Genomic DNA, 70790 nt, shown 5'->3' on the forward strand with positions numbered 1-70790 from the left:
TTTTAAAGCAGAGGTTTGCTTTGGGATAGCTAATGTGGTAGTGATATAGAAATTTTCCTCTTTTATAAAATGGAAAGAATAATACATATTTGATAGGGTTGTTGGGAGGATGCAATGAGATCATAGTGCCTGGCCCATGGAAGGTACTCAGTGAACAGTAGCTATTACTAGAGGAGGAAAAAGCTGGGGTACATCAATCAGTTCACTCATTTATCTGGCAAATATTTGATGAGAGCACCTAGTGAGTCAGTGAGAGTCACGCCCCCATTCCAGGATGCACACCGATAGAATATATGTCCAAGGATGTCTAATCAAATGGGAAACCAAAAGCCAACCTTCATGCAAAGCTCCAGTAAACATGACTAAAACCTAAGCCCAAGGGAGACGTGGTCGTCCTCTCTCTCCACTGAACTCAACAGGGCAGGACCCACAGGACAAGGGTCACTGGACCTGCCCATCCAGTCACAGTGGAGATGTCATCAGGAGGGTGGCCTGTAAGGGTGTGCTCACCGCACAAATCTGAACTTGGGAAGTGAAATAAGGGTGGAACCTGGGGCCCTGCCTTGAAGACCAGTTACCCCACCCACTGATGAGAGTGGTGAATCAGACTGTCCCTACCTCTTGCTCTATTAGGGAAACATCTGGATTGGAGACCGTATTAGTCAGGTTGCCATTACCATAGATCAGAGACGTCCTGGTGGTTTAAACAACAGGAATTTATTTTCTTGGAGATGGTTCTGGAGACTAGAAATCCAAATTTAAGGTGTCAACAGGTTTGGAGTCTCCCAGGCCGCTCTCCTTGGCTTGCAGATGACTGTCTTCTCTCTGTGCTGCCTACATGGCCTTTTTGTGTATCTCTAGTGTCTCTTCTACTTCTTCCATTTGTGTGTGTGTGTGTGTTGTTGTTGTTGATGCTCACATTTTTCCATTGATTTTTAGAGAAAATGGAAGGAAGGGGGAGAGACACAGAGAGAGAAACATCGATGTGAGAGAGACATATGGATTGGTTGCCTCCGAGGTACATGCCCTTGACCAGAATTGAACCTGGGACCCTTCAGTCTGCAGGCCGGCGCTCTATCCACTGAGCCAAAGTGGCTAGAGCTCTTCTACTTCTTACGGGGATAGGGCCCCAGCCTTATGACCTCATTTAACCTTAATTACCTCTTTAAGGCCCTATGCCCAAATACAGTCACATGGAGGTTAGGGCTTCCATGTCTGGATTTTGGGGCAACAATTCAGTCCATAACTGGCCATTCTGGACTTCTTGCTATCTTCCCTGCTGAACTGATCGAGAGAGGGCAGAGAACCAGAAAGGGAGAGAGACAGAGACACCGTTAAGCAAGCATGCGAATCCACCCCCTCCCCCCCAGTTTCTCCACCTCTCCTTGGGAGAAGCAGGAGGGGAAGAAAGGGAACAGTCATGTTGTTCTGACAGTGGTTCTCAAGCCTGGCTGCTCCTTAGAATAACCTGGTGAGCTTTTCAAAATCGTCAATGCCTGGACCCCAGCCACAGAGTCTTCTGGTTCATTGGCATGGGGGAGTCTGAGCTGGTGTGTGTGTGTGTGTGTGTTTATTGAGATATACCTCACATACCCAAAAATGCACCTTTTAGCCCTAGCTGGTTTGGCTCAGTGAGGAATTTGTCCGCCTGCGGGCTGAAGGGTCCCAGGTTAGATTCAAGTCAGGGGCATATGGACGGGTTAAAGGCCGGATCCCCAGTAGGGGGCGTGCAGGAGGCAGCCAATCAATGATTCTCTCTCATCATTGATGTTTCTCTCTCTCTCCTCTCCCTTCCTCTCAGAAATCAATAATAAAATAAAATAAATGCACCTTCTAAAGTATACAATTTAGTGGCTTTCATATATTCACAAAGTTGTGCAACTATCACAAGTATCTAATTCCAGAACATTTCCATCATCCCCCCCAAAAAACCTCAGGCCCGTTAGCGGTCACTCCCCGTTCCTCCTTAGCCCTAGTCCCTGGCAGCAGTTGCTTGTAAGACATGCTGCTCGGGCCCAGTGCAAAGGTTATTGTGTCCAATCCAACATTCCAAACATTCAAGGAGCACGATGTGCAAGCAGTTCCCCTGGAATGGCTGCTCTGGCTCTATTTTACTTCTTAAATTCATTTTTTGTATTTTTCAATGAGCTGACATACAATATTATATTAGTTTCAGGCGTACAACCCAGTGATTAGGCATTTATATAACTTACGAAGCAACCACCCTAATAAATCTAGTACCCATCTGACACCACATAGTTATTATGGCAATATTATTGCTCTGGCTCTATTTCAAAATGGCTCCACTTTTGTCAACTTTTCACATAGATTTGTCTATTGCTTTTTATTTATGTCAATTTTGTTACCTATCTTGAGCTCTATTATGTATTAGGTTCTAGATATCACATATGAAATGTAGATATAATTTAAGGCTCTGGATGATGATACAATTTATTTTTGCTTATGGCAAGCAGTTAGGGTCTGAACAGATACTCAGAATTCCAATTATTAGAAGGAAATTCTAATCAGAAATAACTACATAAATCTCCCCAATTTTAGAAAGTGTGGATGTAGCATTTATTCATGAAATGAAAGAGTGAATAAATTCCATGACTGCATTCCAGTCTTTACACCAACACCACATCCTGTATTTGCTGCCTTTAGTTGGTTTTCAAATAAGGCTCTCTGTTAGTCACTAACAGTTAGTGTATCACTTGCATAATATGAAAGAAGAAATAATTCATTCTGAAGCGGAGTTTGTCACTCTTGGGAATGACTTCCTGAGAAAGCAGGAAAGAATTTTTGAGGCTGGGGTAGAAATGGAAGGCACAGTCAGGAGTCGCCCCCTTTTGGTCAAGAAGGTGAAATCCCTCGCCTCAGATTGTAATGATTTGTGGGATTGAGTCCTTTACTAACAAAGCAGAATTTCAGGAAACCGAGGGAAGAGGTTTGCTGAGACACCCAGTGCGTTACTGATGGTGCTGGGCCGAAGAGCCAGGATCTCAGGGCTCCAGGCGAGAGGCCACCAAGGCCAGACCCTCCTAAATCAATCCCCCTGGAGATTTCAGACTTTCCAATAGCTTTGGTGAACCCTTAGCTCTAAAGAAATGTTTTGAATTTAGCTTTCCAATGTATCAGAAAACTATCACATTTATCCAAAATCGACCATTTCAGCCATACATTTTGTACTAATTAATAGTAAGTTATTCTTGGAACAGACTTCCTTCCTTCTTTCCTTCCTTCCTCCCTTCCTTCCTTCCTTCCTCCTTCCTTCCTTCCTCCTTCCATCCCTCCCTGCCTCCCTCCCTCCACTTGTTTTTTCTTTCTTTCTTTCTTTCTTTCTTTCTTTCTTTCTTTCTTTCTTTCTTTCTTTCTTTCTTCCTTTCCGTCAGTCTAAGAAACGTTATCCTTAAAACTGTTCATGAAATGAGATTATGAATTGTCATTTTATTTTTATATATAATTTAATTGATTTCAGAGAGAAAAAAACATCGATGAGAGAGAATCATTGATTGACTGCCTCCTGCACGCCCCCTACTGGGGATTGAGCCCGAAACCCAGGCAGAATCGAACCTGGGACCCTTCAGTCTGCAGGTTGACTCTCTATCCACTAAGCTAAACCGGCTAGGGCTATTTTTAAACTAGATATTCTCTGATATCTTGATCATTAGGGTGAAATATAATGAACAAAAGGAAAGAATTGCCATATTTTTCTATTTTTTTACTCCTGAAGGTTTTAAAATGTATTTAAGATAATGATCTTTTTGTCTGAAAAAAACCCTCTGGGACCCAATAAGTCATCAAAAAGACCTCAAAACTGTAACTGGTCACCTATTGAGAGAAATTTCTGCATTCTTTCAGCTGCTTCCATGTCAGAGGGTGGACCCGAGTCATCTCAGGATTTTCATTCCTCTTTGAGTGGATTCTTTGATTTTTTGAAAATGTAGGGCAAGTAGGTGCTCGCTGCCCTGAGTGGAAAGTGGCATAAAGCTGTTTTGAAGGGTGGATGAAAGCTGCCCCGCCCTTAATACCTCTTGATGAGCAAATGTGCTTCCCTGGGAGAAAGAGTATAAACTTGCCTCACAGTTAAGGAGCCTCTGGGGCAAAAATCTCCAGATCCCAGCCCCTTCTTTCTCTGAGATTCAAAGACAGGAAAGTCTGGCTCGCCAGGCGTGGCTCAGTGGTTGAGGGTCGACCTATGAACCAGGAGGTCATGGTTAGATTCCTGGTCAGGGCACATGGCCGGGTCGTGGGTTCAACCCCCAGTGGGGGGTTTGGGGAGCAGCATACAGGAGGCAGCCAATCAATGGTTCTCTCTCATCACTGATGTTTCTCTCTGTCTCTCCCTCTCTCTTCCTCTCTGAAATCAATAAAAACATAAAAAATAAAAGACAGAAAAGCCTGTTGCGATAGATGAAGGATCTTTTGACAGAAAAGAATACCAAAGTCCTTGAGGAAAAACTCTGTGAGGGAAATCTGAACTGGAGGCCAGGGTGTGGAGGTGTGGGGGTGTGGGAGGGGTAGCGGGTGTGGGGGTTTGGGGGTCGGGGGTGGAAAGGTGGTTGGGAGGTGGCAAGGAGCTTAGTGAGGGTTCACCACGGGAAGACATACCTGGAGGCTGCCCAAGGAGGAATGTCCATGCGTCAGCTGACTGTATTCAGCTGTGTTCTGTTAAAAGTGGCTACGATCAGGTGAAAGCGTTCAGAAGAGTGTTGTCATGGTGATAAACACCTCCTCCACGTCACACCTGGGAGGGGATGCCAATGGTCAGTATGCAGCTGAGTAGAGGGCGTCTTGGGGCCCCTCCTGGTTTTGCCACGAAACGAAGGCCATGGATTTGCAGGCCCCTCTGTTAGCAGAACGCATTTTGCACATCCTCTCATTGGCCCTCTCAGCAGCCATATTCTTAGTGCTAAGGAAACTGTTCATGTGTGTGTGAGTGTGCAATCCAGTGACCTGGGAAGGTCCATGTCCAGTGTCCCTGGGCCTCAGGCCTGGGCTGAGTGTTCATGGGGACCATGTGCTGGTGTTTGCAGAGGGTCTGGCTAAGGCGGAAGCTCTGGACTCAACTGCTGGACACACCAGCAGGATCCAAGAGAGCTGTGAACTGAGCGCTTGGGAGGCGGCCCCGGGTGGTGGCCTTAGGAATCCGGGCCAGGTCTCTGCAGACACAGCAAGTATCCACCCAACAAGGAAGGGCCACGGTCAACAGCAACGCCGAGGACACCTCGAAGCACTGGCTGGCGGACAAATCACACCTCCTGTTCTCTCTGCCGGCACCTGCAGGGAGATTGACTCCTACTGACCCAAGTGAGTGCACCCCTGGGACTCCTGGAGGAAGGGAGATGCTTTGTGATGGACACATGGCACTTCTTGTCTATATGGACATGTAGGTGCTCCGAGCAACTAATTGGAAAAAATTAGAGACCTGACTACTAGGTATATGTAGACCCCTAACTGTATGTGGTTGAAGCAGATCAAACTAGGCGCAGGGTCTCCTAATTTGTCTCATGTATAGTCTCCCCCAAAATCAATGCCATTTTTTTTCTTTGGCTGCCCTCTTTGTGCGTATGGCTCTGGGATGAAGCTGGTATCATCCTTAAGTTCTCTGCCTTCAGGGAATTATGTTCAGACTTCGGGGCCCTTCCGGAGGCACGGCCCATCCTCCAGAAGGCAAGAAGTCAGCTCCAACAGCCCTCTAACTTGAGAGTTCACGCCACTGTTTACTGCGCTGCAGTGGCCATTGGAATTAAGCAGTTCTGAGGATCTATAGCTCATAGAGAACCACATTATAGACATTCCTGTGAATTTCCGTGTGCCTGATTCCCGACCCAGGCCTGTTTGCTGAACAATCTTCCATTGCTACTCGGTCATACCTTTCCTGTCTCAATGGGAGAATGACATAGGGGCATGTGTGGTTCTGTGAGGCTGAGCACTGATGCCTTTAAGGCTGCAAGCAGATCATGAGTTGGCCATCTGTTCTGTCCAGCTCAACACCCAGCACTAGGATCGAATTGGCTTACCTTTCACTCAGAAGTGCACAAAGGGGCACCCTTTTCTGTGTCTTGGTTTTGGACTGGGACTGTCCCCCTTCGTCATTACCCTCCGCATACAGAGCGGGAGGGGATGGCAGGGAGAGGAGAACTGAGCGATGTGCCATTGCCCCTCCCCAGACTCTGCCCAGATGCCATCTTTCTTTTTTTAGTATATTTTTATTGACTTCAGAGAGGAAGGGAGAGGGAGAGAGATATAGAAATATCAATGATGAGAGTCATTGATTGGCTGCCTCTTACACGCCTCACACTGGGGATGGAGCCTGTAACCCGGGCATGTGCCCTGACCGGGAATCAAACTGCAACCTCCTGGTTCACAGGTTGGTGCTCAACACCGAGCCACAGCAGCTGGGCCCAGATGCCGTCTTGAGGTTGGAGAGCAGGACCACACTGCAGACCTGTTGCTTTGACCCTTTCTCCTTGTCATCAGCCGGCACGAAGGGAAGAGTGGTAGAAACAGTGCTCCCGGCTGCCCTCGGGATTGAATGTGTTCCTGGTGCAGAACTGAGAACTCTTATGGTCACTGTTAACACGGAGAATCTGAGATTCTAAAAGGTTGAGAGCCTGCCTGAGCTCCCAGTTATTGAGCGAGGAAGCTGGGGTTGGAGCTCAGCCTATCTGACAGCAGAGTCCACCCACCGCTGCCCTTAAAATGCCCGTGAGCCCTAGCCGGCTTGGCTCAGTGGATAGAGCATTGGCCTGTGGACTGAAGGGTTGCAGGTTCGGTTCCGGTCAGGGGCATATGCCTGGGTTGCGGGCTCGGTCCTCAGTGGGGGGCGTGTAGGAAGCAGCCGACCAGTGATTCTCATCATTGATGTTTCTATGTCTCTCTCCCTCTCCCTTCCTCTCTGAAATCAATAAACATATATTTAAAATTAAATAAATAAAATGCCCGCGAACAGCACAGGCCAGCAAGAGAAGTGGCCAGTGTTTACACGAGGACCTGGAGGCAGCCCAAGTCCTCAGAGCAGGGCCCCCTGAAGGTAGGACAGCTCTGAACTAGACAGGGTGCTGCTGGCAGACTTTGAGTGGAAGGATGAAAGGGTTTCCGCAGGATGGAGCGCAGGGGAGCAGGGCACCCAGTTCCCTCTCTCTGCGGCCATGTCTCCCGTTCACTTCTTCCACATCGAAGAATCCCAGGCCACAGTCCGTGTTCTCTCAACTCCTGGGGCCGGGGCCGAGGGAAGGACAGAAGGGACTGGAGACAGAATGAAGTATTCACAGCACAGTGGGGCTTGGAACTTGCTAACTGGCAGCCCCAGGGCCGGATATGGCCAGCAGATGGGTTTTGTGGGCCTGCTGGTATTTTTTTAAAAAACATTTACAAATATTTTAAAATGGAGAGGTTTCACAAAAACAGATTTGTGGCTTTTATTGAAAATTGGAAAGCATTTATAACACGGCAGCCATGACCCCACATGGCAACCGCTGGCGGGGATTGAGCAGCAGCTCGCTGCCCCCCACCCCACCCCCATTGTGACAGCTGGCTTTGCCACTCCTCCACCGGGCAGCCTCTGTGAGCACAGGAGATTGTACCCATGGAGGGCTGGTGCTGTGACAGAGCTGACGCAGTGCTGAAGGAATCCTGAGGGAACCTGGTCTTGAATTCCAGGTTTCTGGAGAATAGCAGGTGAATGTTCACGTTCCTGTGTGCCCTGTAGGCAACGGTGCACATACGATTGATGTTCAGCAGAAAGAGGTGTGGGAAACAGACCCAGGGGTGGCTGGGGCTGGTGGAAGCCAGTGACCCAGGGAGAATTTAAACAGTATGTGTCAGTCAGGGTTCTCCAGAGAAACACGTGTGTGTGTGTGTGTGTGTGTGTGTGTAAGGGATTTATTTTAAGGAACTGGCTCATGCAGTTGTGGGGACAGGCAAGTTGGAGTCTATAGGTCAGGCCAGCAGGCTGCACACTCAGGCAGCTGATGCTTCAGTCTTGAGGCAGGGTGTCTCCTTTGCTGAGAAACCGGTTTTGCTCTTCAGGCCTTCGACTGATTGTATGAGGCCCACCCACATTATCAAGGGTCATCTCCTTTATTTAAAGTCAACTGGTTGTAGATGTTAACCACGTCTACAAAATACCTCCGTAGCAACATAGACGAGGGTTTGATTAAAGAGCTGGGTACTATCACCTAGCCAGGTAGACACATAAACCTAAGTCACGCCGTGATTAGAGCCAAGGGTTGAGGAAGGCGGCCAGGAGACCTCCCGGTTTCCGAGTAGGTGGGGAGGAGGTGGGCGGGGCAGCTATGATGGGAGAAGTCCTGTCCAGGATTGCAGGCGGGAGCATGGTGCATGGGACGCCAGGAGGGTGACATCAGCTGGCTCTTTCAAGATATATTATAAAAGGCCAGTGGCCATAACGACCAAACGACGGGTCACCAGGAGGTGCATTGATGGGTCTTGCAGTGCAGTGGGTCTGGGTCTCGCACGATTTTGCGCGCTGGGCCTCTAGTTTGATAATAAAGGGGGTAAACTGAGGAGCAAACAAAAAAGGTTTCTTTTTGGTCTGCACTTTTGTTGGTGAAGGAGAAGGAAGGAGCCAGTTAAGAGAAAAAGACGACATGGAAAGGAGCAGGGGAGGGGCCCGTGGTGGGATTTCTATTTGGACAAGAGGAAACCTTCATCCTCAGCAATTGAGCTGCGGAGAAAGCACAGCCTCCAGGTGGGCAATCCAGGACATCGGGTGAGCTCTGGCTAGACAGACAAGGACAGGAAAGAGAGTGTTCTAGAAAAGGCCCCTTCCACCTGAAATACTTTTTCCAAGCCCCTCCTCACCTCCTTCAGGCTGGCTTCCAGTTGCACCTGGAACCCCGCCCCCATTGCTCTGGGCTTCAAGTCTGGGGAGGATCCGTGCAGATGGCCTGTGGCCGCCTCCCACTCCCTTCCACTGAGTGGATGGCCTCATGCTGGCTCCTCCTGCGCGCTCCTCTGGTCCTGGCCCCTCCTGGCCCTGCTCAGCACTGTCCCCAGGGACTGAAGCAGGTCTGCCTGGCTCCCGTTGGTGGGCAGTGCTGGCCAACAGGCAGCTTGAGTGTCAGGAAAGCAGGGGCCCGCCCATCACTGGGGTGATTTAATGTTTAATTTTTCAAGAGTGTACAACATGGCAAACTCGGGTCATCCTGACACTACTTGTGTGGCGTACTATTGTTTTTATTTTACGTGTGGGGGAGAAAGAACCTCAATTTTTTCCACACTTAGGGCCTCCAAGGGGTTAACCCAGCCCTGCCCTCGCCCTCCGCAGAGCTCAGAGGATGTGGTGGCCCAGCCCAGGGCAGGGAGAGCTGCTCAGGAAGGGCACACAGACACACAAAGGGCGTGTGCGCTGCTTGGGCTTTTGTGTGTGTGTGTGTGTGTGTGTGTGTGTGTTTGTGTGTGCCGCCTCAAAGTTCAAAACATGCTGAAACACGGAAAGAAAGGTATTTGCCTGAGTGACTCAGACATGTTCCAGCATTTTCCCACAGGCTCCTGCACATCCCAAAATAACTACAAGCCTGCAGCCCGTCCCTTGGCATATGATTACATTTGTATAATGTTACAGAACAGTGGGCAGAGTGGCCACACTCACATGGGAGTTGCAGGAATGCACAGCCCAGAATGGAGACCATGCTGCTCGGCTGGGCTGGGCACCGAGCAGAGACCACAGCGGGACGGAGTGGGGACTCACCAGGACCATCCACATCAGCATGAGGAGGGGGAGAAAAAGGCCAGAGATACGACACACACTTGCCCAACCTTATACATCTGGGGATTGCAAGAGAAAGTCGGTGGGAGAGCTGGCCCTAAGTCTTGTCCACTAATATTGACATTTGTTTCTGGTTAAATGTCAACTGAGCCTTGGAATCACTAAGACCTTAAGTCAAGGGAACTTTAAGGGCCTACCGATTGTGTTTAGTGATAAAAATAACCTAACTCAGTAAGCACTCAAGAAGCCTTCATGCTCAGGTCCAGTGAGAAGAGATGCCCAAGGCACAGAAAGAAATGGTCACATTCTTTGATTCAGTTTAGCAACAGTCCAGTAGGCTTCCCCCCCTCCTACTGACATGGTCGAGTTTCTGGAATCAGTGGCGTCTGTAGCAGTCCGCTTGTACTCCCCAGATGAGTTCACCCGGGAATGCTGTTGGCAGAGTCCCACAGGAATAACTTCAACCTTGCTCAGCCAGCTAAGAGTGGCAAGTATACCGGTGTATTTTGGTGCGGCGTGGTCAGTCAGGCACCAATATTAAACTCAATACAGTCATGAGGAATTCAGCTCGGGGCTAAGTCAGCGTGCTCCCTGGGAGTTGCAAGACCTCAGGCTCATCTTTCTCTCCCTTTTCATTTCCAGGTTTACTTGGGAAGCAGTTAAGAAGACATCGAGCACACCTCCACATGCCTGGGCTGTGGTCCTTCCCCGGCTCTTAGAAGACATTGGCATAGACAGAGGGATCTTTTTCCATCCAGTGGCTTCAAAGTTCATCTGATCCCCAACCCCAGTGGCTTCTAGGAACCCAATCTGGGAAGATAAACCTCATTCCGAGCTGGTTTGGTGACTCAGACAAGTGTCAGATAAAGATGACCCCAAGCCCGGCTAGTGTGGCTCAGTAGTTGAACATCAACCTATGAACCAGAAGGTCATGGTGATTCCTGGTCAGGGCACATACCTGGGTTGCAGGCTTGACCCCCAGTGGGGTGTGTGCAGGAGGCAGCTGATCGATGATTCTCATCAGTGGTATTTCTCTCCCTTCCTCTCTGAAATAAAAAAATACACGTGAGTGCGCGCACACACACGAACTAGAGGTCTGGTGCACAAATTCGTGCATGGGTGGGATTCCTTGGAATGGCCTGAGTAGATTGGGCCCCAGCTTGCGCCCCCAGCCCTGCAGCCCCGCCTGGCACCCTGCCTTTGCCTGGTGTGGCCCCCTCACCTGCTCCACCATCCTGCCTGGCCTGCGGGACAATCAATCTGGGCTTGCCTCCCGCCCCCCCCCCCCCCCCCCCCCCCGCCACCCTCTGCCCAGTTCCCTTAGCACCTGCAAGATGGGGGGCGGCCCCGCCCCCCGCCCCCCCCCTTGACCTGGCACCGCCCACTCACCTGCTCCACCATCCTGCCGTGGTCCTGCTCTCATTGGGGTCCATCGGGGCCGGGGCCGGCATTGCCTCCACTGCTGCCCACTGCCAGCACATCACCAACGCCCATGTTCCACACCGCCCCATGGTGGTCAGCGCACGTCATAGCGAGCGGTGGAACTCACAGACGAACAACTGCCCCAGGGGACACTTTGCATATTAGCTTTTATTATATAGGAGGGTATTTTTTAAAGATGACCCCAATTCTCTGAGAACATATTCCCAACCCGCTACGACCTGGACTCCAAGGAACACTTTGGCCAGCCTCCGCAATACTGGGAGCTGGTTCCCTGTGTAGCTTGGTGGGACCTGCAGATGGTCTAAGGCCAGGCAGTCTTAAGAGGTGTGGGACACACATCCCATTACCTGAGTTCACAGCCCCGAGTCTGCCCAGGATGCAGTGTAATCCGAGGCTGAAAACTGACCAAGACTCATTTTCTCATGAGCTGGGCCGGCAGAGATGGTACGAACCCCAGCGCAGGTTTGTAAATGCGCCTGTTTATTTTTACTGCAGCCAGCGAGAGACCATCTTGATGATGCCACTCTCTTTAAAGCTTTACAAACCGCCGAAACTGGTTTGGCTCAGTGGATAGAGCGTCGGCCTGCGGACTCAAGGGTCCCAGGTTCGATTCCGGTCAAGGGTATGTACCTGGGTTGCGGGCACATCCCCAGTAGGAGATGTGCAGGAGGCAGCTGATCGATGTTTCTAACTCTCTATCCCTCTCCCTTCCTCTCTGTAAAAAATCAATAAAATATATTTAAAAAGAAAGCTTTACAAACCACAAAAAAACACTGAGTCACATTATTACTTTATTTTCCTTTTTTAAAATGCAACATTAAAGTCATCCAACATACAGAAATTCCTATGGCTCTTTACACATTTTGTTCTCTCAAAAGTTAGGCATTTTAGCTTTGAGATGAAGAAAATCATCCCATTTAAAATGGCAACATTTCTGAAAAACAGGTTTCCTATTTGTGATGGGAAACTGACTTCCCATCGACTCCCCCCAAAACTCCTCCAGTCCAGAGCTACAGGAAGACAGTTTACAACCCTGCTAACATGTGGTGCCCATGCAGAGAGGGCCCCGAAGCGACAAGCCCTGTTAACCTTATAAACAAGCAACTTCTTTATTGTACAGCGTAAGAATACTGGAGAAAAGCATCATTTCCCTTTTAACCCTTTCACTGTTTTGCCTCCACCCAGGTTACTGAATACCAAGCGGCTATGAATAGTAAAAACCTATTGATTTAAAGTCCCTGAAATGCATGCAACTTAGAACTTCCTAACGCACACAGTCAGTTCCCAGGCTCCAAGCCTGCTTTTTATTGAGATGGTGGTGCTGGGTCTCCAGCTGTGTCTGTCGTGCTGCCGGGGTTTGGAGTGGCCGCTGCTTTGGCATCTGGCTGCTGGGCTTCGGCTTTGGGATCTTCCCCATTTCCGGCACTTTTCTTACCCTTGTCTGCTGCCATGGCCCCCATGATTTCCTGCAGTGGCGGGTCGCTTTCAAGGGAGCTGGGCTGGAATTCGTAAACCTGGACTTGACCTGGGACATCGATTGCTTTCTGTTCAAGTTTTTCCAGGATGGTCTGAACCTTCCTGACTCCATCTCTCCTGGCCTGACGGACATCAGCTCGTCCTTCAGGGTCTACCGAATCCAGAGCCAGTAGCTCTTTGGTCAAATACTCTTCGATCATCAGGTACTTTTTGTCCGTCTTCTTACCTTCGAAGCTGTCCACAGCCTGCTCCAGCCCTTGCACTTTCTCCAGGATGGCTTCCACTTTCAGCACACCTGGATGTTTGCGGGGTGCCTCAGCTGCTCCTGGCTTTTGGGGTGTGGCTTCTGCTGGGGCAGGGCTGGGGGCTGCCCTCTCTTCTGCAGCCACATTCTTGGGGGTTGGGGGGACAGCAGCAGGGGCAGGGCTGGGAGCGGGGCTGGGCACCGGAGCAGAAGGAACCTTTACTTCCACCTTCTCCGAAGGAGGTGGGGGCTTCTGAGCGGCAGGCTGGGAATCCACCTCCTTTCGGATCACTTGAATCGGGATGTGCCCAGCAGGGAGGTCTGAACCCGCTGGGCCAGGTCTGCTTTCTGGTTTGTTTTCAGGTTGTGGGACAAAGGAAGATTCTCGGTGGGTCATGGGCTGCTGAGAAGAGGCAAAGACACAAAGATATTTTTAATAACTGGCTGAGAGTCACAGGATGTTGTTCATAGCTAGCATAATACTGATTAGAAAGCAAGCTGGGGAATGGCTTTTTTAAAAAGTTTAACAGTACAGAGATTTTCAAAGTCAGTAACAGCTGTTACAAAATAAACATGCACTAATCACGTGTGTGAGCAAACCATGGGTCATGCTCCCATTCATCACCTTGGCCTATTTATTAGTCTGTAACCTCTCCCTGGATTTTTCTGTAGTTGGCATTCTTCGGGCAATAAAAAGAAAACCAATGTAATTTTCAAAAAGGAAAATACTAAAGGCTCATGCTGACCACTGAGCTAGTTGAGCTCAAAGCAGAGTCCTGGGCGACTCAGACTCAGGTGATGCAGCTGTGGAGGGTTAATTGCCACTTGTCCCCTTCCTTACGCTGTGGGGACAGTCCCTCCTCCGGGGTGATCTTCCCATCTCCTGTTTCAGAAAAGTTGTAATTTCTTTTAACCCATGACAGCCTAGTGGTTTCTGCCGAGAATGACATCTTTTTTGAGACCAGGCAAGATGCCCCAGATAGTTAACCCTGTAGGAACTTTGCTGGGTACGTCTGTGCCAGAACTGCCACTCAGCGGTGCACTTCTGCACTGACTTCGGTTGCACAGGCCTCGGAGAGCCTCTTTAACGTGACTGTAAGTTAGAGCCATCCTGTTTTTAATGAGCTGTGCTTAGAACCAAAACATTTGGCTCTTCCACTTTAGGTGAGTATCTAAAATCCCTTAAGAACCCCACACCCGATTCCACCCACTGGGAAATAAGAATTGGACTACATTATTTCTAAAGTATTTCCCATTTAAAATACTAAATTCCACTATAATGTTCAATTGGCTCAAATCCTTACAAGCCTTCAAAATGGGATCTTTGAACAAGCTATCTGGGTGGATGGGACGACTATTGGTCTGGGCCTGGGAGTCTTCGGTGGAGACAGGGCAGGGGTTCATCACAAACAAGGCTAATCAAGGGAAGTGAAACAGGATTAAATATTATTTACCATTTATGGGGAACATTTGGGAACTAGAGTTTTTCTAGCTCTGTAAATGGGCACCTCTTTCCTGGGATTAGAGCCCGAGGAAGGACCTGGGGGGGCACTTTGCTGTCTGAATGCCAGCAACTTCCTTTTCCACCAAATCTCTCCTGCCAACCCAGACACCCTCAACGTTGGGCCTTATCACTCATGAACCAGCCACATGTCTCCCTGGGTTTTAAAATAACGGCTGGGCCCAGCCAGCGTGGCTCAGTAGTTGAGCGTCAACCTATGAACCAGAAGGTCAGGGTTTGATTCCCGGTCAGGGCACATGCCCAGGTTGCAGGCTCGATCCCTAGTGGGGTGTGGGCGAGAGGCAGCTGATCAATGATTCTCTCTCATCCTTGATGTTTCTTTTTCTTTCTTTCTCTCTTTCTCTTTCTCTCTCTCTCTCTCTCTCTTCGTCTCCCTTCTTCTCTGAAGTCAATAAAAATGTATTTTAAAAAAAATAAAACAAGGGCTGGGTAAGAAGTGATTTTAGAAACATTTAAAGGGGATTGCTTTACGGCTATGCTCTTCAAAAGGTCAAGATCACAAAAGCAAAGAAAGATGGCCGAGGAACTGTTTTAGATTCCAGGAGACTAACGAGAAATGACTAAATGCAGTGCTCATGATCCTAGATGAGATCCCGGGACGGGGAATTGTGATAAAGGAGATTTGAAAATGGACTGTATGTTAGATAATAGTGTTGTAAGATTGTGACATTTCCTGAACCTGATCATTCTATTGTGGTTCTGAATGAGAAGGTCTTTCGCTTAGGAAAATATTTACTGAAGTAGTTAAGGGTAAAGGGGCATGATATCTAACAACTAAATTTCAAACAACCGCAATACATAGGGTAAGATATATATATAGAGAAGAAATGACAAAGCCAACAGCAAAACCTTAACAGTGAATAAGGGTGAAGGGTATACTGGACTTTCTGTATGATTCTTACAACTCCTCTGTAAGGCTGAAATTAATTTACAAACAAAAAAGGCTAAAAACAAACATAGTAAGAGGATGATGCCCTATTACAGGGCTCTGGACGTGTCACTATTTGTAGTAAGAAGATACTCTGCGTTTGTTTACAGAGGGACTTCCCTCTAAAAACTGTGGCAGAGAATTAATGCAGCTGCTCAAGTTGCAGCCAGAGGGGGCTTAGGGCTGCTGACTACTCTGCTGCTGAGCTACATGACCTCCTTCTCCGGAACCCATGCCCCCGTCTCCACTGAAGGAGCAGAAGGCCATGCCCAGGCCAGAGGTAGCCCATCCTCCCAGACGGTATGGTCCTCTACCAAAGAGCAGGAGAAAGGTGTAAGGGATGGTCTCTGCCATCTAGCTCGGAGCTAAGGGGAGGAGATAAAAGTGAACACTTGACATGCACAGAGCAATCCCGTGCTGCACTGTAAGGGACTCATGAGGCGCCGTGAGAAAGGTGAGTGGGCGTCACGGAGGCCAGACTGGCTTGTTCCTTGCAGGATAGGGAGAACATGGACTGTGAAGGCATTTCAAGGAGGGGCTCAGCACGGGCAAAGGCACGGATGTGGGAAGGAGAGAAGGAGCCGAGTGGAGAAGGGGGATCGGGGAGGAAGGAGCAAGCTGCCTGGAAGATGAGGCTGTGGCTGGGGTGTGGACGGGCCTGAAGGGCCCTGAAAGGCGGGCACTAAGACACCTGGGCGCTAGGTGTGTGAGTGATGATGCATTCCGCCCAGCTGTTTCCCATTGTGGTGGCTGGAGCCTGCCCCCAAGGCAGATGCACTGAAAAAAGAGCAAAAGCTGTGGAAAGCACTGAGGGTGTACAGCCAGCCTTGGTCCTGTATTACTTAGTGACCAGCCATTTTAGGATCTCACTTTCCCCTGTTACATGTGTGGGACCAGGGAGGCCTGATTGGGGGTTGGGGGGGGGTCAGAGAACTTGCACAGAGCTCCTCGCCCCTAAAGAGATGCTGCCGTAGCTAGTCTGGCAAGACCAACTCTCCTACCTGAGGCCTGTTGACCACGGTTTGCACACGCCTGGGCGACGGGGAGTGCACTGGTGTGCTGCCTCTGGCTGGAGAGCTCTCCCGGCTGGACGCACCCAGGACAGGCGACAGGAATGGGGATGGTGCCCGCCGGGGCTCCCCCTCATCCCCCTGGACCTTGTGGTACACGGGCTGGTGGGTCTGGTATTCGCCCTGCTGAGCTGGGTGATGAGTCTTCTGGGCCTGGTGGAAGGGCTGGGCTGCCGGCCGGGAGACGTTCTGCTCGTGGATCACAGGGATGGGGATGTAGCCCCGGGGGAGCTGGTGGCTGCCCAGGCTGCTCCTGCCGGAGGAGGGGGGCAGGCTGGCCGAGGAGGACGAGGACGAGCAGTCCGAGGTGGCTGGAGACTGGGATCGCTGCAAGACATAAAGGGTAGAGGTGTGGCCCCATTCAGGACCCTCTGCCTGGCACTCTGACCCGCCTCCATTATGTGCTCAGGGCAACAGGTCTCACAGGACCTCCCATGTGTAAGCCTTTGTTTTCAAACTGTAGTGTTTCGGCCGAGAGCCCTGCAGTCAAGAGGCCTGGGTTCTGATTCTTACCAGCTCGACCGCTTCTGTATGGGCCCACCACACAGAAAAGAGCACCCTCTCCCTCACTGGGCTGGCCTGAAGCTTAAGTAAAACAATCTGTGTATGTGCTGGGCACAAGTCCCACAAACAAGAAGCGCACAACACATTGTATTTGTTATTATATGTCGCTTCGCTTCCTTTTTCCTGTTAACCCTTTCCCTGCTAGTCCACAGAGAACTCAGCTGGGCACAGGGAGCTGCGTCCCCCGCGTGGCCCAAGACAGGCCAGGCCCTTTCCCTTCTATTCACATAGGAAACCAGGAGGGTGTTTCCCCGGCCGGCTTCTGAGGGTCCTGCTAGCACAAATTTGTTAAGATTTCTCTGATGTGTCACTTCTGGTTTTTACAGCAAAAACATTACACGTATAGGTGCTGCTTCTCCAAGAACGCCATGCGCCTCCCAGTATTCTGCATTAACCATGGCTTTTTACCCCCAAGCAGACAGTGGAGCCAGACCCCCGGAACAGAGCCGAGGGAGGCAACCCCAACGCTGGGTGCAGACACGGGGCGAGCATTTGTGCCTAAGACTGTGCCAATGTCTGCAGCCAGGAAAGCCAAGAGGACTTACCACTCAGGAACCCTCCTGGGTCCACTGGCCCTCAAATCTCGGCTAAGCACCGATTCAGAAGTAGCAGCTTTAGTCTTAAACCCTATCACAGAGCAGCCGCCTTCCTGACGCCCTATTCTGGATCTCCGTTCAAACCATGGGACACTGTGAGGGCAGCTATGCTGTCTCATTTTCATACCAATGTAGGTCCAAGGAGTTAATCCTTCTCTGTAAGCATTGAACGTAACTAACAAATAGCTCTGTGTTTCTGAACTAGAAAGGCCAGTGAAAGGAGCAGCAGATTAGGAACCAGACTGCCAGGCTCTCTTCCTAGCGATGACACATCTGGACCAAACTCCTTACCCTTCTGAGCCGCAGCCCCTTAACTACAAAAACGAGCCATGATCCCCGCCCACCTGAAACACACCTGTCCAATGCTGGCGGGCATGTGGGCTGTCGAGCTGGCTTTGCTGCGTGACCTCTGCTGCTACAGGCCAGGCCCAGATGCCCTGCATTTTATCAGGTGCCAGGCCCAGGGTGCTGGCAGAGGCTGATGCCAGCCTAAGGAACACAAGACTCCCAGGTCGCATTCACAGGCCCCAGAGCCAGGCCTCTCCTTACCTCGGGTCTGTGGGAGGCTGGGGGCTGGGCTGCCGCAGCTGCTCCCGCCTGTCCACACTGTTTGTCGGGCTGGGTGGCTTCCGGCGCTCCCTGCAGAGGTGACTGGGACCTCTGAGGAGCCGCAGTGGCGGCCTCGGTTCGGAATCGCTGGGCCCCGGGCTGGGGAACGGCAAAGAAATGGTGCGGCGGCCGGCTGTCGAGGCCTTCGTGGAGGACAGGAATGGCGATGTAGCCTGGTCGGAGCTGGGGGTACACAATCTGGCCTTCCCTAGCGGGCAGCAGCCGGGGGCCCTCCCGGGAAGGGCCATTTGCAGAGGACGGAGTGTCCTAAAATAAAAGGAGAAACACAGACGGGTTAGAAACTAGGATGGAAACACTTCTGAAGAGGAAAGAACATGGTGCTGAGCGCCCTCACCTTCCAGAGTGATCCCGGCTCCCCAGCACCAGCCAGCTCGGCCGGGCACAGGAGCACAGCTGCCCCCCACTTCTGCCAGAGCCCAACTCGCTAAATCAGAGCCAGCTTCTCTGCTTCTCAAAGGTCCTCCCGGCCCAAACCAGTTTGGCGCAGTGGATAGAGTGTCAGCCCTCAGACTGAAGGGTCCTGGGTTCGATTCTGGTCAAGGGCATGTACCTTGATTGCAGGCTTGATCCCCAGCCCTGGTTGGACGTGTGCAGGAGGCAAACAATCGATGTGTCTCTCTCACATGATGTTTCTTTCTGTTTCTCCCCCTCCCATCCACTCTCTAAAAAGGAAAAACATCCTCGGGGGAGGACTAACAACAACAACAAAAAGGCCCCCCGGTTTCCTAACAATGCAGAGTTGTACTGGCCTCAAACACAGGCCACAGCTTGGAGATCTTTGCAGAGAAGGGGCAGCAGGGGGAAGCTGCCTTTCTGGAATATTTTCAGAACAAGCTCCGAGAGAGAGAGAGAGAGAGAGAGAGAGAGAGAGAGAGAGAGAGAGAGAGAGAGGGAGAGAAGGAGAGAGGGAGAGGGAGAGAGAGAGAGAGAAGGCACGCACACAAGGAACGCAGAAGCCGCACAGGATGAGAACAAAACCCAGGGATTACATGTGCTGGATTTCTGATGCCAACAAAGCCTGCTTGGTGAGGAGCGGCTGGGATCCCCCCATGTCCTCTCAGGAAGTTCTCCCTTTAGTGGCCTGGCTATTTTGGGAGCCTGGAGAAGGCCAAGTTCCAGATGTACCACAGAGAGATCTTGTTTCAGATGACAAGGCTGGCCAGTCGCTCACCGGGCAATGTCACTTCTCACCAGGCAGAGGCTGGGCAACCGAAGCCGGGGAGCCCCCAGGCTCTGGGTCCTGCCTGTCTCCTGAGCTTTACATAGGTTGGGGCTGTGGATTCGTGCCACTTACTGGTGTGCACATCCGAGGGGATCAACTATTAAGGAGGAGATCGATCCCCACTTCAGAAGGCATCTCTGAACCGGGAACAAACGCCCAAGGCTGAGATTCTAGGAGCTTGCTGGGTGTGTAACTCGGCTGCCAGTGAGAGAAGCTAAGGGCCGATCTGCATTTGAGCGACGGACACTGTAATTCTGCCATGTTTCTATATTTGTGTGCACCAGTGGCTGACCCGGAATTTAGCCCTTTCAAGCCCATCGATGCTTCCCTCCTGCTGAGCCCCCGCCCAGGGCCTCCGGCACCCAGGAGAGGCAAGGGTGTCGCAGTGTCCTTGGGGACACCAACTGAAGGCACTCTCAGATTAGAATGCCCACGTGCTCAGGGCAGCCGCATTATTTTAGCCTGCTCAGTTCTGAGGTCACCCAAGAGCAGGGAGTGCGTCCAGGTTTCACATTCAAAATCGAATTCCTGCCGTGAGATGGGCACCAAAGGGAGGCAGCAAGAAACACCAGGAAGCCCGGTGCTACATGGTGTTGGCTCCTAGCATGCCGCCAGGCTCAAGCCGGGGTCTGGACAAGTCGTGGGAGGTCTGTGCTGGCTGCCCAGGGGCACTGCCTCCTCCAGGAAACCACAAAAGCCTCACGCATCCGCACACTCCACGGAGCTGAGCAGTCAGCAAGCCCTCATCCACTGACTATCTCCTGGTGAACGTCCTGCTACTGAGGTGCTCGGTACGATGAGTGGCCAGACCAGCAAGTGCGATCCCTGCCCGCTGGGGCTTACCCAGGACAGGTCAGCCCTGGCCGGTGTGGCTCCGTTGGCTGGATGTCGTCCCATGAGCCAGGAGGTTGCTGGTTGGATTCCTGGTGGGGGGCGTGCAGGAGGCAGCCAATTCATGTTGTGCTCTCACATCGATGTTTCTCTCCTTCTTTCTCCCTCTCCCTTCCTCTCTCTCTAGAAATCAACAAACTACTCTTAAAAATAAAAGGTTTAAGGCTGAATTAAACAAATGGGAAGCCCCACTACCTGGACAGCACGGGAGGCCCCGCAGATGGGGAGACGTGTGGGCAAACACGTGGGCTTTTCCAGTTCGGATGGGGCTCCTAGAGGGTGACGTTCATTCTGACCTCCATTAGTGACAGTTCTGGGACAATTCTCTTAACTCCGTGAGCCTTCCTCCCTTTATCCAGAAAATGGAGCTAGCAATGCCCACGTCACAGGACTGCTGTGAGGTTTTATGAGAGCTCCAGAGGGATGGGATGACCAGGAGCCAGAACCCATGTGAGTTTCCGCCCTAAGTAGGCATGCGATTATGCTACTCACACCCCAAAGTGTCAAAGGAATCGAACTGAAGGACAAAGTTACCAGACGGTGACTGGAGTCAGAATGGTGGCTGCCCCGGAGGAAACGGTAGGGGCTGGGGAGTCGTGAAAGGACCTTTGGGGGAACGGAGATGTACTCTGTCTTGTTCTGGGTAGTGACACATGGGTGCACGCCTATGTACAAATCTACCAAACCAATAACTTCTCTGGAACCACCCCCCCACCTCCCCCCCGCATTGCCCGTTCCCTGCCACAGTCCGCCTACACCATCTGGTTTTCACAGGTGGGGCTGCCAACCCTCCCCCATCCCCACGGCCAGCAGTCAGCTGTGCCTCCAACCCAGACCCTTCCAGGGCCTGGGGACCGTAGGCCTGGCTGAGGCGGGGCTCCTCCTGGGGAAGCCCCTGGATCCAGGAGGCCCTGGGGCCGCCTGCCAAGAGCTGTGCATTTTATGCATCTCACTGAATAATTCTGCACCTCAAGGATAGAGAAAAGGCAAGGAAGAGGAAGGGGGGTGGGGGGTAATGTTGCCTGCCCGAGGGCTGGACAGCAGGCTGATCCCCAGAGCCGATATTCTGCCCGGGTGCCACATCGGGGTCAGTGGAGGAAAGCCTGTGGTCACTGTAGGCAGGTGTGGGTGTCAGAGCAGCACTGAGAAGGGGGTGGCCCTGGAAGGTAAGTGCTGAGCTGAAAGGCTGGAGAGGCCCCATGTCCTCTGTGTGTGAGTTGCTGACAAGTGACCTCACCAAGACAGGAGGAATCGAAAGGAGAAACCAGGACATGTCAGGAAATAAGAGAAGTCAGGGCAGAGCTGGGGACAAGGGCATGACCCGGGAGGAAGAGGGAGGGAAGGGGCCAAGACGCGAGTTCTGAACCTGGATTGGTTGAACAACGGTGCTGCCGCTGGCACAGGTGGAAGGCAGGGATGGTTACGGGCGGCCGGGAGTATGCCGCTCCTGCAGTGCTGAGGCCTGCACTCCTGGCTCCGTGTGAATGAAATGTCCCCTCTTTCCATTTAATAAAAAACCACGATGACAGACGGAGCCTTGACTTGGGGTGGTGAGCACACGATACAATATACAGGTAATGTATCATAGAACTGTACCCCTGAAATCTATATAATTTTATTAACCAAATAGAGGCCTGATGCATGAAATTCGTGCAAGGGTAGGCCCTCACAGCTGCCCCAGCTGCTGCCTTGGCCCTCGCAGCCCCAGCTTCGTCCAGAAGGTTGTCTGGACGGTCATTCTGCTGTTTGGTCTAATTAACATATTAGCTCTTTATTATATAGGATGTCACCCCTATACATTCAGTAAAAAAAATAAACAAGCAAACCAAGCATCTCTTCATGAGCCTCAAGTCTAAAAGGCAGTGCCTTCCCTCCCACTATGGTGGGGTTTTGTTTAGCAAATCACTGCTTTAGGTAAATTAATAAATCACATCAGTTTTACAGAGCAGACAAGGACGGAGAATTAAACCAAGAATGAAACTCCCGCCTGTAACAAGGTCTGTCCAGGAATGCGGACCCACCTGCTAGTGTGTCTCTCACTAGGGCCTGATCAGCAGCAGTGGTTACCAACTAAAAACACTGTCCGAAAGGTCATTAAATTGCCCTTTCTAGCTTCTGTGGTGTTTTCATCACAACACAGTAAAAAATAGGTAATATTTTTTAAATTAAAAAAAGTTTTAAGATATGTAACATTTATGATCCTCCTAGAATATGATTCAAGTTCTAGCCAAGTCCAGAAAAAGCCTATTGCTTAAGCCAGAAGCTTTCACAGACGACTATCTGCCCCCCTCTGCCCTCAATGGGGACCCCAGCTCCTTGGGGGTCTTCTGTGTGATCATGTGATAGGGACTGAGCATGATCACATGATAGGGGCCAGGCATGACTACAGTGACCAAGCAGACGAGGGCCAATCCTTGCTTCATCATGACCTGCCTGTAGCTTAAGGAGTGATGATGGCACCATCGGAATTATTTTCTTTCTTTTTTTGTTAATCCTTACCTGAGGATATGTTTAGAGAGAGGAAGGGAGGGAGGGAGTGAGGAAGGGAGAGAAGGAGGGAGGGGGAGGTAGAGAGGGAAACATCGATGTGAGAGAGAAACATGGACAGGCTGCCTCCCGTACGTGCCCCCGACCGCCCCCGACGGGGATGGAACCTGCACCTTTCAGTGTACAGCATGACACTCCAACCAGCGAGCAGTCCGACCAGGGCAGCAATTGTTTTCCAGGGAAGCTCAGCTCATTATCCTTATCTTTGGCCAAAGACAAGGAATACATACAAACCCAATTAGGAGGAGGGGGTCAATGGGGGGGGAAAGGGGACTTACGTAATACTTTTAACAACAAAGAATTATTTAAAAAAAACAACAACAATTAGGAAATAGCCGGCACCCTGACTTCGCTGCTTCTCTCACTGCATTAATTTATAAATTCATAAAATTTAACTCTCCTTCCTCGTTTGCACACACAGTAAAACCCTCCGAGGTGTCTCAGAGAGCACCAAACAACTCCACGAGGCAGCCAGGACAAAGCAGGAAGAACTACCCCAGATGAGCCACAATTTGCCCTACTGAATACAAGGTAACATTATTAGAGAAGCCTGGGGTTGGGATCTGAGCTTGGGTGAGCCCTGGAATTTACGTAAGCCTTGTTTGCTCAACAGCACATCGAAACTTCATTACTTGTTTTTAATCCCAATGTGGGTGCTAGGGGACAGCTAGGGGACGTGGGAGGAGACTGCATTGGGTCCTAACCCAGGTTCTGTCCTAACAGGTGTGCGACGTAAGCAGCTCACATCCCCTCTCTGGTCCTCAGTTCCCTCAGCTATAGAAGGAAGGGGAGGCCCAAATGTTTTGTAAAACAGTGTTTCTCAGACTCGGGGGGGGGGGGGGGGGGGCCTTCAAAGCACCCAGGAAATGCAAACCAAACCAAACCGCTAAGCCCAGCCCCAACCAAGTCTGATTCAATAGGCGTGGGATGGCCACCAGAAGTGCACTGAGAAACACTGACCCAAATGAAGTTCCTCCAGCACTGCCAGGCTCCGTGGCCTCTGATTTCCCAGGTCCCTACTTGTGTAGTACGTACCTACATAAAGCTCGAAACAAGGAAACGGGAGATCTAAAAAGACCACTCCTCCTGCACCCAGTTAAGTCATAGCCGAAGGTGCCTCGTCAGTACAGCCCATCGGTCTCATAAATCGTATCAGAAACCGCCGGAACTCCTGGTGCCCCTCCAGTTTCACGTACCAGACGAAGGAGAAAGCTCCTGAGCCCGCAGGATGCCTGCCTTAGAAGCAGGGCAGGAACAGCCCCTGGGCACCTGCAAGGCACATGCTAATGACTACTGGGGGGTTAGACAGGCAGCGCCTTAGCTGCTTTGGGGACAACCGGGGAGCAGGGTGTGCCTCGACCCATCCACAACTGGTTCCCTGTAACAAAGGGTGACCTCTAAACCCTAAAAATCTGTCCCACTGCAAGCCCCCAACCTCAGCTCCACGGTACAGCACCCTGTGGGCTCAACACCTGCCCAGCACAGCTCCCATCGGTGTGGTCTGAATGGGGCGACAGCAACAGGGAACTCTGAGGACTGCCCGAGTCAGCCGACAGCGCTGGAGTCTGAAGGAGGACAGATGCTAATAACCGGGTTTTCAGGCGGGAGTGGCTCGGGTGTACCATGTGCACTGAAAGGCTGCCAGTTCGTTTCCCAGTCAGGCCACATACCTGGGTTGTAGATTAGGTTTCAGGCTGGGGCACGTATGGAAGGCAACTGATCAATGTTCCTCTCTCTCCCTCTGTCTTCCTCTCTCTCTAAAATCAATAAAAATATACATTAAAAAAAAGAAATGAATTTAGTATTGCTATCCTATATAATAAAAGGCTAATATGCAAATAGACCAAACGGCGGAATGACCGGTCACTATGATGCGCACTGTGCAGACGCTCAATGCAGGAGCTGCCCCCTGGTGGTCAGTGCGCTCTCACAGGGGGAGCTCTGCTCAGCCACAAGCAAGGCTCACGGCTGGCGGCAGCCTCTGCAGCACCACTAAGGACCCCTGGGGGGATATCCGACTGACAGCTTAGGCCCACTCCCTGACTGTGAGAGAGCGCAGGCCAGGTAGAGGGACTCCTTCCCAGTGCACGAATGTCATACACCGGGCCTCTAGTTTGATACAGAAACAGTTATTTGTATGCCCACAGCCAAACTCAAATTTCTTCAGTTCCCACTGGATTGTGATAAAGGGTCTCTCCCACACCTCCAGCCCTGTTTTGGGAATACAATAGGCAAAATCTGAATAAGTGGAGGCCACACCCACCAAAGTCTATTTATACCAAAGCCTAATTCCTCAGTGGTCTCATCAGGTTGGTAATGAGCCTGTTAGAGTTAGAAGCCCCTTATCTAAGTCTTAAGAATACTGATGAGCAAGGGGGCCATCTTCTCTGCTGAGAACTGTATCTAAAGTCCCATGACCTGGAAGCAAATACACCAGAAGTAACTATAGGGACTGGAGCCCTAAACACCACTCTCCCTCCAACAGGCCCCAGCCGGCTGCTCTGAAGGGGCCTACACTCTGGACAAACTCACCGCTGAGAACCCACAGCCAACTTGCAGTGACCGTGGCTCCTCACACACATGCTGAGACCAAGCCAAGCCAGGCTGGGGCAGGGGGACTTGCTTGGGAGCAGAAGATCCGTTGGTGTCCCCCCAAAATCCTGTGCTTCCCCCACCAGTGGAGTGATTTCCAGGCCAGGCACCAGCACCTCCAGCTGCGTTTTCCCTGCCAGAAGGACTGCTCAGGCTCAGAGTCAGCTCCCGGCCTCCCCAGTCCCCAGCCCCTAGAGTCCTCAAGGATTCCATGCAGATGTGGCCCAAGGTCACAGGAAGTTCCTGCAGAACCAGACTGAGTACTCTGGTCACCAGGCTCCCAGCTCCTGAACTCAGAGCTACAGGAAATCAAAAACTACTGACCTCCTCTTCAGGGGGGGAAGAGGGGGACAGAAAGAGTAGAAGCACTTTTTAAAATCACCTAAAGCCTGAATCACAGATGGAAAAGTACCTGAAATTCCCATACCAGGAAACAGACTGTCTGAAGTTAGATAAAAGCGACCTCCTGTTACATTTCCATGGGTTTCTCAAGCACTTCTCTCACACTGTGGTTGAACACTGGTCAATCAATTGGCTCTTCCACCTGCTAGAAGCCAACCACGAAAGTGTTTGCTGGTATCAGGTGCAGGGCTTCAGTTGACACGCATTTTGCATAAAACACAATTTCCCAAAAGAAAAAAATCTCCAGTTCATCAACCGTGGCTTAGAGAACCCCTCTGACGGTGGCAAGTCTTGGGGGGACTCTCCCCCCGACCCTGGACACTGGTTGAAGGAGCGTCAGTTCAAGTGATCCAAGGGGGATAAGAGGAGGCCTTTCTTCTGAGAAATAAGACTTCCCATCTACCTGCGAGCCGACAGACCCAGGTCCAACCAGAACTGTCTACTGCGTGCGGAAGTCAAATGCCTACCTGAGCCTTTCTGAGGACTGCACACACGTGGCAGGTCAGGCCCTGACTCATCACCTTCCGTACGCCATCCCCCAGGATCCTTCTGTATGCCCATTTTACAGAAGGGGAGACTGAGGCTCTAGGAGGATAAGTGATTTATCTGAGACCACTAGCACCTGATACCAAGACCAGGATGTGTTAACCCTTTCACTGTTACTGCCACACCCGTACGCTGTGGCTAATGTCTTCAAATCCATCTTCCTGGGGTTAAACGCAGCAAGAGAGAAAATGCTTCATTTTGCCTGGCTGAGCTGGGCCGAGGCACAGACCTGGAACATTCAGTTCCAGTGTGCTCTGGGCCAGGAAGCCAGCGCTGCTGCTGAGTCACTGCCTGGCTGAGGCAGGGCAGGGAGACAGCGAGAGTGAGGGTGCTGGGCTCACTTGAGCCACCACGTTTCTACCCGGGCAGGAGAGCTGGACACTCAGGATCCCCAGGACTAATCTGGAGGATTCAGAAAATGAAGTGGCCGCCTTCCCTCCTGCACATGCACGGGCTTTCATTCACTCAGTGTCTAAGAAGAATCTAAAATAACTGGAAAACTGCCAGTCCACACTAATGAACTGAGGAAGTTACTGGTTTGTTCTTCAGCAGGATGCTAAGGAATCTGCAGTGGGAAGTCTAGCTCAATCGCTCCGTACTGGGAGCTCTTGGGAGCCGTGCTGTTTACGGGCTCCCGATAGAGGCAGCGAGCAATCTGCAATCCCCGGCTTTTCTGAATTGACAGTGAATAAGCAGCTCACTCTGTGGTGTCTGATCTCACTGTCTGCCACAGGGGGTAAGAAACTCTCAGAGCGTCCGGGTTCTCTGTGCAGCGGTGGGTCTGGGCAGTGACTGCCAGCAACCAGCGTCTCCAGCAGGCCTGCTCCAAGGTGCTGTGTCACCGGTGGGGACACCCAGAAAACAGTCTCTACAGACCCAGAAGAATGAACCTAGGGTAGTGATGGCGAACCTATGACACGTGTGTCAGAGGTGACACGCGAACTCATTTTTTTGGTTGATTTTTCTTTGTTAAATGGCATTTAAATATATAAAATATCAAAAATTTGCCGAAACCGGTTTGGCTCAGTGGGTAGAGCGTCGGCCTGCGAACTGAAAGGTCCCAGGTTCGATTCCAGTCAAGGGCATGTACCTTGGTTGCGGGCACATCCCCAGTAGGAGATGTGCAGGAGGCAGCTGATCGATGTTTCTCTCTCATCGATGTTTCTAACTCTCTATCCCTCTCCCTTCCTCTCTGTAAAAAATCAATAAAATATATTTTAAAAAATAAATAAATAAATTATAAAAATTTAAGTCCTTGTTTTACTATGGTTGCAAATATCAAAACATTTCTATATGTGACACGGCACCAGAGTTAAGTTAGGGTTTTACAAAATGCTGACACACCGAGCTCAAAGGTTCGCCATCACTGACCTAGGGGATCAATACTAAAGCTTCTATGGAGAAAAGGCCATTCAGAAATGTGATGAAGGAGAACAGTAAAAAAAAAAAAAAAAAAAAGGAGGAGGGAAAGAAAGGCGATGAAAAGGAACCAGCTCTCGGGGACAGCCTGCCTCCTAGCCCAAGAGGTGCAGGAATCGCTTGGTGGAGAAAGGCAGTGAAGGGGCAGAAGTGCCCTCTATAATATGGCGTCTATGTGGCCCTTAACACCATGACTGCAGAGAGCAGGCATCAGCGAGTTCAGATGGGATGAATGAGTGAGTGAAGACGCGGCCCATCTCCTAAGCTCAGACCCAGGCCTGGGAAACGAGCCAGCATTTCTCATCCGCTGTACAGAGATGCCATCGGCTGCTGATTACTGGGGCTGTGCCTGGCGAGCTCTGAGTGTGAAGGACTTTCAAGAAGGCCCACTGGGGGCAAGTCTGTCACCCCTGCTGGCTGCCGGGTGGGGGCAAATCTCTGGCCACACCAGCCAGTTCCGTGTTGTCTCAGCTGATGGGCCTCAGGCCAGACACACCCCCTCTCCAAGTCTGTTTTCTCATAGAGAAGGTGCACCTGAATGTTTCTATTTTAGAGAGCTGCTTTGAGGATTTAAAGAGATAAGGTTTGTGAAATCACCCACCAGTGTCTGGCACATCCGTATAAATATGAACCCCAAAAATATTGGGTTCATGCCTTCCTAAAGAAACTCTCTGATTAAGCTTTTGCAAGCTGCCTGGCTTCCTGAATAGGTGCCAAGCCCCTCCCTGCAAGAAATCTTCATAGAAATATGCGAAGATTCTATAACCCCAGATACTGCACACAGTCGCGCAATGTTCCAAGGGAGGGGTGGGGGATAGCTCCCACGTCTGCCCCAGGAGGGGATCTGGAGTGAGTCTAGCTGGGAGTCCGAGAGCTGAGGCCGAGGAGAATCCTGGGGTGCAGACTTGATTCGGGAGCAATGGGGAGCCGGCAGGGGCTGGCGAATTCCAGGTAGGACAGGTTTCTTCCGGGTTCATCAGCACTAGTGGGTCCTCACCAGATTCCTACCAAGCAAGACCTTTGTCTTACACTTCATTTTTTCTCCATAAAGTGTCTTAAATATTTTTGTTGTTGTTGTTAATCCTCACCAATGGACATTTTTCCACTGACCTTTTTTTTAGAGAGTAGGAGGGGGAGAGACAGAGAGAGAAACATTGATGTGAGAGAGACATTAATTAGTTGCCTCCTTCACGCACCCTCATCAGGGCTGGGAATCGAGCCTGCAACTGAGTACGCACCCTTGACAGGAATCAAACCGGAGACCCCTCAGTCCATGGGCCCAGTCCATGGGCCGATGCTCTATCCACGGAGCCAAACCGGCTGGGGCAAGTATCTCAAATATTTAAGAGCCAGGTTAAACCAGCAAAAATGTAGAGAAAGAGTAAGTTTGGATTATGCACAGCTTTCTATTCTTGATGATAAATGTCAGATCCTTTTCAACCATCAATAGGAAATGATAAACATGTAGAGTGGCTTATGTAAGGCAACCGTGTGTCATTCCAGGAAGGACGACAGCGCTAATCAAGCCTCATGGGAGGTACGAAGCTTTCTGACTCACAACCAGCCCCAACAGCATGAAGCAGCTTAAGCCTTCCCAGCCCTGGCTAACGTCAGCCGCCGCCACGCCACCGTGGCTGTGTACAGACTCTACCCTCGTAAAGGGCAAATCTACTGGGCGAAACGGGGGACAAGTTATGCTCGGGCCTTGCCTAAGCCTAACACAGGCTGTTCTTTAGCAGGGAAATGAGGGCCTTGGCTGAGCTGGACTTGCAAGGCATCTGGCCAGCTCTCTATCCACACTGCTCATCAGTCGCAAAGGAATCTGCAACTCGCTGGAAATTCACAGGACAGAATGGCCACTCCCTCCCTCACTGCTCTGATCCTTCCAAACAGCAGAGCGCTTGCAATCCACCTGCAAAGAGCAAAATGACCTCATCTTCAAGAAAAACCAGGAGGCTCTGCCGAACCTAAAGCAGAATAAATGGAGTCTCCACTTCAATCGTAACTCAAAACGTTTCCAATTTCCTCTGAAAGGATGTCTCTACCTCTCCCGCAGGACCTGAGGATCATCTGTCAAATTATGACGGGCGGACGGGCGGGCGGTCGGGCTTCTGCTGGAGGGCGAGACAGGAAGGAAACACTGACTCGCGCTTTCTGGGGGTGCAGGAGGGTCTGGGAACCTCCCTGAGTCTGACCCTTCCCCACACCTGGCACCGTCACCCGCCAGGCACTGGGGAGTTTCACTAAGAAGGACAATGAGGGATTCCAGGGCCTACATGCAGGCCTACCATCCTCTAAGTCACAATCTGCCACCTCCTTCTCCTCAAAAGAGATCAATGCCACTCATTGACTCCAAATGCAAGTCTGGCAGATTCAAGAATCATCAGGAAAGCTTTTCTGAGTTTCAGATTTCTGGGCTCTACCCTGAGCAATTGGGATTCAACATGGGGTGGGGATAGTGGGTGACACAACTGGCAATCTGTGTTCTTAAAGGTTTCCCTGAGCGCTGGCCTGTGTTGGTCAGTGGTTAGAGCGTCAGCTCTCACACTGAAGAGTCTCAGGTTCAATTACCAGTCAAAGGGCAAGTACCTAGGTTGCAGGTTCGATCCACAGCACCGGTGGGGGCGCATGCAGCAGGCAACTGATTGATGTGTGTCTCTCTCCCCTCCTCCCTTCCACTCTAAATATCAATAGTAGGGGCTCGATCCCCAGTGTGGGACATGCAGAAGGTAGCCAATCAATGATTCTCTCTCATCACTGATGTTTGTATCTCTCTCTCCTTTCCTCTCTGAAATCAATAAAAATATATTTAAAAATCAATGGAAAAAATATCCTCAGGTGAGGATTAACAAAATAATAATAATCTTCTATATATATAAAAGGCTAAGTGACTGACTGTACATATGTCCGACTGTCTGGCCGGTACATATGACGTGCACTGGCAATTTAAAAATAAACGTTGACTCGCACATGCATGACACATGTAAAGCTCTCGCTGGCGCCAATCGCATGCACGGGTTTCAATCTGTCATTGCTGATGGTGAATTTGGTTGTTTTTGTTGACATTCTGAAGCTGAAAGAAAGCGGTGGCATCGACAGAATATGTCTGAAGACCAACCATTGGCACAAAGTACCTCTGACACTTCATCTCTGACACTTCTACTATAGAGAAAGGGCAAATAGCGATATTTAAAATATTTCTTCTAATTAATTTCCTCTCAATGTGCACGAGTCCGTGCACTGGGCCTCTAGTAAGAATACTAATAATAAAAGCTTCCCTGGAGACTGCCATGCTTGGAATTGTGCTGGAGAGCTAGGCAAGCCCTGCTCCTGGAGGGAGGGTCTCCCTCTGGTCCCAGGGGGTTTGTGACAGAGCAATGCAGTGACACACTCCAATGGAGTTGGCCATTGTTTACTCAGTGAGAACCCAGAGGAGGGGCTGCAAGGGAACTGCATCGCCTGACTCCAAAGCGAACGCCAACCTCTCTGCCAGGGAGGCGGCTGGACTGGTATGAACTTGCCGGAGATTAGTGGGAAGCCCATGTGGGCAGAAAATCGATATCCAGGAAGACTGCAGGTGGGAGGTTCACTGAGAGTGGAGCTGGATAAAGCCCAGCGCCTTTGCCTCCAGCTGTCCCCCCTCTGCACTGAAGGGCAACACTGCTTTCACTCCCCCCTCCCCCCAGGGAAAAATGGGGATAAAGTCACTCTCACCACCCCAGGGGAATGTGGGAGGATCAACTGTGAGAAGACAGAGTAGAAGACTAACTGAAAGCCATTCCTTTATCAACATGGTTCAACTGTAAACACTCAGAAACCGTCTTTCCCTAAGAGGGCGTTCTCTGTTATTCCTGCTCAGTGAATAGCTCTCGGTTGACTGATAGCATCTCCAAGGTAAGGATGCTTGGAGGGTCCCCTTAGCTCAGCTCAGCTCCTCCAAAACAGCCCTTTGTTTGGTGCCAGGGCCCTTTTCTCAGCATGCACTAAGAAACCAATTTCTGCCCTGGCGGGTCTGGTTCAGAGGACAGAGCGCTGGCCCGTGGACTCAAGGGTCCCAGGTTCCATCCCGGTCAAGGGCACATGCCCTGGGTTGCAGGCTCGATCCCCAGTAGGGGGTGTGCAGGAGGCAGCCAATCAATGATTCTCTCTCATCATTGATGTTTCTATCTCTCCCTCTCCCTTCCTCTCTGAAATCAATTAAAAAAAAAATAAGATAAATTGCTCAGTAATTAGAGCTCAGGCCCGTGGACTGAAGGGTCCCAGGTTCAATTCCAGTCAAGGGCACATCCTTTGGTTGCAGGCTCAATCCCCAGCCCTCGTCAGGGTATGTCAGGGAGATAACCAATCAATGTGTCTCTCTCACATCAATGTTACTCTCTGTCTCTCCTCCTCTCTTCCACTCTCTGAGAATCAATGGGGAGAAAAATATCCTTGGGTGAGGATTAACCAAAAAAAGAAACCGATTTCTCATATAAAGTAATACTGAAGGGCTTTCCATTGTATATGGTCTGGAGTAGGGTTAAGTCATATAAGTGAAACCGAACTAGTCATCCAGATATTCTGTGTATATCAAAGCACAGATTCGAAAGCAACGAAGTCCAAAGAGCTAATGAACTGGATGTTAGTTTTCGCCTTATGTGTTGGTTCCCTGCTGAGAACTCACAAGTAATTAATTTGGTAACGAGAACTCTTTTTTTGAGTTGATCACAACCAGCCATCACCATTCACGTAATCACAGCACAGAAATCAGCCACCTGATCCTTGGCAATCAGAAGGCCACAAAAATAATCAAGTATTCCAGCCCGCACACTTCAGGGCTTCCTACAAATTCAAGATGCTTCTACCTTCTTCCGGACAGATACACTGCCTCTACTCAAGGCTTTCTGGTGTGGTTCTCTCTCTGCTATTAGTATTAGCTGAGAGACCTTTGCAAACACACTTCAACTCTCTGAGTTTTTCTTTCAATATAATAAAGAGGCTGAGCGAAAAGATCTCTAAGGACCTTTCAACGTTAAAATTCGAACCTGAATTTTCAAGTCAGCTTTTCCAGCGTCAGACTTCTGACTTAGTAGCTCTTATTTTCTATGTGTTGAGAAGAAGAGTAATTCAACCTGCTTTTTTCCACCCTCACACGCTTTATGAAACCACAGCCTAAGCCATCCATCGGATGGATGGGTGCACAAAGATCTCAACTTGCTGGGTGAGTTTCATGTTGAAAACACAGTGCTGGCAACCTGGGTCTTATACCGCACTCCTAGTGGATATGTTCAAACTTGACCTTCACTCACAACAAAGGGTGCCAGCAAATTGACTGTCCCTGTCTCTATAGGAAGGAAGCCTGAAAATGATTGGGTTTTTAATCACACTAAAGATCTAGCCCTAGCAAATTTGGCTCAGTGGATAGAGCGTCGAGGCCTGGGGACTGAAGGGTCCTGGGTTCGATTCCGGTCAAGGGCACATGCCTGGGTTGCAGGCTTGATCCCCAACAGGGGGCGTGCAGAAGGCAGCCAATCAATGAATCTCTCTTATCATTGATGTTTCTATCTCTCTCTCCCTTTTCCTTCCTCTCTGAAATCAAGAAAAATATGTTAAAAAAAAGAAAAAGAAAAAGAAAAATCTACATCCACACAGACTGCAGTAACAGAGCTGGTTTGAAATGAGCATTAGTTTCACCCAATGATGGGCTAAACAGACAGACAGACACAGACAAATAAAAGTATAATTATGGCTCTTGTACTAATTACAGCCGCTTGTACTAATTTTCAGAAATAAATATACAATTAATTTCTTATAAATGTAAGTTGCTGTATGTACCATATCTCATCACTGGGCACTAGAGTTTTGTCAATATTTTAAAGAAAAAAGTTCATAAAATAAAGGTAAATAATATCAATCTTTCTTCTAAAATAATAGTTTTTAAAGCATTTTTAACTTTGGATTTTTACGTCTTCAAAATAACTTACCAGTCCTTTAGGGCTTTTATTTTCATTTTGTCCAGAACAGCATTTACAGTTACCCTTTAGGTATATTTACTTTTTTGTTTAATCCTCACCCGAGGGTATTTTTAATTGACTTTTTTAGGGAGAGTAAGGGAGGGAGAGAGAGAGAAACATCAGTTGCTTCCCCTGACCAGGAATTGAACCCAATGGAACCCATAATCTTTTGGTATACAGGACGGCACTCCAACCAACTGAGCCCCCCGGCCAGGTCTGAGTATATTTCCTTCTGGAAAAAAAAAAAAAAAGAGCTCAAATTTATAAATAATTGGACAATTTTTTTGTGCAATTAGTTATAATTTTTAAAATTAGACTCATTTCAATTTCTTTTATTTTTCAGACTGCCATGCTCCTAGGGTTAAGTACTTATCCTTGCCTATATGTAAGTGGAGCATACGTCCGCTGTGCTCACCGAAGTGCTCCTACTCGGTTATTTGCGTATTAAAAGCGAGTCCTAGGCGTCTTAATACCATAACAAGGAAGGGAATGGATGCCATTTCTTTGCCCGTGAGGCGGTGTCGTAAGGCGATGGCCAGCTACGAGGCAGGCTCACCTCCTCAGTTCAGGAGACGCCTGTTTTCAGCAGGTCACCCCGGAGCGGACCCCCACTGGAGGCCTCACACAATCCCATTTTAATTTCAAATCGAAAAAGCAAAGGAAGGAAGGAAAAGGGGGAATGTGTTTACATGCGCCTCCCGAGTCACTGTGTCGGGGCCAGGAGTCCGGCCGAGGTACCCCTGGACCGGGCCGAGGAGCCCGGGAGGGGGACGCCGCGCCCACCACCCCGGGCTGCGCACGGCCCCTGGCGCCTCCGAGGCGCGGCCGCCGAGCGAAACCACCACCTCCCCCCGGGCGGCCGGGCGGCGACCGGGCCTGGCCCGGGCCCGGGGTGCTGACCAGGCCGGCCGCCCCTCGCGGAGCCCGGGCCAGCTCCAGCCACCGGCCCGCAGACCCTCCAATCGAGCCGGTGGACGGGACCGGACGCCAGCGCGCGGGACGCACTTCCCGGCCGACCCCCGGGAACAAAGTCCCACCGGGGCCTCCCCCTCGCCCCACGCCGGCCAAGGGCGGCCCGGGAGCGGGCTCCTAGGGGCGCAGCGGGCCGCCCGGAGGTCCACGCGGCCGACCCCTGGGGCCGGGGCGCGGCGGGCACGGGCGCCTCGCGTCCCCGCAGCCCCGCAGCCCGGCCCAGCCCCCCGCTCGCCGTCCAGGTGGGGGCCTGGCTCACCTTGGGGCCCTCGGGGGCCACGCGCGGGTCGTTCCACGTGGTGGTGCGGCTGTTGTGATCCACGAAGAAGGGCCAGCCGGTCTGCGGGTCGATCTTGATCTCCCAGCCGGGCGGCAGGGGGTCGCGGTCGCCGTTGCCGGACGCCGTCTGCATCATAGGCGAGTGGGTGGCAGCGCTCATGCTGGGTCGGGTCGGGGTCGGCCCGGAGGGGAGGCCGCCGGGGTGCGGGGTGCCGGGTGCCGAGTCGCGGGGTGCGGGGCCTCCAGGCGCCGAGTCGCTCGCGGGCCGCGGCCGGAGCAGGAGCCGTGCGCGCCGCCGACGTGTCCGGGAAGCCGGCGCCGGGCACCTTTATGAATTAAAGGAGAGGGTGACGTGGCCCGCGACGGGTGGAAGTGTCTGGAAACGGCCTCCTCGCTGCCAAAGGGGACGGAGGAGATAAAGGGAGGCAGCAACTGGCCGGCTAGAAACTTCTGGTCCCATCCAGAGAAGTTGGCGGCGCGCGGCTGGAGCGGAGCTCCGCCCTGAGTCATCGGCTATAATCGTGCGCGCCGGGCGGGGCGGGGCGGGGCCTCGGGCCGGCCGCCCCTCCCCCCCACCCCCAGGCCGGGGTCCCCCCTGCGGCGAGGGGGCGTCGTCTGAATGCCCCCTGGCCAGTGTCGGTTTTCAGATTCGCTCCCTCTCCTTGGAGCCGCGGGGGGTACTCTCGGGGCTGGAGTCCGCTCTCGGGGTGCGAGCTGCGGCTCCTTCGTAAAAAAACAAAGTCATCCTTAGCCTTGAAAGTCCCTGGTTTTAAGCTGGAGTTTCGCGCACGGGCCCCCACCCCCACTCCCTTTGGCTCCCTACTGTACTGATGCTCCGGACACTGGAGTCTCTCAGTTACGTTTTAATCACTGTTTTTTCCTCTGGGCTCAGGAATGTGGATCTAAGAAAGCCAGGGAGAAAATGGATGTGCGAGTGGAAATTCACCTGCCTGCCTTTTGAAACCCAAAGAGAATGCAAGATTGCATCAGCAGCGCATAGTTTTATGCTCCTGTATCTCAATTACAGAAACTACAGTTGCAGCAAACAACTGTAAGAAAAAAAATCACATTCTTTGGAGGTTTGGTCCTTTTTATGGCGGAGGTTGGTTTTTTCTATCTTAAATCTTGACATAGATTTAGGAAGTAAGGACCTTATGAAATGTAAAAGAAAATGTGGTTGACTCAATAGTTGTTGCGCTTGTAACCTCAATCAAGCACCCAGCTCCTCTTGGAGAGAATGCGCCCCAGAGAATGTTTGGGAGGCTCCGTTTTAGATCCTCAGGCATGCAGACTCGTTCCCTTCCCCAAAAAACATTTTGAGAAGTTGCCTTGGACTGATCATTGGGCCCAATTTTCCAACTCAAATTCAGAGTCTACCCTGGGGCCCTCAGAGACAACACCTCCTCTCTCTCAGCCCACAAATTACTCCTCAGCCCGCAAATGATAAGAGGCCTGTGGCGAGATTCCCACTTACAGTAGGTCTACACATCTTCTCTGAAGTCCAAAAACCCAGTTTTGTTAAAACACAGAGGAGTTTAAGGGACTGACTCAGGTCACCAAACACGCAAGAGGCTGATGTATGAACCTAAATGGCAGCCTACTTGTTAGGTTTGATGAAGCAATTGAATTGATACCCTTCCCCCGGAACTGGCTTTTCAGCTCATTTCACTATGGACATGCCCTTTGCTGAAGACCACATTTCACTTGTGGTGACCACATTCCATTATCTCCTCTCCGGGTATGCATAAAGAAGTCTCTGCCCAGAAGAAAGCCCGCCAAAAGTCCTTTAAAAGCCGCTGACTCCCGTCACTGGGTGCTGGAGCCATCCAGGCTCAGCCACCTGATGTGCGGATGATCGGATGATCAAATAAATTCATAATCCCTCACCACTCTGGCCTGGTGCGTTCCTCCTTCGGCCACAGTACTAATTTACCATCAGAAGAATTACCATGGAAGGAGGTGGGCCCTCAAGTTCCCTGGTCAGTATCTATCTTGTTCTTCCTTATATTATATCTAAAGCCCTGAGCACAGGGCTGCGCCCAGAGTGCATATTCAAGAAATATTGATGTTTATCAAGGATTGAATCCAAAGTGAAATTTTATTTCTATCTTCTTCCTTTGCTTAATTTGCTTTCCATTGCAACTACAGTTTAAACAAAGAGAGCATTCTTTGCTGGGCTCCCCTCACCCCCCAGACATAAGCAGGGAGGAAGCAAGTTCCTCCGGGATAATGTAGCTGCTTCTGAGAGTTGTATTCCCCCAGGAGCTTCACAGGGGTTTGTCTGACATGTCGCCTTAGGCCTTGGAGAGCTGGCTGGGAGAAGCTCCGTTGAGCCATGCCGAATAAGGAGGAACATGTCTGTCCTTGATGGTTTTTTTTTCACTCTAGCTCTTAGAACACTTGTTCCCCAAGTGCTATAGACTGCATGTTGGCGTCCCTTCAAAATGCAGATGTTGACATTTATTCCCAATGTGATGCTATTTGGACAAGGGGTCTTGAGGAGGTGATGAGGTCATGAGGGCAGAGCACTCATGAGAATAATGCCCTCATAAAAAAAGACTGGCCTGGCCAGCCTGGCTCGGTTGAGCGTCGAACTATGAACGAACTATGATATGAACCGGGAGGTCACGGTTCGATCCCCAGTTGGGGCACATGCCCTAGTTGTGGGCTTGATTGATCCCTAGTGTGAGGCCTGTAGGAGACAGCCGACCAATGATTTTTTTCTCATCATTGATGTTTCTATCTCTCTCTCCCTCTCCCTTCCCTCTGAAATCAATAAAAATATATTTTTTAAAAATAATAATTAAAAATAAATAAATAAGGAAGGAAGGAGGGAAAGAAGGAAAGGAAGGAAGGAAGAAAGGAAGGAAGGAAGGAAGGAAGGAAGGAAGGAAGGAAGGAAGGAAGGAAAAGAAAGAAATAGAAAGAAAGGAAGAAAAGAAAGAAAGAAAGAGAGAAAGAAAGAAAGAATAGAAATAATGACTGGAGCCCAGCCGGCGTGGCTCAGTGGTTGAGTGACGACCTATGAACCAGGAAGTCATGGTTTGTTTCCCTATCAGGGCACTTGCCTGAGTTGTGGGTTTAATCCCCAGTATGGGGCATGCAGGTGGCAGCCGATTGATAATTCTCTCTCATCATTGATGTTTCTATCTTTCCCTATCTCTCTGAAATTAAAAAAAAAAATTTTTTTAAAAGAAAGACTGGAGAGCTCCCTCACCCCTTCCATCATGTGAGGACAGAGCGAGAAGACAGCCACCTCTGAATTGAGATGTGGGGATCCCAACAGACACTGAATCCTCTGGTGCCTTGGCCTTGGACTTCCCAGCTTCCCGAACTGTGAGAAATACATTTCTGTTGTCTCTAACCCACCCAGTGTGTGGCATTCTGTTACACCAACCCAATTGGACTAAGATACCAGGCCTTCTGGAGTTCATTGTCCCAGACCAAAAGCTTAAATATGACCCAGGATTTTCCTTTCTCTCTCACCATCCAACCATCACCAAGTCTGTAGATTCCACTTCCCCAATATTCGTTGGCACTGTGCTGTCTCCTCCTCCAGTGCCCCGGCCTTATCCCAGTCGCCCTCATCTCTCATCTGGACCTGGCAAGGGCTTCTAATCTTGTCCAGGTCCAATCCATTGCCAACATGGCAGCTGAGCGACGTTTTCAAGTACGAATGGACACCATCCTTTCTCTGGTAGAATGCTTTAATGGCTCCTATTGCCCTGTGTCTGTCCAAGTCCACACTCTTTGGCCTGGTGTGCGCCAGACCCCTCCTCCCCGCTCCCTGGGGCACACTGGTGCTGGCCCTGCAGAACTGTGTCATGCACGCACCGTGCTTTCTCTGGTCTACGCACACTGTTTCCTCCACCTTCTCCCCCACGACCCGCGCCTTCCACTGCCCTGGCCTGGCTGACTCCTCTTCATCTCCAGGCATCACCTTCGGCATCACTGTCCCCTTCATCTTCCTACTCTGGGTCATATATCCCTTCTAGATGCCCCCATACAAATCCTGGGCCACACTATCAGGTCCACTGCCTTGCAATGACTTGTTTGATGGTCTGATTAGCTTATGGGTTGAGTTTCTTGAGGTCAAGAGAGGAATCTTGATCACCACTGTGTCCCAGCCTCTGGCACAGGGCCTGGTAAATAAGGTATAACAACAACAGCAACTGTAATCGCTACCGTTTGGTAAGTCTTTACTGCTTGCCAGGTACGGTGTTACGGGCTTTATGTGGATCACCTCATTTAATCTTTGTGGTGGAGGCTGGGCTCGCCTTTCAGCAGTGAAGGGCTTATTCTCCCAGATGCTGGAGACACCGCAGGAAGATGATTCCCAGCTGCCATTTGGGAATTGGCTCAGCTGAAGAAAACTCCCAGGGGAACCTGCATCCAGGGACTGACCTAGGGAGGGGCTTCATGGCCCTGCCCTTTGGGTCCAACTGAGAACAGGGCTCCTGCGCTTTCCCAGCTCCAGAGCGCCCTCTGGGGTTGGCTGCCGCTTCCTTTTGGGACTGCATGGCCGCTCACTTCCCCCTCTGCCCAGCCCTGCCTCCTGCTCTCCCTTTTACGGGCGTTGCTGTTAAGAGAATGAATTCCCTCCTAAAGTCCTGCCTGCTCACTCTGCCTCACAGTCTGCTTCCCCAGGACCCCGGCCTGGAACAGTCCCCTCAGCAAGCGGCCTTCTGGGTACGAGGCTGATTCTCCCTCTACAGGTGTAACCATGAAGGCTTAGAGACGCTAAGTAACTTGCTCGGTGTCACAGAGCTCATGACCGGTAGGGGTGGGGTCTGAATTTAGGCAACTGGATCTAGAGCAGGGGTGGGCAAACCTTTTGACTCGAGGGCCACAATGGGTTCTTAAACTGGACCGGAGGGCCGGAACAAAAGCATGGGTGGAGTGTTTGTGTGAACTAATATAAATTCAAAGTAAACATCATTACATACAAGGGTACGGTCTTTTTTTTTTTTTAGTTTTATTCATTTCAAACGGGCCGGATCCAACGGCTGATCTAGAGCCTGTGCTATCAACCAGGCACTCAATAAATATAATAAGTGAGTGGACGGGCTCAGTTCCACCAGCCACCATGGAAAACATCTAAAAAGCTACAGCTCAGGAACAAAGCTTTGTGCACACGGTTTTTCTCGGTGCCTGGGAAACAAGGGCAGCTGCCGGCACTGGGGAAGATGGCAGTCAGCCCCGACCGCGATGGGGCTGGGCCTGGCTGACTCATAGCGCAGGTCACAGAGGGGACTCAAGCCCGGCTACAATGGCGATTCTCAAAGAAAATGTCACCGCAAAGATGTCAGTGTCTGCCTGGTTTAGTCCCTTTCTAATGGAACCCGAAAGCGGGTATAGGAGCATAGCCAAGCCTTCCGACCTGTGCAAAATGCTGAGCAGCCCCCGTCGTTTTGGTTTGTCTCTGGGATGTTATCAGAGATTAGCACACACGGCCATGCACAGCTTCACCAGCCAATGCCTCCCAAGAAGACCACTCCACTATGGGCAGCCTAGACTGTGGGAGGCCAGGTCCACGTAGATGGGCTCTCTAATGTCCTGATGGTCAAGTGCATGGGGAGAGAGCAGCCTCAGCAGTGGGTGTTAGAGCAGGGAGGGGAATAGGAAATGTCTGGTTTGGTTATGCTAGGTCTGGCCTCAATAATAAGCTCTAGAAATACACCATGGGGCCCACCCGATGGGGCTCAGTGGTTGAGCGTTGACCCGTGAACCAAGAGGTTACCGGTTCGATCACGGCAGCCGATTGATGTTTCTATCTCTCTATCCCTCTCCTTTTCTCTCTCTCTCTAAAATCAATAAAAACATATTTTTAAAAAAGTAAAAATAAATAAATAATAAAGAAAGAAATACACCCTGGTGGAGGGGAAGGGGGAAATTAATAGTGCTTAGGTGCGGCGTCTCAGATTACAGCACTAACTTTGCATCTGTTTATTATGAAAAGTTAAAGTCCCTCTGTCCTGTCCTGTGCTCTCTGACCTCCTGTGGCAAGGTACATCCTGTACTAGCCTCAGAGCCTTTAATCATAAACTATCCTGTTTTGCTATTTAACTGTCTACGTTCCTCCCTGAAAGAATGCCAGGAGCCATGGAAATGGGGACTCTGGTGTTAAAAGCTAATTAATTAAAAAAAAAAAAAAATCAGGCCCTGGGCTAAGCATGCCAGGACCTGATCTTATTTATGTCACCAGCAACCCTAGGCGGCATTAAGCCCATTGTGCAGATGAGAAAACAGGCTTAGAGATGTTGATTAACTTGCCCAAATTCCCACGGCTGACCAGCAGGTAGAACCAGGCTTACAAACCAAGTCTGTTTGAGTCCACGGCCTGTACTCAACTACAAGGTTAAACACTCCCTTGCCCTTTGCTGCTTCTCCGTCCTCAGTGAGTTCTAGCTCAGCAGCAGTAATGGGTTGAATTTACATCTACCCAGAACCTCAGAAGGCGACCTAACTTTGCAGATGAAATCAAGTTAGGATAATGTCATAGTGGGTCAGAGCAGGCCCTGATCCAATGGCTGATGTCCTCATGAGAAGAGGAAACTTTGCACAGAGTCACAGGCATAGGGAGAATGCCCTGTGAAGGTGGAGGCAGAGATTAGAGTGATGTGTCTACAAGCCAGGGATTGCCAGCCAACATCAGAAGATAGAAGAGGGAAGGATGGACCCTCCCCTCGAGTCTCGCAGCAGCACACGGCCCTGCTGACACCTTGATTTCCACCGTTTGGCCTTCAGAACTTGAGACAATAAATCCCTGTTGTTTTAAGACACCCAGTTTGTGGTACTTTGTTAAGGCAGCTCAGGGAACAAGTACAGGAGCCTGACTATTGATCTTTAGTGCCTAATGCAAATGTCACTTCCATCATCCAAGGACCTCCCTTTGGAGCAAGATTGACAGATTCTTTCATTTGTCCCTCATCAAACACAGCAGCTCAGAGAGGAAGCCTTTCTTGATTCCTCATCTCCCCACCAGGCAAAAAATAAAATAAAATAAAATCTGTTTAAAGAACTATCTCCCCTGAAAAGCACTAAACCCCCAACTCATTTGAAGTGAAATTCTTAAATATGTATTTAAATGATGTTTTTTTCCTCCCACTTATCCTCCAAATCTTAAGGTCAGGTTTCAGTCATGTCATTTTGACTAAACATAAATCATTTGATGGCTTATCAAGCCCCAAAATCAATAAATAGTGATAGAAATGTAGGCAGGGAGTGAAAAATGTCGTTACCCATATTCATTTACTCCAGCAAACATTTGAGGGCCGAGCTCTACGATGATAATGATGAAGGAAATGTACATAGGCTTGGCCCCTTTTGTGAAGACAAGAACCCTGTGAAGAGTTAAATTATATTACAACCTGGTAAAAACTGTTGTAGAGATAAAATGTTCTCAGAGTCTATAAAACTGACCCAGCCTGCTGAATCTGGGAAGGCTTGGACATTTGTGTTGGAAAAAGTTTTAATTGGTGACAAAGGTACATAATACAGAATTAAAAAGACACCAAAGGATGTTGTATTCGTTTGCCAGGGCTGCTGAGCCCAAGTACCACGGACTGGTTGGTTTACAAAAATAGAAATTTACTGTCTCGAGACCAAGGCGTCTGCAGGGTTGGTACCTTCTAAGGACTGCAAGGGGGAAATGTACTCATTGCCTGTGTCCTGGGTTCTAGGGGTTTGCTGAGCATCACTTCAGTCTCTGCCTTCATCTTCACCCAGTGTTCTCCATGTCCAACCCCCTTTATATACAGAGACGTGTCGTTCTGGATTAGGGGCCACCTTGCTCCTCTATGAGCTCCTCTTAACTGATTACTTCTCCAGCGACCCTACTTCCAATAAGGTCACATTTTGAGATATTGAGGGTTAGGACTTCAACATATGAATACTGTGAGTCATGATTCAACCTATAATCTATATAATAAAAGCCTAAGCGACTGTTACAGCAGAACGACCAGAACAACTGGTCACTATGATGCGCACTGACCACCAGAACAACTCAACGCAACGCTCATGGCTGGTGAGTGCAGCCGTGGTGGCGGGAGCCTCTCCTACCTCCGCTGCAGCGCTAAGGAGCAGCAAGCTGAGCTGTAAGGAGTATTGAGCAGATGGGTGGTAAGGAGCGAGGGGTCCCGAACTGCAAGAGGGATGTCCTGCTGGCTTAGGCCTGCTTCCTGCCAGCAGGCAGACATCCTCTGAAGGGTCCCAGACTGTGAGAAGGTGCAGGCAGGGCTACGAGAACCCCCCCCGCCCCACCGCCAGTGCACAAATTTTGTGCACCAGGCCTCTAGTAGAAAAATAAATCTCCTTCCCTCTGATGTTCCCAAGCCTCCAAGTTCCTGCTCGAGAGGCAACCAGTATCCCCCAGGTTCTGGGTATTATTCCAGGGTTCTCTATGCATTTACCAAAATATTATGTGCACATTCTTCACTCACAAATATTAGTGCACCATATGCATTGGCATGCTCCTTACCCTTTACACCAAGCATGTCAAACACGCAGCCCACAATGCATGCGGCCCACAACGAATATTTTTGTGGCCCAGCCAATATAGCGGTATGTAAGAAATGTTTTAATAAAAATTTTGTAACTTAATTTTTACAGTATCCTGTTATACATAATTATTAATAACAAACTACAACGTTCGCTAATGACTGATTACTACAATCGTGTTGCATTCATTTCCCTTAAGCATCTTTTTTGCAGGCACATCATTTCTCTCCACTAACACTAGCAGCGAATATTTTAGCAGCCGATTGCCACGTCCTTAGTCTTGGACTGACTTGTTTGGTGTGCGCAACAGGAAATGTTTTGCTCTCGGAGAACAAGAAAAATGGGTTTATTTGTGTTAACGCTTATTAATTTGTGCAGTTATTCAGTATCTGGTAAGTTATTGTTCAAAAAAATATTAATTTTGATTAGAATGTTCCATTATTTTATATTAACGATTACTCATTTATTTCAGCCCTCTGTATCCAGCATGTCTCTATTGAAATAAACCTCCATTTCTATGAAAATTGAAGCTTTTGTTTTTTTGCGGTCCACATAAACTTAAACCTTGTTTATTTGGCCTGTATTGACCTTTGAGTTTGACATGCTTGCTTTACACTGAACAATAATACCCTGGTGAAATTTTCCATATCAGTCCATACAGACAGACCTTCCTTACTCCTTTATAAGTGGCTGTTTAGGAGTCCATAATTTATTTAACAGGTTCCCCATTAACAGACAGCTAGTCTTCAGCTATTACAAACAATGCCACAAGGTACATCCTTGGCACGTGACATTTTGCATGAAAATGGGAGTGCATCTGTTAATACCTGGGCGTGGAAGTGGAAGTGCTTGGTCATCGGACTAGCGCATTTTAAAATTTGAGATATTTTGCCAAATTGCTCTGCAAGGAGGTCAGAGAAGGTTGGCCTTGCAGCAGCAGCATTCACAGCTCAAGAATTAGTTAACCAGACAGTGTTACTAATGTCTGCTCTTAGCTAACGTGATATTCCCTCTGTACTTGTCATTTGCATTCCTATTATGATGAGAATAATTGAGCACCTTTTCATGTGCTGAAGAGACATTTGGAATTCCTCGTCTTTGAACAGTTTGTACCTATCCTTTGCCCATTTTTCTGCTGGTCCTGAGAAAGAATGACAAGGAGGTGTGTTTTTTTTTTTTCATATATATTTTTATTGATTTCAGAGAGGAAGGGAGAGGAAGAGAGAGATAGAAACATCAATGATGAGAGGGAATCATTGATTGGCTGCCTTCTGCTCTCCCCCTACTGGGGATTGACCCCGAAACCTGGGCATATGCCCTTGACCGGAATCGAACTCAGGGCCCTTGAGTCCGCAGACCGATGCTCTATCCACTGAGCCAAACCAGCTAGGGCGACAAGGAGTTTTAGAGATGCAGAAGAGGGAACTAGAAAGGGCACACGATAATTGCGGGGTACTTGAAGACGGAGACTGACATTGAAAAATGGCTTCAGGATCTGCCACCTCTCCAGTTGCTTGAGATTTCTGGCCCAGGCCTGCCTCATCCTCCTGCCTAAGCACCAGCCTGCTCTGGGGAGGAGAAGCCTGGAAATTTGATTCTGGGTTTAGAATTGCATATGTGAGCTTGGCCTGGGAATTGGCTGAGAAAGCACTCGGCCCCTTCTCCGAGCCCAGAGACTTGATGGCGGGGATGGGGCGGGTAAGAGGCGGGAGCTTGTTGCATGAATTCATAATAGGAGAAAGAAAGGTTGAAACAGGTATATTTGTCATAAAAAGATAGTCAGAGGCCAGGGGCAGAAATTCCTCCCTGGATCACAGCATACTTTTGTGTTGTTCTTTTGTCTTTTCTTTCTTTTTTTTTTTTTTTAAGAAATTTTTTAAAAATATATATTTTATTGATTTCTTACAGAGAGGAAAGGAGAGAGATAGAGAGAGTTAGAAACATCGATGAGAGAGAAACATCGATCCGCCACCTCCTGCACATCTCTTACTGGGGATGTGCCTGCAGCCCAGGTACATGCCCCTGACCGGAATTGAACCAGGGACCTTTCAGTCCACAGGCTGACGCTCTATCCACTGAGCCAAACCGGTTTCGGCTCTTTTGTCTTTTCTTCACTGACTAGGGCTGTGCTGAGTTCAACCTAGATATTTCTGTCTAAACCTGTAATTGCCTTGAAAGGCATGACTGAGGATGGCCGGAGAGTTGTGTGCAGGACGGAGAAAGAACCAGGCCATGCGTTCGGTGCCTCTGCCGCCATGTGCCTGGCGCTCTGGGGATTAGGCGGGTGGTCACGCGCCCTCTGTTGTTTCCAGAAGGTGCAGGGGGTTGTTTCCAGAGGGTCTGTCAAGTCTTGCTGCTCCGTCCCTCCACTCTTTGGGGGTTTATTAAACACCTCCTGGCAAGAATCCCTGAGCTCGGCCTGTGGGAGGATTCAGACATGGAAGAGCTGACCAGTGCCATCCAAGATGGTACATTCTAGCTAGGGAAATAAGACTCCCGTGAGGCTTAATTCTATGTGTCAACTAGGCCATGGCGCCCAGATATTTGGTCAAACGTTATTCTGGATCTTTCTGTAAAGATGTTTTTCGAATGAGATGAAGGTTTAAACTGGAGGACTTTGAGTACAGCAGATGACCCTCCCTCATGTGGGTGGGCCTCGTTTAACCGTTTGAGTCCCAAGCAGCGCGATCGCGCTGCTGAGATTTTATGTCGAGAAAACATACGATTCATTTGAGTCCCAGGGGGTATTGAAAAAACACTGTCGAAGAATCCCAAACAGCGCAACCGCGCTTTCTCTAAATGAGTACGAAAAGACCCAAACAGCGTGATAGCGCTTGTTTTATTTTATGTCGAGAAATACCAAGCAGCGCGATCGCATGCTTGGGACTCAAACGGTTAATCAGTTGAAGGCCTTAATAAAACAAAGACTAAGCTATGTCCCTCGAGTAAGAGGGAGTTTCACCTGCAGACTGCCTTTGGACTCAGACTGCAACTCTTCCCTGGGTCCCCAACCTGTTGGCTTACCCTGCAGATTTTGCCTCGTCCATCCACAATTGTGTGAGCCAGTTTCTTAAAGTCTCTCTCTCTCTCTCAATCCCTCTCTCTCTTTGACTAATACAACTACTAGTGAGGGACATGATCCTCAAGGCAGTATCTGACTTAGCACAAGATGACAGAGATGCTGAGAGGAGGGAGGAAGTGAGGGCCCAGCAGGCAGAGAGGCCTTGGAGCAGGAACTGGAGACTTGGGTAGGATTCTGCGGCAAGATCAAGTTTGAGTAGAGGGAAGAAGGCGAAAGGGCCTGCTGGGAGGGGAAACAGCAGGAGGAACTGTGTGGAGCTAGGCCCCAGCAGAGGACTGATTCTGGGGACACAAGTGACCCTAACAGCAGGAGCCTTTCCCTGGTAGCTGTCACAGGTGCAACTGGACCCCTGTTAGTGGGAATACGTGTCTAATTTCTGTTTCCCTCTTAGGCCGTAAACTGGTGATTTTTGAGCATATCTATTCCCCATACCTACCTAGGTAAACAAATAGGTGTTGAATACATATTTGTGGGATGATTAAATCTACTTTGTCCTCCTGTTGAATTGTAACCCGTGGCAGAATTAATTCCCCACCTTGTTTCAAAAGAGGTCAAGAAATCGGTGCTGATGGTTATGAGAGTTACTTTTTCCTGGCTGGGGAAATAATTTTGTTACATCCCATTTCCAAAGGCAATTCAAACAATGCAGAAAAATAGAAAATAGAACATCTGTAGTCCCATCGCCCAGAGATAAGATGTAAATAAAATAATGTTAAATCACTGTTAACCGTAAAACGTGGTACATTATCAACACCACGTTACCAGATCTTTCCTTGCTGTTGAACCAAGACCAGCATATGTATTGAGCATCTACTTACTGGGTGTTAGGGACTGAAATGCAAAGGTAAAGTAGACAGACCCGCGATTTCCCTGCTTTCTGGGAGTGTCTAGCTCAGGGGTGGGCAAACTTTTTGACTCAAGGGCCACAATGGGTTCTTAAACTGGACCGGAGGGCCGGAACAAAAGCATGAATGGAGTGTTTGTGTGAACTAATATAAATTCAAAGTAAACATCATTACATAAAAGGGTACGGTCTTTTTTTTTTTTTTTTTTTTAGTTTTATTCATTTCAAACGGGCCGTAGTTTGCCCAAGGCTGGTCTAGCTGATTAGGAAAAGTATTCTAAACGCGAAGCTTTTTCTGGTTTTGGTGTTTCTGTGCCATCTCTTGGCTGCTGGATGAAGGGTCTTCTGTTGTTGCTGTGCTTGAATACACGTTTGTCTTTCCCCTTCCAAGGCGGTAGTGAACACACCTCTCAGAGCATTTCTCGGAGCCATTTGCATGTTATACAAAACGGGTTGTTCAGTTTGCAGGACCTTTTCATTTCTTCTCTTAGATCCCTGTGGAAACTCAGCCTCCCCAGATGCATGCTTTTTGGGTTGTTATTTGTGTTTAAAGATCACATTCTTCCACTGGGCGGCAGCTACTCAGACTACAGGCAAAACTGGTTTAGCTCTTGGTCACTTTTCGCAAACAAAAAGATGCATTATTCTCAGTAAATAGAGAGGAGTAGTTAGCATCATTTCCTTTGTTCATGTTTAGATTTTTAAATGTTAATAATTTTAAATTTCACAAATAATATACAAAATATATCCTTGTTTGAAAATGTGTTTTAAATTTGAAACTCGCTTGTAAATCAAGGATTTCATCCAAAGAGTCTTACTCAGGCCTTTCTTCCTATTCTTTAGGGTTCTTCTTACAGAGCATAGGCTAGAGTTGAACCCACATGAATCTGGAAAATACTTGTTATGATTTCCCAAAATTTCTGTTTCTCATGATTAATCAGCATGCTATTGATTGGCTACCAAATGTCAAGACCAATTAGTGAACTGGAACAGGTGGCATTTGCCTTCATGGTGTTTATAATCTGTGAGGCAGCCTGTATGCCCTGGGACAGGCCTGGTGGCCCCTGGGAATCCAGACAGTATTCCAGGCCCACAGCACCAGGCTGGCAAAGGTGCATTCAAAAGTCGGGAAAAGCGAGATGCTTGGTGCCATTTATTATGATTGGAACCCCCAACTCAAAATGAAAATTCGCTGCAGGTACAGCCTAACCCAGCCGTGGGCAAACTACGGCCCTCGGGCCGAATCCAGCCCGTTTGAAATGAATAAAACTAAAAAAAAAAAAAAAAAAGGACCGTACCCTTTTATGTAATTATGTTTACTTTGAATTTATATTAGTTCTCACAAACACTCCATCCATGCTTTTGTTCCGGCCCTCCGGTCCAGTTTAAGAACCCATTGTGGCCCTTGAGTCAAAAAGTTTACCCACCCCAGATAAAAGTTACAAATCAGTTCATCTGTGGTCGGCAAACTCATTAGACAACAGAGCCAAATATCAACAGTACAACGATTGAAATCTTTTGAGAGCCAAATTTTTAAAACTTAAACTATATAGGTAGGTACATTGTTATTAACTTAATTAGGGTACTCCTAAGGCTTAGGAAGAGCCACACTCAAGGGGCCAAAGAGCTGCATGTGGCTCACGAGCCGCAGTTTGCCGACCACGGATCTATGCTAAATTAATAATAAAACAGTGAACACTTCTATGGATAGGATTAATTCACGTAACCATCACAAGAACCCTAAGGAGGTGCTAGCGTTATCCCTGCTGTGGTCTGTCTGAACGTTTGTGTCCCCCGCAACCCCAGATTCATGTGTTGAAATCCTACCCCTAAGGCAGTGATGGCGAACCTATGACACGCGTATCAGAGGTGACACGCGAACTCATTTTTTCGGTTGATTTTTCTTTGTTAAATGGCATTTAAATATATAAAATAAATATCAAAAATATAAGTCTTTGTGTTACTATGGTTGCAAATATCAAAAAATTTCTGTATGTGACACGGCACCAGAGTTAAGTTAGGGTTTTTCAAAATGCTCACACGCCGAGCTCAAAAGGTTCGCCATCACTGCCCTAAGGGGATGGTATTAGGAGGTGGGGCCTTTGGGAGGTGTTTAAGTCATGAGGATGGAGCCTTCACGAATGGGATTAGTGCCCTTATAAAAGAGTCTGGAGATGGAGAGACCCCCGGACCCCTCCCACCATGGGAGGTCACAGTGAGACGTTACCTGCTATGAAACAGGAAGAGGGCCTCCACCGGAATGTGACCATGCCGGGGCCTCCTTCTTGGACTTTGACCTCCAGAACCATGAGAAACCAGTGTCTGTTAATTATAAGCTACTCAGCCTCCACAGATGAGAAACGAGTACACAGAGCTCAAGTAACTAACTTGAGGACACGCAGCTGGAAGTGCCAGAGCCAGATAAGAGCCCAGGCAGGCTGGCTGCAGAGGGCCACGCAGCTCCCAGGGTCTTCTGCAACGTCATGGTCTCCCTCGCCGCGGCCAGGCTTCCCCAAAGCAGCCATTTCTCCCAGTGAAAGCTCCGGTGCTTGTTTTGGCCTCCTAAGTCACCTACATCAGTGGTTCTCAACCTTGGCTGCACATTAGAATCACCTGGGAATCTTTTTAAAACCCTGATTTCTGGGCCTCATCCTCCGGAAATTCTGTTTCTTTGTTACTAATGTCGTGGTCCCACCCCATCACAAAGAAACAGAATTTCCGGAGGACGAGGCCCAGAAATCAGGATTTTAAAAAGATTCCCACGTGATTCTAATGTGCAGCCCAGGTTGAGAACCACTGTTCTAGGACATTTAAGTAATAAAACCTGCCCCCGGCACACCTGGATTTTGCTCACTAACGCAGAAACCTTGAGTCTGCTGTGAGCTGCTTATTGGTGGGGCCTGAACTTCTAAGAAGGGTTTCTTCTCCAGACATAGTTTTCTGAGTTGGTTGTTTGCAGGAGAATAAGTTATTTGAGGAGGAGGCCACAGGGAGACCTTTCTCAGGTTTCCGATGAAATCCTTTCATTATGCAGATGCGGCCGGCTTGCCGCTGAATAAAGCTTTACTTCATTTAGATGCCGGAGGAATTACATTGGTAGGATTGTTATTAAAGGAAACCTGTGAAGGAGTAGTCATTAGCTCCTCATAAGAATGGATGTCTTTTTGTAAGAGACAAAAGCTTTCCTCAAATCATATCCGGGCCCTTGTGCAGTAGAACCTGAAGGAGAAGGATGCTTGCGTGGTTAAGTAGGGCTTCAGAAGAAGCCTTGGAGAGGTCAACCAAAGGACTTGTGTGCGTGCATATGAGCATAACCAATGGACACAGACAGTTGGGGGTGAGGGCATGTGCTGGGGGTGGGAGCGGCTGGCGAGAGGTCAATGGGGGAAAAGGAGGCTCATGTAATACTTCAAACAATAAAGAATTTAAATTAAAAAAACAAAAACAAAAGAAGCCTTGGACCCGGGCCCTTCCAGGGTTGCTGCTGGGCTGGTCCTCATTCCTAGTTCAGATCCTCTGAGAACGTCCCCCTGCTCTCCGGAAGAGCCCAAGTCCTTCGCTGAGCCTGCCAGCACCGTCACAGCGTCGCTCCAGCCACCCTTGCCAGCTCTCCTCCTGTTCCCCTGGCCCCCCAGTCCCACTATAGCATCTCACCTTCCACAATAGCCAGTGCAGGTTCCTTCCTGCTGGAAAGGCCACTGTCTCTTCATCTGGGTCCTTTCTGTCTCATCCTTCAAGACCCTGGTAGGAGTCTCCTTAAGGAGTCTTCCCCATCTGCCCAGATACTTCTAGGATGGACTTAATAGGCACAAATTATTTGGTTTTGGGTGTCTTTCTCTCTAAACGGAGAGGCCAAGGGTCATCTTATTTTCGTCTTCATTTTTCTTCTTTCTGTCCACCTGTGGCCCCTCAGTCCAGCACAGTGCCTGTTGAGCAACAGCCATGTTGAGTGGCTTATGCTCCCTGAGTCCTGTCCTAGCCACTATCTCATCTTAGCGAGACTGTCCTGATCACAGCCCTGTGCTAGGGCATCGATGTTTGGACCATGTGAACCTTGCCTCCCCCAAATGTTTGAGCTCAGAGTGGATCCCAGGAAGCCAACCCGTAGGCTAGCATGTGACCTGTGATGACCTGGGGGAAAGATGAACTGAGCCATCAGGCTCTGCTTTTAGGAATATGAGGTAAGAAACGTGGAAAGAACTGGCAGGAGAAGACAGCAGGGATGTGGCTGAGTCACATGAAGGGGAGAGCGCAGGGGTGGAGACTTGCGGATGCTGCCACTGAAGTGCCCGGCGCTGCCTTGGCTCTGGGATGCCCTCCGGGAGGGCTGCCGGGCTGGTGGCCACTGATCTTGATTCCTGAGCCCCAGTTCGCCTTTGTGGTCGTCAGCCTCCAAGACCTCTGATCATCGCCTCCGGGTACTCGCTCTGTATGGGTGATGTGGGTACTCGTCCTCCCACATTGAATAATGCTGACTTGGGTGACTAATGGGCTTCACAGAACAGATGGTGCATGACTTCCAAGCTAGAACATAACAGATATTGCAGATCTGCCTTGGTCTCTTAAATCATTCCCATGGTGGGAAGCCAATCACCGTGCTGTGAAGACACCCAAGCAGCCTGGTGGAGAGGCCCATGTGGGGAGGAGCTGAGGCCTCCCACCGACAACCAGCACCAACCTGTGAGTGAGTCACCAGGCGGGTGGGTCTCCCTGCCTCAGTCAAGCCTTCGGATGACTGAAGGCCTGGCTGACATCTTGACTGTGTGAGACACCTAGCTAAGCTGTTCCCAAATTCCTGACCCACAGACACCAAGTGAGTAATAAATGCTTGCTATTGTTTTAAGCTACTAAAGTTGGGGGGTAATATGTTACACAGCAATAGATAACAATTACATCTTTTTGGGTTTTTAAAACGCTTAAAAATATTTTTATTGATTTCAGAGAGGAAAGGAGAGGGAGAGAGAGAGAGAAACATCAATGGTGAGAATCATTGATCAGTTGCCTCCTGCATGCTCCCCAGGAATCGAGCCCCCAACCCAGGCATGTGCACGAACTCTCTCTGTGACTCGGTTTCCCGACATGGGCAGTGAGAATGATAATAGTACCCAGTGACAGTACCTCATAGTGGTATGTCACAGAGTTATCCTGAAGGTCACCATTCATGTGAAATACTTGGAACAGTGCCTTACCCATGATGCGCACCACAATGTCAACTCTCACTGCTGCTGCTACGGTGATCCCCATTTTACAGACAAGGAAACGGAGGCTTGGAGATGTTCAGTAAGCCACGCCCATGCTTTTATCTGCATCACACAAATATTTCCCCAAACGGCGGTAAAGGAAGGCAGGCAGAGATTCGTGTCAGTGTATTTCCTTGTAAAGATAAGGAAGAGCTTGTTCACATCTGAAGACGATGATCAAATCAGTGGAGAACCTCCTCTGAAAACAGTCTCTTCTAAACCCAGTTCAGCTGGATTCTGGCCACAGGTTGCCCTCCCTATTTCCTCTCGCAGAGGGTTGGTTGTTCCTGGCAGAGATGCCCACGGGGGTGGGAGAGAAGGGCTCGCTGTTGGAGCAGCCGTTCTGCACGACTCACCAGGCAGTTTATAGCACCATTTCACTTCACTGGGGACAGTGGAGCTACTAACCACGCTGTCTGCTGATGTGAACTCTATTTGGATACAATAATGTTTTTAAATAACCTCAAATACAATTATCACCCTGAGGATGGGGCTGGTTGAATGACTAGAGAAATATCATTCAGCTAGTTCATTAACTAATTACAGAGCTCTGCAAGCAGCTGTGCCAGGCAGGGGATGAGTCACGGAGCTGAGCTCACGGCAAGCAGCCAGCGGCCAGCGGCCAGTGGGGCTTCAGCGCTCTCTCCTGGCGCCAGCACCAGGAGGTGGCATTCTTGATGATGAAGAGGGACTCTTCCCCTCCTCGCTGTCTCCTTAGCATCTGTGGGCAGGTGCTCCCCGAGGCCCAGAAATACATCCACGCCAGGGCCACTCACAGGGCTTCAAAGGGCTCAGGTCCTCTCCCTGGCTGCTCACTGCACTATAACCCAAGGCGGCCGGTCACTCGTTCAGCTAAGCAATCTCTTGGCTTTGCTGTCTTGAGCACCATGTGGAAAAATGTTCATCAGGGGCAAAAGGGGGAGCCCCTGCTCACCTCCCAGCAGAGGAACTGGAATGCTGACTACACAGGACAGGGTGGTCACCCCTCGGCAGGCCTGGCTGCGTTGCCCATGCCGGAGTTCCACGATTAAAGTTGTAAAAGTGTTTGGAAAGTAATGGGAGGCCTGCCCCCTTGGGCCCCTGGCTTCCTCAGCTGTAAGTGGGGATAATGTCAGTGTCCACCTCACAGAGTGATGGGAGCCAATGATGGAAGGATGTAAAGTTTTTAGCCTAGCGCTTGGCAGGAAGCCAAGGACTCAGGACATGGGAGCCATTCTTCTTGCGGTCATTCGAGCACACGCACAGTCTCCCTTATGTCCTCACAAGAGGAGGATTCCGTCTCCACTCCCTCCCCTGGGTGCTCCCGTCATGGTCCGGGCCCTCTCGACACTTGGCTCGCCTTGTGATGGTGCTAAAGACTGACTGCTCAAATTCTTTTCCTGAACTTTTTTTTTTTAATACTCACCTCCTGAAAAATACCTGAGGATATTTTTCCATTGATTTTAGAGAGTTTGGAAGAGAGAGGGAAAGACAGAGAGAAATGTCAATGTGAGAGAAACACATTGGTTGGTTGCCTCCTGCACGAGCCCTCACCAGGCCCTGGGCTGGGGAGGACCCTGAAACTGAGGTATGTGCCCTTGATCAGAATCAGACCCAGGACCCTTGGGTTCGCAGACCAATGCTCTATCCACTGAGCCAAACCGGCTATGGCTTTTCCTGAACTTAAAAAATATATATATGTTTTTGTTGATTTTAGAGAGTAAGGGAGAGGGAGAGAGAGATAGAAACATCAATGATGAAAGAGAATCATTGATTAGCTGCCTCCTGCATGCTCCATACTGGGTAAGGAGCTTGAAACCTAGGCATGTGCCCTGACCCCTGACTGGGAATCAAACCATGATCTCCTGGTTCATAGGTCGATACTCAACACTGAGCCACGTTGGCTGGGCCTGAACTTTTTTTTTTAATATATTGTATTGATTTTTTACAGAGAGGAAGGGAGAGGGATAGAGAGTTAGAAACATTGCTCAGCTGCCTCCTGCACACTCCCTACTGGGTATGTGGCCGCAACCAATGCACATGCCCTTGACCAGAATCGAACCTGGGACCCTTGAGTCCACAGGCCAATGCTCTATCCACTGAGCCAAACCGGTTAGGGCTGGACCTGAACTTTTAAAATCAATGGCAGTTGCACCCTGTCTCCTGAACAACAAAGGCCCCCAACAGCTCCAGGTTGAAATTGGCAGACCCCCATTCCCCTCGCCATTGTTTAGGGGGAAAATCCAAAAACCTTTCTTTAAGAGAAATATAATTGAGCCTAGCTGGCTGCACTAGCCTATTTTTCTATTTTCCTCCAAAGCGAATGCCAGACATTTTTGGGGGGCCAAAGACAGGATTAACATTTCTCAGCCGGGTAGACACACCCATCTGGGTTCAGCACAGGGAGCATTTCCTGTAAGCAGCCTGAAGGATCCAGGCCACAAACTTAGAGTTTAAATTCTGGAAGTGATTTTTCCATCCTGGAAGCTGCTTCGTTACAGCTTCTTGCAGATGAACCTCAGGTAAGCGGCAGTCTTCCCAGCCATGGCACTTCTGTGACGAGTCTGCCCGCTGGGAACCTTGTGAGGAGGCCACCTGGAGGCTGGGCAGAGTGACATACCTGCTCTGAGCACCTGCACACATGCCAGACATCAGGTGAGACTGAGCAATGCCAGGGGACCCAGCTCTGAGCTCCATCCTTAAAGACCTGCGGTCCAAGGTGGGGGACACGTTTCCCTGTAATAAGCCCAGAGCCTGGGAGTAGGCGACAAACCCTGGTGCTGTGAAAGCTGTGCCCAGCATGGGGTTGAGGACGTGTTTGACATTGGAGTTGAATAACAGTCAGTCGTGTGAAGAAAGGTGGGGACGGCATTTCAGGCGAAGCAAGCTGAGACCCAAAGGTCTGAAGTGTGTGTGTGCGCGCGCGCACGCGCGCGCGCGCGCGCACGCGCATCCCAGGCAGCCCAGGATTCAAGTGCAAGACGAGACTAGCCGGGTACACGTTTGCTCATCACCATCATTTTTAGCATCAGGAAGTCCTCTGGGAATGACCCCGGGGGCATGTCTTCAATCCACTAGATTTCTAGGGCATGAGATTCAGAGCATGATGAGTCCTCCCAGGATGCGCCCAGGCCAAGCACTCTCATTGCCAAGCTCCATCTTAGTGGGCATATGGGGCCTAAGTGTTAGAATGAGGTTCAGTGGGTGGCAGATTGGTCTGAGGAGGCTGGGGCACCAGAGCCCCGAGCAGGAGGGGGACTTGTGGACACGGCAATCAATCCAGGAAGGTCTCTCTCGGCTCTGGCCACAGGAACAAGATTCAGGGCGGTTGCAGAGGTCCCGAGGCAGGGGGCCACAGGGTGACCTGGTAGCAGATTCCGCTTTGCTCAGCGTTCCTTCTGCGGAAGACTTGGGGCAGGCAGGGCCTGGCTCCTGAGGCAGGAGCTCTGCAGTTTCATTGGTTTATATCCTACACAATTTGGGGGAAGTGTGCTTAGCCAGGGAGGGCTGAACGAATGAAACCTGCGACACCTGGCTGCCATCAGCTCACGCATGGGACTCCAGTGCGGGAGCTAAAGGGAGCCAGACAGACCTGAGTTCAAGTCCTAACCCTGTAGGTTGCTATGGGGCTTGTTGCTATGGGGCTTAAACTACTGACTTTCACCAAGTGCCAGATTCTTTGTTGCTCAAATGGGGATAATGTTGCTCCTCGGCTATGGTGGGTGTCAAACCAAGTATGAGTGTGAGGTCTGGCATCACAATGAGTGTCTAATAATAATGGGTTTTTTTCCCCAGGTGCCCGGATAAAAGGCTGCAGTCAGTGGCTAATCTTGAATTGTCCTGGCCACTTGGGGGACAGCACTGCCCTACCGTTTGGAGGCCTCCTCTCATGTCGCCACGGTGGGCAGTGGAGCCAGCTCTTCGCCATCACACGCTTAGGAAACCAGAGCTGGTTGACCCTGAAGCGCCTCCAACCGGCTTTTCCTCCTTCCTGCGCTCCTGCTTCTGCTGAACTCTGCTTCTGGCTCCAGCAGGTCCTGACCGCCCTCTCCAGACCAGGCTGCCAGGAAAAGGCCACCGGCTGGAAGTGACGCAACCAGGGTTTGCATCCACTGTTCTAATGGAACTTGAGACTAAACATTTCCACTGCCCCTCTCGCTTTCAAAATCCAAGAGGGAATGATTTAAAATTATTAACGAGTTTGTTTTTTATGGTAGGAGTAATGCAGATTCAAGGTTTTACAAAACACCTCAAATAAGACAGGACACTGAGGTTGAGTCCTTTCACGTCTCCTGGCTTCAGCTCCCTAATGTGTCAATGAGGGACCGTAGTGATACCTCCCTCCAAGGGGGACTCTGGAGCTTAAAAGAAGGCCTTTGAGCATGCCTGGTGCAACGCCTGGCGGAGAGCAAGCACCTGACATGTTAGTGATGATCACCACAGCCATTCCATTTCCAGAGATGATGGAGGGTCTTTTTCCAGGAACATTCCATGCTTACAAGAAAAAAAACCTATGCATATACATGCACACAGAGATGTTTTACTTAATGCTCTGCAGCGTAGTTTTCAGTGAATAATAACCTTGGGCGTTTCCATATTAAGGCGTATCGATTGCCCACATTCTTTTTAAATAATGGGGCAGTATTTCATTGAGTGACGTTCCACAATTTATATGACCCAAGGAGAGCATTTAAAGTATATTGTTATGTATCTGTTCAGAGGTTTTATATTCTAACACACATGCATGCATTTGAATAATTCAAACATCCTTTTCAACATTCACAGATCATAAATTTGATCCACATTGTGTGCCAGCAGCACTGCTGAGGCCAACGGGAACCTCAGATCAGGAGCACTGTGGACCAGACTACACATACCCACCTGAGGGGGCTGGTTACAAAAGAGTCTGTTACTGTGCTTATTCCAGATTAAATTGGAACAGACTAGAATGTTAAAGGAGGTGTAATAGTTGTTTGTTCAAGCTTTTGACTACTCTATAAAAGGACCACTGGTTTTACTATTATTTTTCTATTTGGCTTCCTGGCTCCTTGAATTCAATCAGTGTCCCGCTGTTCAGAGGGATTTTGAAGTGTGCGAGTCTTAATTGAAGTGGTAGCGCCTGAGACCAGATTAATACCGTGAGCAACAGGGAGTCCCATCGATGGAGGTAAACTGCTGCTAGCTCTGCATCTCAACTACTTCTGGCTCCTGGGACCCATTTATATTCTGATGGCAGCTGCATGGTTGGGAACTGGGTTGGGCCAGAGCTGCAGCTCCGTGATTTTGCTGAGCGTTGGGTTTCCTTGGAATGTCTGGAAGGAGTTCTGCTCCAGGCTCCAGGGCCTGGTTGGAGAGCACCTGGCATGTGAAGTCTACTGAACGCACCAGGCCCTGTGCTGGAAGCTAGAGATAGAATGCACACGATGAGACAGGGTCCCTGGCCTGTTCATGGGGAGACAGACATAAATAAGCACAGGAAACAGCTTGTGACTGCAGCCACATGGAAATACACAGCGATGAATGGAGAGTAACTGGGACTCACTTTCCATGTTTGGTTAGGGAGGGGACACAGGAGCTGAGACTTGATAGATGAGAAGGGCCCAGCTCCGGGAAGAGTTGAGAAAGACCATTCTAGGCAAAAGGAAGAACAAAGGCAAGGCTGTGGGGTGAGGAAGAGCTCAGTGTTTGGTGTAGTGAGACAATCCCAGGTGGCTGGATCATGGTGAGGAAGAGGAGGAGGAGAAACTATACCTGCGTGGTTGTATAGACCACAGCAAGGAGTCTGGATTTCATTCTCACTGCTATGGGAGGCCACAGATTTCAGGCCAAACAATGATGCAGTCTGTTTCCTATCTTTTCAAAAAGATCACTTGAGTTCTCTGTGGAGAGTGCACTGAGAGGAAGGAGACCAGAGGAGGCGATGGCTGTTTTCCATGCCAGAGGTGATGGTGGTGGAGGCAGCAGCCACAGCAGAAGTTGTACAGCTGAGTTTTAAATCCTCTCCAGCAGGCCAGAGCCCACTACAGGCTCCAGAACATCAAGATTCTCCATGGATTCCCAATCAACCTGCTCCCCACTCATTGAGCACTCACCTAGCACAGAGACAAATGTCTCGTAGCATAGGGGTCATGGGACATAGCAAGACAGACACCCGTCTCACTGCGTAGAATAAAGTGGGCCCCTAAGAATTCACTGTATTATTCTTATATATTCTTTCATATGTGTTACATATGACAACATGTCTTAAAATGTCATTTTGGCTAGGGAAGTCGAGAATACCCAGATTCTACCTTTGGCCTATCACTTCTACCTAGACCTAGCTCCACGGCAGGTACGTGTACAAAGGAGGCAATGCCGGGTCCCTCCAAACCCCAATTCAGGAGGAGGAGGTAGCTGGGCTGGTACGCACTGCCCCAATTCCACTCCAGAGAAACTTCTGTTAACATCAGGATGGAATCAGGCTCAGGTGGGAGAAGGGCAGGAAGGGACCATGGTTCCCTCCTCCTGGAGGAAATCCTCTTCAAACAGAGCAACTCCAGCTTACCGTAACTTAAATTGACGCAATCCTTGGGGCTTAATAAATGTTACATGGCTCCCTCTCCGTCTGGCTCAAGGAGCCTACAGTCTCCTGTGATGCAGGGCTTGCCCAGTCCTTTTTTATTTCAGAGAGGAAGGGAGAGAGAAACATCAATTAGTGATGAATCATTGATCGGGTGCCCCCTGCACGTCCCCCGCTGGGAATGGACCCCAACCTCCTCTCCCATGGGAATTTGTGACCTCCTGATTCATAGGTCGACACTCAACCACGGAGCCAGTCCTTTGGATCCGCATTGTTAGCCTTATTCCCTACTGGGTGAGAGCCGCTGTCTTGGTCCTTAGAGACACAGCTCCCTCTGCTGGCTCACTAGCTGGGCCTTCGGAATGTTAAACAGAACCCTTTCTATAGTGGTGACATCAACTTCCAATAATTATCATCATAATCTACAGCAAGTTGTTTATTATAGAGTATGTTCATCTATTGTTCTAGATTAATAATGTTAATATGAAGTATAGCAAGGGCTCTGGAGTCAGCCTGGGGCCCTTATTAGCAGTGACCTTTGGCATATTTCAATCTCATGAGCCTCAGTCTTCTCATCTGTAAAATTGATATAATAATACTGTATCAGTCAGGGTCCACTTAGGAAAGCAGAATTTACCCTAAACTGTATGTGTTGGAGGACTGAACGAACAAAATGGGTAGCTGCCATCCCTTTGGTGGAAGGAAGAGGTTGGGATAATCAGAACTGTTTCAATCATCTACTGCTACATTACGTTATCCTAGGCCAGTGATGGCGAACTTATGACACGCGTGTCAGAGGTGACACACGAACTCATTTTTTTGGTTGATTTTTCTTTGTTAAATGGGATTTATATAAAATAAATATCAAAAATATAAATCTTTGTTTTACTATGGTTGCAAATATCAAAAAATTTCTATATGTGACACGGCACCAGAGTTAAGTTACAGTTTTTCAAAATGCTGACAGGCCGAGCTCAAAAGGTTCGCCATCACTGTCAGAGGCTTAACGTCTCTGGGTTGGCCAACCAGGCCTTCTGCTGGTCTCACCTGGGCTCGTCCACGCTGCAGTCTTCAGCTGGAAGGTCAGCTGGGACATCTGGATGGCTTGGCCTCGCCGTCTCTTTCATCCTCAAGCAAGTTAAACTGCGCTCCCTCACACGATCATATGTGCCCTGACCGAGAACTCAAACAGGCAACCCCCTGGTGCATAGGTCAATGCTCAACCCCTGAGCCACACCGCTGGGCTCCTATTTATTTTTTAGAAGGTATAATTTACAGCCATGTAACTCACAAAATCAAGCTATAAAAGTTCTCAGCACACAAAATATTCCCACACCATAATCATCTCTTCCTTCAGTCCTCAGCCTCTGGCAACTATTGATCTATTTTCCATCCCTACAGTTTTGCCTCTTTCAGAATTAAATGGAGTCATGCAGTATATAGCCATCTGAACCTGTCTCCTTTCATGTAGCGTAATGCATTTGAGATTCATTCCTGCGTTGCATGCCTGTTTCATTCCTTTTCATTGCTAAGTGTTATTCCATTGTATGGATTATGTACCCGTTTGTTTATCCACTCCGAAGCTTAAGGGCATTTGGGATATGTATCAGTCAGGATTCTCCAGAGAAACAGATCCAAAAGGAGATTTTATATATATACCATCTGTATCAATGGAAAAAGATAATTTGTCTTAAGCAATTAGCTCATGTGATTGTTGGGGCTGGTAGGCCAGCAGCTGGAGACTTATGAAGAACTTAAGGCAGAATTCCTTCTTTTCCAGGAAACCTGTTTTTGCTCTTCAGACCTTCAACTGATTTGATGAGGCCCACTCACATTATCGAGTGTAATCTCCATTACTTAAAGCCAACTGATTGTAAATTTTAATCACACCTACAAAAGACTCCCACAGCATCTGGACTGTTTGACCAAACAACTGGACACTATAGATTCTTCACATCCTCACCAACTCGTGTTCTTTTCTGTGGGTTTTGATAGCCTTTCCTTGTGATTATTCCTGATCACCTGTTTAAGGTAGCCCCTCTTTGTCCTTATATGTTAGTGTCCTCTCCTGTTCTTGGCCTCTTAGCTTCTAGACCCTCCTCAGGTGATATTTTCTCTCATATTAAGGTTCAATGACACCCACAGATGGACTACTCCCAAAGCCAGGCTGGTCCCCTACATGAGCTCCAGACTTCTTTATCCACTTGTACGTTGGTTGGGCAGCTTTAAATACACACGTGATCAGCAAGTGCAAAAGCAAACTAACTTTCCCTAAAACCTTTCTTTCTCCTGTATTTCCCAACTCAGTGAAAGGCCCCACAACCCGGTGGAGAGCGAAGCCGTAAACCTCGGAGTCATCTCAGGTTTCCCTTTCTCCCACCTGTCTTCCCCCGTTATCTTGAATCCATAACTTCCTTTTCTCATTGCTACTGGCTAAACTCCACTCAATCTGTATCTCCTTATCTCTTGCTGGACTATTGTTTTATTTTTGTGGGTTTTTTTTCTTTTAAATATATTTTTATTGATTTCAGAGAGGAAGAGATAGAAACACCAATGACGAGAAAATCATTGATCCACTGCCACCTGCACGCCCCCTACTGGGAATCGAGCCCACGACCCAGGCTTGTGTCCTGACCGGGAATCAAACCGTGTCCTCCTGGTTCACAGCTCCATGCTCAACCCCTGAGCCACGCCAGCTGGGCTCTTTTTTCTTTTGTTCTTCTTGCCTGGGTTATTGAAATTATGTCCCAGAACTCAGCCTGAAATCAGTCGTTCCTATAATAACCCACACAACTGCTTGAGTTACCTGCTACAATACAGATCTGGTATACTTCTCTGCTTAATACATACGGACGAGTAAAGGATGATGGAGACTAACCTACCAGGATTCAAACTTAGGAAGTTTTGGATTGGCGCAGGTATAGAGAGGTTGGCCAGTGCCTGCACGAAGCTCTGACCACCAAGGTCACTAGACCTCCCTGCAAGAGAACCTGCTACCAGGTGTGTAGGTAGTGGACAGCCTCCAGGTCTCCTCCAGGTTAGAAGACAGCTGCTCTATATCCGGTGTAGCATCCATGCACAGACCAGGCCTTCCCGGGCTGTGACTGAGACAGCAGGGATGCTCAAGGGGCAAGCTGTGTTCCGGGCTCCCCAGTGGCCTGGTCAAGGCTCTCTTAGAGCTGCCCCAAGTCTGAGGCAATTCCTCAGAGATCCTCCTTCCTCCCTTTTCTTTCCACAAGCGTCCAGCCTGTACTGCGGGCATTCTCGCCTTCCCCCGTTTCTCCCCTGGGGTGGGGGTGGGGGTGGAAACCAAACAGTTTGGCCCCGGGTCTTGGCCTCTGTGGGTCTTTGCTGTTGCCACTGACTCTTAATGGGGCTCAACTCTCTTGTCACGGTCTCTCTGAAGCCTTGCACGTTGCAACCCGCCCTCCCCCCACATGGACATTAGCCGGCTTTTGCTGCAGCTGACACTCCGGACAGGACTAGGATCCGGTGGTGCCAGCAGACAGCGGCTTGCACTGTAGGTCCTCCGCACGCTTGTAGAACCAACTCTCGTTTATTTGTTCGTTACTCCTCACCTGATAATATTTTTCCCATTGCTTTTCAGAGACGGGGAGGTGTGTGTGTGGGGGGGGAGATCCTTTCGTCGATTGGCTGGCTGCCTCTGGCGTGCATGCTGTCCAGGGGACCCGAGCAAACCGGCAACCCAGGTACGCGCCCTTGACGCGGGCCGACGCCCTAACTCAAGGTGCGGTTTTAACTGGGACCCCTAAGCTGGGGCTGAAAAACCCGTCCCCGCCCTTCGTTAAGCTACAAGAGGGGCATGACCTCCACCACGTTCTCCTAGAGATGGCTGCGGGGAGGCGGTGGGAAGAGTCCTGTGAGCTGGGGGAAACGAACGGCAGGGCGAGCGCCAGCCCGCACGTGGCTTCCCGTGCCCATCGACTTCCTTCCCCGCCTACCGGCCCGCTCTCTATCGACACAACCTGAAGTCTGGCCCGTCTCTGCCCACAGGTTTTTTCCACTCTAATAAGTAAATAAGGGGTGGAGGGCATTACCATTGAACCTTACGCCGACTCGATGAGTCATTTTAATGGAGGACTACTCTTCTTACCCTTACCAATGAGATCATGGAAACCTTTATAGCCGGCTACCGAAGCCAGGAACACCTACTGGCGGAGAAACGCGCCCGAAGGACGCAGCCGGCCCTAGGGAAGCCCGAAGGGCCCAGCAGAAAGCACTTCCCGCTCCTCCCCGCCCGAGGCCTGCCTGCGCGACTCCGGCCCTTGGCGCGGGGCGGCGGTTGGTGTCCGCGGGCCAGCCGTTCGGACTAATACAGGGCCGGAGAGACCTGCCGGCTCGGACACCATGCGGAGCCAGAGCGCTGCCTGAGCCGCAGTTGAAGAAACCGCTCTCGGGCTGGACGGAGGCGGAGCAGCAGCTCAGGCCGAGCCAACAGATGAGCCCTAAAATGCCTGGAGCAGTCCTCGGACAGCCCCCAGCGCGAGGCACTCTGGGATTTGTAGTTTATGTCCGGGACAGCGTTTTCGCCCGCTTCGTTTCCCAGCCTTTTAACATCGCCTTTATTCTCCCCCTCCGGTCCCAGTACTCCGACTTCCTGGTCGCCGCACGTCCTCACGTACTACAGTACCCAGAAGTCTCGTCTTCGCGTCCCAGCGCGCGGCTCCTTCGGACTACAGTTCCCAGAAGCACTTTGACGTGCTGCCCTCTCTCGTTTCCAGGACCACAATTCCCAGAGACTCCGGTTTCATGGCGGTTCTCCTCTCACTCTCTTCTTGAGTTGGCTGGGCTTCGGCCGGCCAGGGGGCGCACAGCGACGACGTGAGCCCTCGTGACCGGACACACGGCTTCCTCGGCGGCCTGTGCTTCTCCTCACTTAGTTATCCCTTTCACAGGCCGTCGCGGCTGGCCTGAGCTGTGACCTGGCGGGCCGCGCCTGCGCTCTGCCCCGTTTCCTGCCTGGCTGGTGGCGGCGGCCATTTTGTTCATCCTCCTCCTCCTCCTGCTCCTCCTGGTTGGAGCGCAGTGTCCGGAGCGGGCTGGGGGGAGAGAGCCCGTGAGCAGGGTTCGGTGTCCTTTCCTTGTCCCCAGCTGGTGCCCGAAGCCCCCCTCCCCTTCCTCCCCACCCCCTCCCCTCCCCGACCCTGCCCTCCCCCTTGTCCCGGGATCTCTCCGTCGCACCCACCATGATGGAAGACGACGGGCAGCCCCGGACTCTGTGAGTACCCGAGATGAGGGGGTGCCAGGCGCCGCGAGGCCCGGGCACCGCGGGTCGCTGTGGGAGGGGAGCGGCAGGGGAGCGGGGCCGAAGCCGAGACCCCCGGCGGCACCCTGGCTGGGGTGGCGCGGCCGCGAAGTGCATTCCTCGTTTGTCCCCTTTTCCTCGGGAAGGAAGCCCTCCCTTCCCCCCACGGCCACTTCCCGGGGCCTGGGGCCGGTGTCGAGCTCTTTCTGTCGCGCCTTCTTTGCACATCTTTCCCAGGCCGGTTTCTGCTCGGCAGAGGCGGTCGGGCCCGGAGAGCTCCCGCTTGCCCGCTGCTCCCAGGTCCGGGGCTGAGCCAGGAGCTGTCCCCACGGGGGCAGGGCCTGGTGGGGGTGGGACTGGGGGTGGGGCCGCCGCCGCAGCCCCCGGGGCCTGGAGGAAGGGGCGCTCGCGCGCTCCCGGTCCCCGGCTGCCCCGTCTCCTCCCGAGCGGAGCTCCCGGCGCTCGCGCCCCGTCCCCGGCGCGGCCCCCACGTGCCCCCGCCCACGCTGTCGGAAACGCTCGCCCGGCGCCCGCTACTTTGGGACGCGCAGGGATGCCTCCTGCCCCGGGAGCATCTTGCGCTTCTGGGATAACGAAGTCTCCTTCGAGCGCTCCCTGCGCTGCCCTGACAACCCCTGGTCCAGCTGCTTTTGTCCTCTCCGTGTTGCTTCTCCATCTGTCCGGACCCTCGGGGTTGGATAAAACGATGCCTTTTCCCCACCGCGCATTGTGTGTCGTCGGCACGCGCTTTCTGCCCGCTCGCTCTTGCTCGTTACCTGGAGCCCAGTCTAATGAATGAGTTTCTTCTTCCCACCGCTGGCCGGAGTGTCTTTCCTACCGAAGAGTGATGACTCAGCACTTGCATTCCTTTCTGGATAGTGTGGGCACTCTTTTCTTTTCCCTGCATTAAAAATAAAAGTCTGGGTAACTTTAGTTGATGTTTTATGTTGGGCACCTTGGGTTTTCCTCGCCTCTCGAAGCTCAGCGCCCACCTGGAGTCCAAGGAGCCCAATCGCTGCTTTGTTTTTCCTCTTGCCTCCGCCTGGCGTTGCTAGGGTCATAGTTCACCTGGCTCTGCGATGTCATGGGCACGTTACTTTTTGGGGAGCAGATGCAGGGGGGACAGGTCCTCAGGTAGTCCGACTAGCCTCATCTCTGGGGTCTTACCAAAGAAAAGCTGGCTCAGTAAAGCAGAGAGATGCCTGGACCATATCGATACAGGCTTGGCGGTTCCTTTTGTTTGTTTGTTTTTGGGGGGGTGGGGGGGCTTGCACTTTTTCATGCCTATTGCTCTGCCTCACTAAAGTAGTTACCATCCTGTTTTGAGAATTTGAGGCCAACTTAAGCACCAAATGCTTGAATGAAAAGCCTGCTTAGTGAAACTTTTATGTTTGTTTTGTTCCGTCTTCCCTTTTGGCCTTCTTTTCCCAGAAAGGGAATTGGGACAGACTTGAAATTTGTTCTTTAACATCTGTTGAAGCCAAGGCTTGATATTTAGTTAGTGTGTGTTTTGATGGAAGCATCTGGGAAAGCTGGATTTGGAGCCCAGCTAGCATGTATTTAACAAAAATACAACATAGTATTGCTCTGGCTGGTGAAAGGCCTCCAGTTCCATTTTTGCAGGCTCCATCCCTGGCTAGGGTGTGCAGCAGACCTGTTTCTCTCTCACGTGGATGTTTTTCCCTCTCCCTTTCTCTCGCTCTCAAATAAATAAAAACTTTTTTAAAAAAGGTTACGTTGTATCTAAAAATCTGAAATGTCATGATTGCATCATAATAGCTGCTGTATAATTGGTAAATTCTCATGGCATATTTCTCATTATTTAACTGTTCCTTATGAAGAGAAATTCTTGTTTTTTGCCGTGCTAAAAATATGCTATTTCAATACTTTTAATTCATATATCTCTGCATCTGTCCTGCCTTCATCTCCATCATACCTTAGACTTTCCTCAGTTGACTAATAATAATAAGCTAACTTTTTTGTCTCTTATTTCCGACCTGTCCCTTCTTCTTTCTCCCAAACACACTGACTTTATCTGTGTTTACAATTGTCTAAAATGTGACATGTATACACATCGGTAAGGAAACGTCTTGAGCGTTGATGTACATGCTTACTATTCTGTCTTCCTTTTTCTTCCTCCCACTATTCTCATGGGAAGGGTTTTTTTTTTTTAGACAAGGACTGCTACATCTTCCTAGGTCTTACCCCTGCAGCACTTAGTTCACTGCCTGGAAAATAAGAGGTATTCAATATTTTACATTGATTATACTCTTGTCATTAAATTAGTATTAAGTCCTTTTTTTAAAAAAAAAAGTCCGATTGATTTAAAATTATAGGCAGACTTGATTGTCATATGCACATGATGCTGTCTGTTGATTTTATATATATTTTAAAACCTTCAAATGTAAAATTTTGAAGTAAAAGCAGATGTTTCACAATTGGGATTTTTTGGGGGATCAGATTTTAATTAAAAAAACAATGCATAGTAGTTTTAAGTGTTTATTTTACATATTACTCCTGAAAGGGTTCTTTAGATACAACTACTGTAATAAAAAACTTTTGAATGTGACTGTAGAGATTGATATCTAGTAGGGTTTTATTTTGTTTATTTATGGAGCTCCTTTTATTTAACATTGTGATCTACGGATTAGGTTTTCAAGTGGCCAGTATGTTTTAAAAGATAATGTACTCTGTTTCTTTAAAATGCCTGTGTGTTACTAGTGAGGTTTTTTTCCTGCAGACACACACAAGCTAAGACATATGGTTCTATCATCAGAAAACAATATGGTGTTTATAGCCTAGGTAGGTCTTTAAATATTCATTACCTACAGTATTACTAATTTATTCGATGGTATTTAAAGTGGTATAGAATTGCTTTGATGTTGAGCCTAAAGTTTTTCAAATAGTTGCTTTAAAGGTCTGTTTTCTGCTGTTCTCCATTCTCATTTGACATTTATTTTGGGGTAATATGTATTGGGTAACTTGTGATTTAAAAAAGCAAACAAATGAGATCATGCTACGTAAAACTGATGTTGGAACTGGACTGCCTGAGAGCTGCCTTGTAGGATCCACATTTCAGACGTGTTGGGGGTAGCTCTAAATGCAGTGATTTGAGCCATGGTATATCTGAATCTGCAGTCAACATTCAATTATAATGGTGTTCTATGATAGTTTACTTTCTTCATCCATCTGATGCACCAAAATGAGTAGAAATTGTGGATCTGGGATTATACCTTGTTTTGCAATGTCATCCCTTAAAACTGTCCTTCCTGATACTCAGTCAAACGGAGGAAATAAACCAATGATTTAGAGTATAATCTGAGTAAGGGCAACAGCAGAAGAAAATACTATTAAGTTCCATTATAATATTGACTAGCTACACCATAGATTTGCCTGTTTTATGGCTGTAATTAAGCCTTTCAACTTAATCATATTGTCTGCTTATTTAAAATGTATTATCAGTCTCTTATGTAGTTGATCAATTCACCTGTACCTTTCCTGCACCTTGCCTCCTACCTTAAATGAAATATTGACAGATTGATAATTCATTAGATGCCCACTGAAGGGTATTGTTGCAAAATCTCCTCTTGTATAGGAACTTCTCAAGAACAAAAATAAAAATATTATTTTATTAGAGAAATTTGGTTATGTTTTGTAAAAATGCTGGTAATTTCAGCCCTGGTAGGGCTACCCTTTTCAGAGTAAGAAAACATCCAATGGTGAAATGTGTGATTTGTCTTTTCTCTGAAAGGCATGTTCTTAACTTAAAATTCTGCCCAGTGGGACATAGGAAATAGTTTAGCAATGTGAACTTTTGCCTACTGTGCAACCGAGAAGCTTCTAGTCTTAAATTGAATTTTAACCCTGATGTTAGGGATAAAGGCATCATTTTCCACTTTTAATGCTTTAGTTCCTACAGTTCCTGTTCTTAGAAGATAAAATAGACCTAAGGTATGCCTTTCTTTTTTCTTGAGTTAAAAATCGTTTACTCTGAGTTCACCTCCCAATACAAAATTTGAGTCATTTGTCTTTTTCTGTTATTTTATATATGATCTTTGAGTCGAAATTTTATATTTAAACACTTGGAACTTTAGATTAAAAGGATTGCTTCATAACCAGAGCAGAAAGAAGTTGGCTGCTTTACTACAGAACTTTTAGTGGAGATATTTGAAAAATAGCAAACATTTTAAAACTAGGGTTTTCTATAAGTATTTAATGTCATTCTAAACGTTGGTTAACATTTTTGCTCTTTGGCATCAGTGCTTGAGATGTAAGTTAATATATCTAAATGTGCCTCTAGAAATTCTTCAAAATTGTAATGTATTGGAATAGATTGGCTTGAAATAAAAATCCTATGAAACAGTAACAGCTTTGATTGTGACTGTTATATATGGAAGGTAATTAATGCCTGTGCAACAAATCAAGGTTTTAAGCAGTAATACAGATTTAAAACTATTTAAAATTTGTTATACCACAGTGATCGTTTTGTTTTAACTTTGTTATTTGTTAGCTTCAATATGTGAAAATTAGTTTTATCCACGCCAATTCTCTTAAAAATGAGCTAACTAGCACTTTAGGTTAGATGAACATAGCACTTAGGAGACCAGGGTTACTTGTTCACTTTCTTTATAGAGAGGTCTACCTTGTACAAAAAATAAATTATTCCATCCATGATTGCTCACAAACCCTCTGAGTTGAAAAGGGACAGGTAGTTGTCTAGCTAACTCGTAAGTCTATTAACAAGGGTCCTCAAACTACGGCCCGTGGGCCACATGCAAATACAAATATTGTATTTGTTCCCGTTTTGTTTTTTTACTTCAAAATAAGATATGTGCAGTGTGCACAGGAATTTGTTCATAGTTTTTTTTTAAACTATAGTCCGGCCCTCCAACTGTCTGAGGGACAGTGAACTGACCCCCTATTTAAAAAGTTTGAGGACCCCTGGCCTATAACCTTTCACTACTGCTGGAAGAGGTGTGTCACTGTATGCCCTAGCAATGGGTCTGTTCTACTTTAATTGTAAGGAAAAGATGGTATGGGTGGACCTAAACAAGTTTGTCACTGGGTTAGTCCTCTACTAATTAACATTGGGCTTGTGTTTCCGTTTTAGAGCATATAAATTAAAGGTATTAGTACCCATTGCAATGAAATTCTTAGTTGAACTGGAAAGTGGCTATTCATTCCTAATCAGATAATTTTCTTTATTACACGTAACTTTACCTTTCTCTGTTTTCTCCTTTCACAAAGTGTTCCATCTTAAAGCAGTTACGTATTTAATATGTTAATAGATGCAAAGCTTATTTTGGTCTCGGTACTAAGTTTCCATATGTTTCATATTAGGAAAATAAAAACGTATGTCCCTTTACTTTCCAGAAGAAACTGTTAATTTTTATAAATATTGTTTGCTTGGTGAGGTTCATAACAGGCAAATTATAGGAATTACACTGAGTACCAGAAAGACTTAAAAGCTTGACAATTAAGTAAGCTAAATTACAATAAATCCATGGTACAAGAAAAACCAAGGTGGTCATCTCTGGGTGATGGTGTTCTTTTTTCCTTTTAAAAATTCATCTGTGTTTTAAACTTCTTTTTAGATAATGTTTTTTAAAATATATTTTTATTGATTTCAGAGAGGAAGGAAGAGGGAGAGGGAGATAGAAACATCTATGATGAGAATCACTGATCGGCTGCCTCCTGCACGACCCCCACTGGGGATCCAGCCCATAACCCAGGCATATGCCCTGACCAGAATCGAACTGTGACCTCCTGGTTCATAGGTCAACACTCAGCCACTGAGCTGTGCCGGCCAGGCTGTTTTAAACTTCTTATACAAAATATATATACTCAATTTATAAAACAAACAAACAAACAAACAAACAAAAACCGATCCCAACTCTTTAGGCATAGTCAGAAGTATAGCTGTATTTGTCTTAAATTTTCTCGGAGTTTCTAAAGAAGTCTTTATATTTGCTTTATCTAGATAAATGCGTATTTTGTTGATTATGATGTGTTTTAGGCTAGGAAATTTTATTATTTTACTCTGCTCTTCTAAAACAAACGAGACATAATATCAATAACAATTTTATTTAGCAAGACCAAACAAACCCCTCTGATTTCTGTGTGTTTTGCTATAACTTTAACTCTCTTTTTTGTTCATGTAATTGCTTTGGTTGGAGGTCTAAGATAAACTCATGTTATATTCCTTTACATCTAATATAAAAGGATATCCCTTTACGATCAGGTGTTTTG

At 49.0% G+C, this 70790-nt stretch overlaps 2 protein-coding genes across 6 annotated transcripts in view; one reads left to right on the forward strand and one right to left on the reverse strand.

The window, feature by feature from the left end:
* Positions 1-11952: 11952 nt before the first annotated feature.
* On the reverse strand, positions 11953-35566 carry BAG3 (BAG cochaperone 3). 2 transcript variants are annotated; one of them, XM_070432160.1, is made up of 4 exons: positions 35053-35566; positions 18129-18455; positions 16351-16746; positions 11953-13299 (listed from the first exon to the last, which is right to left on the reverse strand). In XM_070432160.1, the coding sequence occupies exons 1-4, from the start codon at positions 35230-35232 to the stop codon at positions 12484-12486; spliced, it is 1719 nt and encodes a 572-aa protein (XP_070288261.1). In that variant the 5' UTR covers positions 35233-35566; the 3' UTR covers positions 11953-12483. The 2 variants fall into 2 exon arrangements, with proteins under 2 accessions (XP_070288261.1, XP_070288260.1); XM_070432159.1 differs by having other exon boundaries at positions 11953-13302; positions 35053-35565.
* A 28722-nt stretch (positions 35567-64288) lies between these two features.
* The window catches only part of TIAL1 (TIA1 cytotoxic granule associated RNA binding protein like 1), a 19207-nt gene continuing 12705 nt past the window's right edge, over positions 64289-70790 (forward strand). The window contains exons 1-3 of one of the 4 annotated variants that reach the window (XM_070432163.1): positions 64291-64514; positions 66716-66783; positions 67282-67343. Coding sequence is in view for 2 of the 4 variants with exons in the window: in XM_070432161.1 (XP_070288262.1) it covers positions 64483-64514 (32 nt within the window). In the remaining 2 variants the exon portion in view is untranslated. Of the gene's footprint in view, positions 64515-66715; positions 66784-67281; positions 67344-68400; positions 68493-70790 lie in introns of those variants that run through there. The other 3 variants (XM_070432161.1, XM_070432162.1, XM_070432164.1) reach the window with 3 other exon arrangements.

The sequence above is a fragment of the Myotis yumanensis genome, unplaced genomic scaffold (genome assembly GCF_028538775.1).
Source record: "Myotis yumanensis isolate MYYU_CA2020_CCGP unplaced genomic scaffold, mMyoYum1.0.hap1 SCAF_13, whole genome shotgun sequence".
NCBI lineage: Eukaryota > Metazoa > Chordata > Mammalia > Chiroptera > Vespertilionidae > Myotis > Myotis yumanensis.

Coding starts and splice junctions, on each gene's coding strand:
- BAG3 (XM_070432159.1), bottom strand. CDS start 35,232: ATGAGCGCTGCCACCCACTCGCCTATGATGCAGACGGCGTCCGGCAAC. Junction 18,456..35,052: donor TGGCCCCCGAGGGCCCCAAG/GTGAGCCAGGCC, acceptor CTTTTATTTTAG/GACACTCCGTCCTCTGCAAA. Junction 13,303..16,350: donor CCGTGGTCAACAGGCCTCAG/GTAGGAGAGTTG, acceptor GCCTCTTCTCAG/CAGCCCATGACCCACCGAGA.